At 40.9% G+C, this 59,766-nt stretch overlaps 3 protein-coding genes across 4 annotated transcripts; 1 reads left to right on the forward strand and 2 right to left on the reverse strand.

The window, feature by feature from the left end:
* Positions 1 to 2,278: 2,278 nt before the first annotated feature.
* slc2a3b (solute carrier family 2 member 3b) lies at positions 2,279 to 14,543 on the reverse strand. Its single transcript, XM_059338726.1, has 11 exons — positions 14,424 to 14,543; positions 13,699 to 13,856; positions 9,755 to 9,859; positions 9,140 to 9,300; positions 7,963 to 8,203; positions 6,987 to 7,149; positions 6,567 to 6,754; positions 5,484 to 5,588; positions 5,289 to 5,390; positions 4,985 to 5,188; positions 2,279 to 4,902 (listed from the first exon to the last, which is right to left on the reverse strand). The coding sequence occupies exons 2-11, from the start codon at positions 13,720 to 13,722 to the stop codon at positions 4,660 to 4,662; spliced, it is 1,536 nt and encodes a 511-aa protein (XP_059194709.1). The 5' UTR covers positions 13,723 to 13,856; positions 14,424 to 14,543; the 3' UTR covers positions 2,279 to 4,659.
* A 14,606-nt stretch (positions 14,544 to 29,149) lies between these two features.
* LOC131975908 (cytochrome c oxidase subunit 6B1) lies at positions 29,150 to 31,491 on the reverse strand. 2 transcript variants are annotated; one of them, XM_059338728.1, is made up of 4 exons: positions 31,393 to 31,491; positions 30,746 to 30,881; positions 29,796 to 29,896; positions 29,150 to 29,424 (listed from the first exon to the last, which is right to left on the reverse strand). In XM_059338728.1, exons 2-4 carry the CDS (start codon positions 30,846 to 30,848, stop codon positions 29,371 to 29,373), a joined length of 258 nt encoding a protein of 85 aa, XP_059194711.1. In that variant the 5' UTR covers positions 30,849 to 30,881; positions 31,393 to 31,491; the 3' UTR covers positions 29,150 to 29,370. The 2 variants fall into 2 exon arrangements, with proteins under 2 accessions (XP_059194711.1, XP_059194710.1); XM_059338727.1 differs by lacking the exon at positions 31,393 to 31,491 and adding an exon at positions 31,234 to 31,382.
* Positions 31,492 to 33,612: 2,121 nt separating this feature from the next.
* rasip1 (Ras interacting protein 1) lies at positions 33,613 to 43,987 on the forward strand. The gene is made up of 16 exons (XM_059338725.1): positions 33,613 to 33,877; positions 34,585 to 34,706; positions 35,013 to 35,464; positions 35,640 to 35,900; positions 35,985 to 36,220; positions 36,305 to 36,469; positions 37,025 to 37,229; positions 37,312 to 37,610; positions 37,718 to 37,879; positions 39,941 to 39,981; positions 40,282 to 40,436; positions 40,587 to 40,699; positions 41,795 to 42,095; positions 42,587 to 42,750; positions 43,240 to 43,381; positions 43,473 to 43,987. The coding sequence occupies exons 2-16, from the start codon at positions 34,585 to 34,587 to the stop codon at positions 43,649 to 43,651; spliced, it is 2,997 nt and encodes a 998-aa protein (XP_059194708.1). The 5' UTR covers positions 33,613 to 33,877; the 3' UTR covers positions 43,652 to 43,987.
* The last annotated feature ends 15,779 nt before the right edge of the window (positions 43,988 to 59,766 follow it).

The following is a 59,766-nucleotide window of genomic DNA, read 5'->3' on the forward strand; positions in this document are numbered from 1 at the left end:
CAAGAGAGAGTGACAGAGGGAGGAGGTTGAAAAATTAATAAACAAGTTTGTCTCGTCTCTAAAACAACTGTCTAGACACGTCTAACGATGTCAGTTTTAGCTCTTCTCCAAACGTCTCTCACAGATTTCAGCAAGGCCGCCTGGCAGACTGTGTCTCAAACTGTGGCATCCCTCACATGTCTGGACACTGTGCTAACTTGCATTTTTCAAGCTGTGGCATGTGAGAGTGCCCAATTTCTTTTCCCTTTTTTTTCTTGATCCCTCTCAGTTCTACCTTTTATGGAAAATGAATATAATTTAGACACATTTTTGGATGCTCTCCATCCTCTCTCTTCCTCACACCCCCCCTCTTCTCCCCCTTTCCTCTCAGACACACTCCTCGCCTCACAGGATTGCTCATCCAGACAGTATCTAGACACGCACTTAAACACACACACATGCAAACACACAGAGCTAAACACCCCTCCGGCTCATGCACGCCACTCTCTGGTCAGACCGCAGTACTGCAGCTTGTTGATGGGCTTTCATGCCCCAGTTCACTGCATTGAGAAAGACTTCAGTAGACTCTTGCAGGGAGATGTTGCCTATTGGCTTGACACAGTTAGATGGCCCCATTCCCAGCCAGCCGGGGGCCCTTAACCCAAGGCTCTTTGCTCCAAGAGGTAAAATGAAGAGGGAAATGGATCACAGTCCTCCAGTCATTAAATCGGAGAATTAAAACTTCTTAATCCATTTTCAGTTTGTTCAGTTTTGTTACGAACCCTGTGCCAGTTCAAATAAAAAGTCTGTTATTAGGTATGTTTTTCAGAGCTGAAACGATTAGTTGATTAATAAGTTAATCGTTAAAGGCATACTATGTCTCAAATTAATGTACAACGTAATGAATTAATTGTCACTTACAATTTATAAACACAACATTAAAACTTTGCCCATCCTCCTCGGCTCAACGTCGGACGTTTTGGAACGAAGAAAAGAAAAAAAATACGGGCAGAGGGCAGGTCTCTGCAGATACAGACAGCGCCACACACTTCTAGTGGGTCATTAGTGATGAATAAGAGGGATTATTTTTCTATGAGCTTTACATTGCTTATATAAAAACCCTGCACAGCATACCTTTTACTTTTTAACATACATTTTGGAAGGAAAAGTGGCCAAAAATCTGTGGTCTCAGCTTCTCAGATGCAACTATTCGTATTTAAGGCCTGTTCTTCTGTTACAGTAAACCGAATATCTTTGGGTTTGTGACTGTTGGTTTGACGAAACAAAAGATTTTAAGAGGTCACCATGTGCTCTGGCACCAGCAGCTCTACAGCTCGCTCTGCCGGTTGGACGGTCAGTCGGTTCACAAAAATGTCCCCACCCTTTAGCGGCCACAGCTTTAGCCTTAAGAGGCTGACATTTTGCATGTAGGTCAAGTGCATGTGAGGTTGCATGATTTAATGCATGCAATTCACACTTTTGATATTTGCTGACAGTCATTCATTGACCCAATCCGCTTGTAAATCATAGAAATAAAACGTTTCTTTAAACTCTGCAACTTACCTGAGTGTCAGACTTTTAAAACCCCACTGTGAACCAAATGAATCAACGTTTATTTAAGGAAAATAATTGGTTAATGAAGTGATGATGAAAATAATAGTTGCAGGCCCAATCTTTTTCACTCTCCTTCCTAAACAAACAAAATAAAAAACAATACACTTGGGATCTGACTTCCCTACAACTACACTCATAAAACTACTGCAAAGCCCTGTAATTTTAGTAGAATGTTTTCTTTAGAGCAGCAAGTACATTTTCAGGGGAATTCCTCTTTGAGGTAAATAATCTCTTGCGTCTCTACATGTGTTCTGGTTTGGCTTTTGAAGCTGTGTGACCCAAGAGGAAAACTGACCTCATAACTCCTCCTCACGCACGCACTCCTTAAAACGTCATCACAACCATGAATAAATCTTTTTAAACCCAGCTATTAAGCAGTAGCAGCAGCCACAGAGAGAAACTGAAGTCTGGTTTTCAACTCATGGCTTTATTTCAGTGTTTCAGGTGGTTGCTCTTAGCTCTACAGTGTGTAACTGCACAGCTGACTGAGGTTTTTTCGTGGTGCAGAAAAGGAAATGGAGTTGCCACAGTGCAGTGGGTACCAGACGAAATGCTTTACAAAGCTATTACACTTTGTCTTTAGCACAGAGACTGCAATTACATAAAACATTCATTGCTTTGACTTGTAGCATTACAGACGGAAAAAAGCAGGCTGTTTATGCTTATATTCAAATCGCACATTCCCTTAAAAGATGGACAACTTTATTTCCTTTTTAGTCTCTCAAAGCAAGCGGCACTCATTATTACAATAGGAGAACAAAGGACATTATAATAGAAAAACAGTAAAGGTCAACTCTTATGTGACTCTCATACACATGCAACCACACTCACTTTTCACTTCAGTTTACTGTTACCAACATAGTGAAATTCACCAAAGCAAGAGTGCAAGAGAAATCAGTGGATGTAACAGATGAAACAAGATTATGAGACAAATAACCAAACGCCATTCACATCCTAACACATACAGTATATTTACATGTAACGGAGCAACAAGCAGTATAAACAATCATAGAAAGTAGTCCGACTGCAAAAGTGCAAATGAGAAATGCAGCTAAGCTCATTGAAAAGTGCTTCCTTATGAGTGTGTGCGCACATCTAAGGAGAAGATGCAACTGTACAAACATTGACACACTGAAACATTTATAAGCATGTAACCTGTGCTCTAACAGTTGATCATGATGCAGTAAATGGAGATTCTACAATATATACATGTGATTTCAGACAATTAGAAATAAAAACAAATAATAAGACATTTTTTGTGCGTTAACCACTGAAATAAATACATTTCATTTAGTGTTTTTACTCAATAGCACTATCCCACATGGGTAATACAGAATATTGTTTTAACGTGATAAATGTGTTATTTTATTATCAGAATGTGTATGAATACATCGTTCACACGACTGTTTACCAAGTGCTTTTGATGTGATGTAACACTATTTTAGGGGTTGTAAGATATTTTTATTTCATGGCTTATGAGGCAGAAGTTGCTGCTATGATGTTAAAAGCTTCAAGTGCAGTGATGATACATTTATTTTCTATGCAATGACAGGAGGAGTATAACACAAGTAGCCACCTGAGGTTTTTTTAATCCAACTGCAGTAATGCAAACTGTAAACGACTGTAAACGACTGTACTACTGGTTGAAATAAAATCATAGAAGAGGTTAAGTTGTGTTTTTAAAATCAGAAAGCCTAAAAAGGGACTTTTTTAAGGCCTGGCAGTGCTAAACTACACCTCATTTTTATACAAACGATATTTGATGCAGACAGTACTCATTTACAGAACTGTCCTATTTTTTGTCAGCAGACTTCAAACAAACACAAATATCTTTCTCTCAGGGGACATTGTGCTGCAGGATAAATAAAAAAGCTTAAACATATTTATTTTAAGTCTATAGTCAGTGCTGTTTTTGCACATGAAGGGGAAAGGGACTGCTGTGTAGCACCTCTATGTTTATTCTGTCTATTTAAGACAACATGGCTCCTTTCCCCTGGCAGCAAGGCACATCAGGCAGGCAGACAGGACAGCAAGTCCAGCAAGTCTTTTTTTTTTTTTTCTGGGTCAAACTCCATGCTCCAAAACCGGCTTTTCAAGCTTGACCTCAATACATAACCCCCCACCAAACCACCAAATCCTACAACCTTTTAACACTGGGGGTAGCTGAAGACCTAGGATTTAACACTGAACATATGTTGATCCTCTTATATGGCAGTATGCGTGGAGCTGGCAGTGGGAATGTCAACAAATATTAAGTACTGGTAATTCAGTTAAGTTCGGACCCTGTTTAAAGCAGGATTACATGGAATTCTGTCAATTATTTTAGCATGCGTGACTGGACTTTTTTTTTTTTTAAAAGCACCCAGCTGCTCTTTCGTCATTCATGTGTTATGAAATATAACTCCTTGCAATATCTGTTGCCACATATCCAATGCATGGTACGGCTCAACTTGACTTGACTCTCTACTACTTTTCTCCAATGTGTTTCCCACTGCGGATATGCCACCTCAATGTAGGTGGGATCGTTAGCTGACCTTTGTGACATCATGAAACAGCCTGTGACATCATCTTCAATGCAACACCTGCTGTATCCTTTCATCAGCAACTAAACAGTGGAATGTCTGCACTTGTGTACGGTGTAGTGTACAACTTAGTTTTGAGGGCTGCCAGTTTTTAATATCTGGGGTGACTGAAAAACAAATTGTGGTTGCTGTTGTTGTTGTGCGATTGATTGTGTAGAGAAGCCATCCCTCAACAGACGAGGAGACCTATGTATCCAAATCTAGAATGCTGTTTTACCCGTGGCCTCAGATGACTCCAATGGCTGATTATAACAGTCAGGAGCAAGAACGAACAAGTATACGAACGTATAGCATCGGCTCGCTCAAAACCTGAACTGAGTAGTATCAACAAAGGTACCAGGTATTATTCACAACCTTTCCTAATAAAAAAAAAAGAGGCAACTCGAGTTGAGTAGAGCCGTGGCGTACCATGCAGTGGAAATGCAGCATATGTTTTTAAAACCTGTGATCTGTGTTGTTGTGCCCTAAATTTTCCTTCTTCTCTCTAAGGAAGATCCACCATGGGAACTTTGTCTGTGGGGGACGTGGGGACAGGTTCTTTGCTCTCTGTCAGCCCGGCCACCACCGCCTCAGACACCGGAGAAGGTTTCCCTGCGCTGGCAGCGAATCCCTGAGCGATGTCGTCAAAGGTCCGACCTCTGGTCTCAGGCACTCGCAGGAAGGTGAAGATGAAGAAGAAGATGAGGAAGACCATGAAGATAATGAAGACGTAAGGACCACAAAGTTCCTGAGAGAAGAAGAGAGATATGATTGTAACTACATGACAAAAGTCAAACTGAAGAGGTTACTGAAGAAAATGTTGTCCATACCTCCAGTTTAGGGAAGCCCAGGCCCACCAGGAAGTTGGCGGTCCAGTTGGAGAAACCAGAGACGGCCATGGCGGCAGGTCGCGGCCCCTGGGAGAAGAGCTCAGCCACAATGAACCAGGGAATGGGACCTGGACCCATCTCAAAACTGGCAACAAAGCCAAACACAGCCACGATGGCAAGGTAGCTCAGAGAATCGTTGGTCTTCTGCTCAGAGAGGGAAAAACAAAGACAATGAGGACAACATGTACTTTTTTTTATTTTTGTAACTTCACAGGACAAGAGGAATCATGCAAACATCACTCACCACCAAAGACAGAGAGATGGTCATAATGAGGGCAAAGATGGCCATTCCAGCCAATCCAATCAGATGCAACGTCCTTCGTCCAGCCCGTTCAACCAGGAAGAGCTGGAATCAAGGCAAGAAAAATACTGATTAATACTCCAGTTAATGTAAAGCATACTTTATATTGAGACGCTTTAGGTGCATTCAGACACTTACAGAGACAACAGTAAACACAGTGTTGACAACTCCAGCTCCTATGGTGGCGTAGATTGGTTGAGTCACACCAGCTGTTTCAAATATGCCTGTAGAGTAGTAAAACACCTAAAAGGGAGAGGCAAAGACAAAAGAGTTACTACTGAAGTTAACTATTTAGTGAATACAATTCATTATGTTACTTGATTTTTTGGCCACTGGGGCCAGGGTTTTCTGCTTTAAACACAACACTGACATATTAGCATTTTGGAATTTATTTAAGAGTTTAACACAACTGATCTGATTTTCATGAAACTTAGTGGGAGGGTGTAGCATGGACCAATGAAGAACCCATTTAATTTTGGTGCAAATTTGAATGAAAGGGTTGAAACACAAATCTTTTTTCAGTTTCATTAATATGTGAAATACGACATTTGTGCTGCATTTATGTGGTGTCACAATGATTTTCTGTTGTTTGGTGCTGTGTAGGTGGTGTACAGTGTTGTTGTTTTTTTAGTTGTTTTTTTTTAGTTACAGTTAAAAATAAGCTGTTGGAAAAGATTTGTCTTTGTTTTGAGAACTATGAAAGCAAAACAGTGAGCTTAAAGACCCTGAAACACTCTGTAGAGTTGAAGGGAACTGCAGAGTTGGGTTATAATAACCAACTGGTTATTGATCCATGATCCATTTTTTAAGTAACATAAAAATATTAAGTGCAGTGAGCTGCTATTAGCTGCTGTGCTGGTGAGTGTTAATATATCTGTTAGAGCTCTATTGACGTTGAGGTCTTAAGCCTCAGGCTGCTTCAGCTTTACTGTGATTGTCAGGTCAGACGAGAGAACGCTAACACGTTTAGTCAGCCTGGTGAAATGACCTTATTAACATCAAATACGCCTGTGTTTGTCTCTTTCTATTGACACTCGGTGGCTTTAATTATTCCACTCAATCTAACATTGCCTGGAGCGAAAAAGCATCTCTTGTCATGTGTTCATCAGGCACATCAATATAATTTCAGTGAATGCTCCTTTGAAGATTCCTGTATGAAATGACACTTGATAATCATATCTCTAACACTGTGCTGCATTATAGGATATGGTGTTCACTCACAGCGTTGATACCAGACAGCTGCTGAGAGAGCTGGAGGACTATAGCGATGATGATTGGTTGACGGTAATTGCGGGAGCGGAAGAGTTCAGGGATGGTCACTTTCTTCTCCATGGCCATCTTCATCGCTTCTTCCTTCATCTCCTGAAGATCATCGCTCACATCCTCAGAGCCGCGCAGACGCACCAGCGCTACAGAGAGAAGAAGAGATGGATGTATTAAGAGGAAGTAAGTACATTTTTTTGTGCAAATATGATATAAAGAAAGACTGGAATGGTCTTGGAACATCATGTGGTAAAATTTTCATAAATCACAGGGCCACGCTTCAATCCACAGAGCATAAAAAATTCAAAAGTAATTCTAAATTCTGTCTCATTAAAACCTGATGTTGCCGTCTTGTTGGCAGAGTGTCTCAAAACTGACCTTTTCTTGCCTCTTCCTCCTGGTTTAGCACAATAAGCAGGTAGCGGGGGCTTTCAGGACAGAAGATCAGCATGATGCTCTGCATTATGGCGGGCAGGACGGTCAGAGCCAGCAGCAGAGGCCACAGAGCGTCTGAACCAAGCAGGAACTCCAGACCGAAGATCTAAAAAAAAAAAACAGATAACAGGAGATGATGCACCTATAACGACTCATGTGAGGTGAGTTTGAGCTTCATCACACCAGAATGAGCCACTTCTCCAGGAAAATTATTTTTCTTAATAGCATCTGAGGCTGTTCCCAGTTTCCTCAAATACAACCCATTGATTGGTCATTGAAACATTTAGAGATGGGAGAGATTTAAGTATTGTGAGATTTGAAAAATTAGACTGAAAGAATACAATATGTTTAACTTTGTATTAAAAAGCTGGTTTTCATCTCTTCCCTAGTTTATTGGTTAAAAGTATTTGTACAAAAGAAATTATGATATTTCTTCCCTCGTCAAAATTTCACTCAGTGGGATGTCCAAACTTTTAGTGGTTAAAAAACGTTTAAATTTCAGAAGTTGGAAGCATGAAATGTCTGTTTTAGTCAAATTCTTCATATGTTTTCTGTACAAATCTGTAAAAAAATTTAGTGAAATAAAAAGTAAGTGCTGAGATGTGGTGGAGTAGAAGTAGAGAGTTGCATTAAAAGACTCAAGTAGAGTACAAGTACCTCCAAATTGCACTTGAGTAAGTGTACTTAGTATCTTTCCAACTCTGCCTGTATGTTACTTGACTGATCAATGGACTTTATATTAGAAAACTGCCTCATTGTGTTTACTGTAATGAAGGTAGCGTGTCCAATGCTTTGCAACACTTTTATTTGGATGGATATGAAGTTTTTCAAGCAAAGCTTATACATTTCGGCCACATTGTTTTGCAGAAATCCACAGCTCTTGCACAACACAACACCAATAACATAATCACCATCGTACCTGTGCCACCAGGATGCCAATAACGACGCCCAGCTGGTGCAGCGTGCCGAAGGCTCCTCGGACAGCAGTGGGAGAGATCTCGCCCACGTACATGGGTGTCAGTCCCGTGCACAGACCGCAGAACACTCCGATGACGAACCGGCCGATAATCACCATCTCAAAAGATTGACTCACACCCGATAGTCCCATCAGACCCCCACCGATTAGAGCCAGGATGTTATTGAACAGCATGGACTTACGCCTGGTGAAGAGAAACAAGGAAGGAAGAAAGACATGGTTAGTAAATGTTACAGGGAAAAAATCAACTATATAAGGTTGCACAAGGAAGTGAGGACTGCAAATAAATATTGATAATATGTCTACCACAATCTCCCAGACTATAAGGTCACATCCTCATATATCTTGTTTTGCCTGTCCACCAGTCCAAAACCAAGAGTAAGTAAGAACAGTGGTGAACGTTGAACTTTGAGAGGCTTAAACTAACAAATGTTTGCCCTTTTTGCTTGATAAATGACTAAAATGATTAATCTATTTTCAAAGTTGCCAGATAATTTACTGCCAATTGACTAGTGGAGGGAAATTATTATTGCTTTTTGCTATTCGTCACATTCTGTAAAGGTGTACTAATATTCCTAAAAAATGACCTGGTTGATTGATTGTCATTTCACATTAGCATTTTAGCATTTACATTAACAGCATTTCCCAATCCTCTCATGGAGGACAAATTGTCCTGCATGTTTTTTGACCTCTCCATGCTCCAACACAGCTGACTTGATCATTTGAATCAGCTGGGAGAGATCTAAAACATGCAGAACAAGTGGTGCTCCAAAAGAGGTTTGGGAAAGACTGGAGCGATTAGTCAATCAACAGAAAGATCATTTCCAACTATTTTGATAATTGATGAATCTCGTACAAAAGTGGCAGAGAAGGCTGTTTTCAGGCTCTCAACTCTAAAGATTTCCTTCTTTGCTCTGTTTTATATTATATTAATGGTTTAGACTGACAAAACAAGACATTTGCCCGAGACTTTGAGAAACCTGAATGACATTTTAAAGACCAAACGAATAATCAAGAAAAATATAATCAGCAGATTAATTGATAATGAAAATAATAGCAAGTTGCAGCCCCTTCTTAGATTCATTTTCTGCACCACAATGTTAATTCCTGATTTTCTCACCTGCCAAATTTGTTGACCATGGCTCCGACAGAGAACGACCCGATCATGCCTCCCACGCTGAAGATGGCCACAGCGAAGCTCCACACCATGGTGTTGGCTCCGGGGCTGAAGGGTTCCCCGTACCGCTCCTCCGACACATTCTGGAAGAACCTGCGCAGTTTCTGTGAAACCACACAAAAGAGGGGCGGCAAAGTTAGACGTGGCTGCTTACAAGTAAGTGTTTGTGGTTTAGGATCAAACCAATTCATTTGACAGACGTGACAGAGCTTGTGCTCAACTGTGAGTTTTTGACACATCCACATGGGGGCAGTATCGCTTATAGCTTGCCACTTGGCAATGCTGTGGTCACAAATGAGGCCTGACATGTCATGTCAAGCCTCCTTGCAAAATCAGAGATACAGGACAAGATAACAGCATAAAATTCTTTTAAAATGACAATTAATCATTTGAGTTATTGCAATATTCACATGAGAAGATGTGGTTTCGCATCTATTATTAATCCCACTCTGTTAATGGTTGTCCCCCTGTCGTCATAAAACATTAAAAACACTAAACGTCCATTACAAGAAGTCATCCAGCAAACACACACATTCAGAAACACACACACACACACACCTGCTCTGGGGCATTGATGACCCCGGTGTTGTAGCCAAACTGAAGCGAGCCGATGACCGCTGTTGAAACGCAGTAGAGAAGATATAAGGTCACCCTCTTCTTCGGCTGTTGAGAGAGAAAAAAACATGAGAAATATAAATGTTTTTTTAAAATGAGTGGATGGACTTCACATACAATTACCTCCTCAGTTTGTGTGGTGGACATGGCCTGTTCCCAGCTCTACAAAGCTCTTGTTGTTTATAGTGACACTGGTAACACACGCACAATGAGCCTTTCTGCATCTGCTCTCCCTCAGTTTTTTTCTGCACTAACAACTCCAGCACTGCTGTGAAACAGAGGTGTTACAACACTGCACAGGCTTCATGATTTGCAGTTTTGAGGTATTTCTCAGCTAAGTAGCTAAAGACACCATGAGAGAATAAGACTGAATCCTATTGTGTTGTTCTCCTGCTGGTTTCGGAATTAAAGTGGATTTAGCTCATAATAACAAGCTAATACACCTGACAGTAATCCCTAACATAGCAGGGCATGCTGGGAGCGACATTTACTATATGTAAAAGTGTCCAACAGAGCAAGCAGAAATGAGTAATTGGTTTAAATTAAGTTTTGGTTCTAAGTCTACTATGTGCAAGCGTAGTTTCACTTTGATTCATTGTATCACTTCTACATTTACTGTAAAACACAGTCTTTCTGAGAACCTGTGCAAAGGTTATTATATGCATCCAAAGTCTAACGGTCTAAACAGGCTCATTAATGAAAGGAAATCCATTTTAATCAACCAGTTTTTTCAAAATCCGCCCCTGTTTCAACACTGACTCGACTATGCAACATCAGAGAAACATTCATGATGCAAGTTAATACGTTGTTTTCCACAATTTGTAATCGTACTCGAGTTAAAAAAAAACAGACACAAAGACAAGCACAATGAGCTTTGTCCCAATGTTTTTCTGTACATGATAGCACTATCTGGGCGGATACATAAAAAATTCCTCTAACGTCATGAAGCAGAATGTTCATTAGTAACAAAACTGAACTCAAAGGGCCGTTCAAAGAGTCTCCCTCTCCTAAAAACAATCTGTCTGTTCTTTCACCTAATCAGCCAACTCCTCTTTCTGCTTTACTGAGATCCAACAAAGAACTTAAGGTGCCTTATTGATAACAAACAAAATGTGCTTTAAGTACATTATATTTGTGGATGCTCCCTTTAGGTACCTATTAAAGTTATGGCCACACATGTCTGAATGAAACAACACACAAGAGGAAGTGATAAAATACTTGAGAATTTCACCATAGAAAGATGATAATCAGTTCTAATCAAGCTACAGTGTATTTATTTGGAACATCATGGCCTTGTCTCAAAATAAAACAAGCTGCACACACTGATGGTACAGTTATGTGAGCTGTATGTGACGGACAGAGAGTATCTTAACAAGCCTGACACACAGGAAGTGCTGCACACACGACAACGTGATAGGGAGGTGGAATAAAAACTGGTTAAAAAAAGTTTGTGTGGAGTGTAGCGAATTTGATGAGTAAAAGCTTCATGTGGGGGTGTGGTTGTGTGTGTACATATACGTGTGGGCTTGTGGCATAAACACACCAGTTGCATCTGCAGAGACATGTTGGTGTTGGGTAAGAGTCAGACAATATTATTGCATTGTTAAGCCTTGTGCTATAGCTATGGCTCTAATTAGGGAGTGGCCGACTGAGTGAGGATAACATAAGGATATATGTTATAAATCTGATGCAACTGACTCAGAGGTTGTATCAGTGGGGTGTGAGACATTGTGGTTGCACAAAAATGTCTTCATTCTCGTGCATTTGTGTGGTTCACACTTACAAGCAGCCAAGCATATAATGTCGCTCAGTGTCTGCAGCGACATACTACAATATAGTGCTTTGTATTAGAACACATATTGGTTTAAATTTGAACATTCTTTATGACATTCTGCTAAAATAAAGGTATGATCAATATGTAGCCACAACAGAACACTAGTCCATACACTGACAACTCAAATTATCTAAAATGAGCTTAGAGTACTCAGAAAATACTGACATTTGAACATGCACAATTCATTGACAGTTGGGTCACTTTAAACCTCAGTTTTTACACTTTATTATCCTAATTAGGTGGCAATGTTTGCAACAACTTTCAAACCAGTGAAATCTGTAATCTTAATCAAAGTAGCAGTCTGTTTCATTTGGGTGTCTGCAATGGACTCATCTCTTCCAGAAGCTGCCACAAATTGACTTTTTATCTAATTTAAGCCACATTTTTATGTGACAGATTTAAGATATTGGTTCTTTTTAACTTCATGTTTTACTGGATGAAGGATTTGAGTGATCAGTCGTCTAGGTCTTAATCATCATCAATCAATCGTCATCAGAGAAACAAGCTGAGCAAATGTTGGCAGCAGCTGTCTGCTGAACAGCGTCAGAGAAACACAGTTTTTAGTGTGAAACTGCTTTATTCAGTGTTTCTACCAGTTTTAATTACTGGGTCCGTTTGAGGAGACCTCTGAGGATAATTTGGCTCCTTGTAAAAACCTCATAAACATTGAACACTGAAAGAATCCTAACAGAGGGGAGCTGACTGCAGGTGCCACAAGCTGCAGCTGGACCATAATAAAACAATATTTTGTCGTTGTTCTGATTGATAGACCCTATAGCGACAGAAAATTACATATTGTGCATTCAATGTGGTTATTTACTGCACTCTTTTTCTTCATTTTCCCTCGTATGTTAAATATATATATATCAATCATCAGTTCAAGCCACATGCAGTCAGTGTATTTCAACAGTTTGCCTCTGTCAGTGTAAGAAGAAAGAGTCTGTATTGACACACCTTTTCTTTGACACTCAGCTTCCACATTCATGTCATCTTGCAATCATCGTTTCAAAACCTCTCTCTTCAACCCATTTTACAACACTTTCTTTTCTTTTGAAGACCCTGAAATTGGCTTGATTTTCTTCTGTTATGTTTTTGATCATATTGTTTCGACCCTTTCTTGTATCTCTTTATCATAAATGTGACTTTTGCACCGTGCAATACATCCTAAAGAAAGAATATTGACTAAAGAAAGGCATATTTGATTGTGATCATTTTCTGCATACAAATTGCACAGGTCTTCCTAGAGTGCATGCTAGTATTCATTGTGGCTTGTTGGACTGTTACATCAACTCACACGGTTTGTAAATTCTTAAGTAACAGTCATGAAGATGAAGTAACTGCTTGTTTCAAAAGACAAACCACGTTGAAGGTTTGTAAAGACACATGATAGCAGGCAAATTTTCAGCCAGTGAAGATATTCTTTACATTGCAGAAGAGTTAATGCATTCAAATTCAAAGTTCACCATTTGCTTAATAACACTAACTCTCCTTTGCCGCATGTTATCACCAGAAGCACACATATTCCCCTTTCCTGTCTTTGTGCTGTTTTAAGCTGTCAATCTTTGCCTCCTTTTCCAGATCTCTCTTTTGTCATTTTACTATTCTGTTCACTAGTCCCACCTTGCCAGGGATCACACAAATAAAAGCAAGGAACTCAAACATATTCAAGTTCAAACTTGCCATCCCTTAGTCCCGTCTCACACTATTTCTCTCTTAGTCATCTCCTTCCTGAGTGCTCGACTCTCACCCCATCCCCTACTCTTGCCAGAGAGGAAAAATACAGGATTGCCAGCCTGTAACTCGTAAACACTACATTCTCATTCATTAGGATGTGTTGGCACAAATCAGGCTCAGAATAAAACAAACAATGGCAAAATGGCTGGCACTCTTCCTCAGGAACCAGTGGGAATTACGGCAGACAGCTTAAATGAATGTGTCTGAGAAGATTACAGTAATGAGCAGAAACTGTACAGTAGTTTGAGACATGCAGGTTTTGGAAGTTTGGATTAGCAGCAGCAACACTTTGCAGCAATAGAAAAAAAGTTATATTCACCTTTTCATCCTCCATCCGCTCCATCTTTGCTGCTTGATTGAAGATATAAAAAAGAGAACTCTGTGGACTTTTTAGATTGCAAACTGAAGCTTCTTAGACGGAGATGTCTCTTCTTGTTTGTGCACACACACCTCTGTGTAAACAGCCAGGAGAGAAACCTGAAAATAAGCAAACACAAGAGCAATGTGTCAATTAGACAAATAAAAAATACATGGTTAAAGAATCTGAGCAACTATCCCATGGCTCATACCAGTGAGGATCAGACCACAGAGCTGCTGGGCTCAGATAGAGTGGAGCACTTTGACTGCACTCAACTGAATTCAACAGGAGTCGGTGCCCAAAATGACAGTAAACCCCTCCCTCCGCTTCCGTATTCACCCTCCTCTTCTGCTCGCTCTAATCATGAAATCAAATGAGGGAAAAATTCTCTTCAAATTGAATTACTGTCGCTTTCCTTGTTTTTATCAATACGACGCGTATAACACCTTCTCAATGGGCTGCGCAGACTTTTATAACTCACAATGCGCAATGGAGCTGCAGGTGATGCTGTACTGATCAACTGGATTTTACTTTTCTTTTTTTAAGTTTGTTACAGGCAATAAACCATACATCTAATAATGTGAAAATATCAATACAGACGTTTACTTCAAATTAAAAATTGTTGACAATTGTTAAAACCCGCATAAATTAATCGGCAGGGTGATTAAAAATAAACATTTGTTTACCGTTATATGGGATTTATGCCAGCCTCTGTGTATCGAGAGAATCAGTCCTGTCCAGATGTGTTTGCTCAGACAGATGTTCAGCTCTCCCTCTTATCTGTGTCTTTTATAAGGTTGTACAACTTCCCCAACACGTTTCACGTGCATTTTTTTACTCTTTACGCACAGGGGGGAAGCTCCCTATGCGTAAAAAGCGCAACAAGAATTTCCCACCAAGCTGACTCACTTCACGTTTAACCGTTGTGTGTCGTAATGTCAGTGGGAGCGGCGCAGAAGCATTTCCGCTCAGCTGGAGAAGTGGGACGTGCTCGGGCGGGCGTACAGTACCGAGCAGAGATGGAGAACAAACGGTGCCGGTGAAAGGAGGCTCTGTGCTGCTGCTGGCCCGCCGGCTGCCCACCGGGGGCGCGAGAACAAAAGGCAATGTGCACGGAGTCCAGATACAAAGCCTGGTCATGCAGAAATCATGAGACCGGCTCAGTGGGTGGCAAACAAACGGGGTGCCCTGCTAATTCTTCATCAGCTATGTCTAAGCCTCACAGCCCACCTAAATCCCAGTCTGGAATTTGACAAGTTCTCCAGAAAAATACGAGTGAGCAGGGCCATTTTTAAATCCACTCGATGAGCAGGTTGGGTTTCTGTTTAATTGTATTTTAACATTTTGTATTGGATTTTAATTGGAGGTCTTTGACATGAGTATGATCTTAGATTATAGGAGGCAATTTGGCATTCCTGTTAAATGTTGATTTGATTAGCTTTTTCTGGTTTGGTAGATGTTTTCTCTAAACCAACAAGGTGTGACAGCATGTCAGGTTTCAGATCTCACATCTGTTATGGAATGCAAACATACAGTCTTGGTAAAAAAAAAAAAAAAAAAATTATATATATATATATAATATATAATAATTTCTTCAATTTGTTGTTCATTTTTTCTAATTCCTGGTACAACTAAAGGTACATTTGTTTGGACAAACAAAATGATAACAAAAATAGCTCACAAGAGTTTAATTTAAGAGCTGATATCGAGCCATTTCCATGGTTTTCTTGACAATGATTTTAGTTATTTTTTCCCATGACTGTAGAACAAAACAGCAGGTTAACAGCCAGCACAGATCTTTAGCAGTAAATACATTTATTATTTAAAAAGAAGCAGCGCACAACTCAAAAGGGCACCTCTTTTACACTGTATTTGGTTTATCTGGATGCAATAATTAATACAAATTAAAGCATAGATGGATGATTTACAAAGTATTTTGGCAGGTGCTTTTTTCTATTCTCATCTATGCTTGCTTTTTGTTCAAACCACAAAAAATAGCCTATTTTTATTTATGTTTCAACATAATTTTTATTTATGTTTCAACATATTTTTATTTATGTTTCAACCCCCCCCCCCCCCCACTCAGCCCAGGGGATTTATCACATGTCAAGAATACCAATCTATAGAAGTTGAATTTTCCACATTATATTCATTTAATTCAGCTGTCTGTACATTTTATTTCCCAATGTGAAGTTGTTGTTGTTTTAAGTAGTCAGTTGAAACTCATGTTCTAAAGCTGGACCAGGCTGAGGACGTGACCTCAGTTTCCTCAGTTGCAGCTTCAGCCCTGATCAGCATTATAAACCCTCTAAAATATGCTGGATTAATTATGGAGTAATTATGTGTTGGTCTTAACTGATCAAAATCAAAAAGTCCTCATTACCAGCTCATTTTCTATCAGTAGAGGTTACTCTAGTTTAACATTTAATCATGTATTTGATTATATAAACTGCAGCCTAGATAACAGTCCAGTCAGAGACATGTTGGACAGAAATACACTTACTCACTTCTGTGGAAAATGAGTGGAAACTCTATTTCTGGGATTGACATCAAATCTAAATACAGAACGATTATTCATTACTTATTAATGTGTCCAGTGTGACAGGGATATAATCCTACATCCAGGTGTCTTATACCTTGATTGTTTGCTCTTACTCTTCCTTTAAGTCGCTTTGGATAAAAGCGTCTGCTAAATGACTAAATGTAATGTAATGTAATGTGTCTCCTGTTTGAACTCTAACTCTAACTCTAAGGGTCTAACTATCTTTGTGGCTCATTGTGAAACTCAGGTTACAGTTTCATGATGAGAATTTAGACAATTCACTCATAAGTGCATAACAGGAAAAGAGCTGCAATGACGTAAACAGGAAAGAGTAAGCAAGCGTTACCAGGAGGATATCTGAGCTGCAGCACTAAACAAACCACAACAAGTGGTGAAGAAGATATCAGATCTTTAACTCAAGTAAAAGTAAACAACAACAAGTAAAAGTCCTCTATTATTTTCAAGTCAAAGTATCACAATATGCTCAAAGTTCTAAAATTAAAGAACAAGCAGAGTATCAGTATCATGTATGTTGAATTACACTATTTTATTATAGTTATTGATGCTTTAAAACATTCATCCTACCCACTCCGGTCCCAGCAGACCCCTGAGGTGTAATACTTTGTGTCAAATCTAACAGGTGCTTTATTCCACCATTCTAGTTTTTCATGACTCTGTCAATTCATTTGTTCCCAATGGCTTCATATCAGTATTTTCTAAAAAAATAATAATAATAAATAAAAATAATATTTTGGTAGTATGAGAGTTTAATTTAGTATTTCAGGTAGTCGAGGTGGAGCTAATTTCTTTCTAAAAAATATACTTCCAGCTGTCTGGCAATTCACCAAGGGTTGAAAAAGGTCTTCATGTATAGTAATAAATGGTAATATATTGTTGATTGTATTTTGTATCAATAATATTAATCTACAATAGCATTATGATTCCATAAAATATGATAAAACTTCATTGTCAGTTTACACTAAAATTTATTTTTCAGTTTTCAGTTTCTGTTAAATAAAGGTATTACATAAATGTGCAATATTTCCCTCTGAAAATCTAGTGGAGTAGAAGTATAAAGTGGCATAAAATGCAAATACTAAAGTAAAGTAAAATTCATTTGAAAGTATACTTATGTATAGTACCTAAGAAAAAACTTTCCACCACTAACCTTGACCCTGTGTATATATGGCCTTAAATATGACCTTATGTCATCATACATACAAGGCCTTCACAAAAAAGTTGAAATTGTGGCTTATCAACACCTACAGCTGCCAACACTAAAAGATAAGCCTGTTGTGTTGTTTTGATGTTATGATAAAATGTTATGTTGTGATGTTGTATGTGATGTTGTATTTTTTCTTAATCGTATCGTAAGTGTTTGGATGTATATTTTGTATATTGTACGTATTTTTTTATTTATTTATTGTTTGTTTTTTGTTTCGTAATTCTCAGCTTTTTTACATCATGGCCAGGGGACTACAGATGAAAATAAGCCTTCTGGCTAACTCTGGCTTTTTTAACCATGTATAATCATGTGTTTTATGAAATTGCACGGTCCCCTTTTAAATAAACTAAATAATAATAATAACAATAATAAAAAGTGGTTCCCAAATGGTGTGCTGCGGCACACCGGTGTGCCCTGAGACAAGTCCAGGCGTGCCATGACAACTATACACTATCAATGGCTCACAGCAGTATTATTAGCCAAAATGAGTGCCTGCTACTGGCAGCAGGAAATCATCATGTCCTTATACCTAAATGTTATAATTTCTATTTCAAACACGTGGTTAATGTTGTCAAGCGGTCGCAGGTTGTTTCGCTTTAGGTACAAAAAGAGTTAGATGGAGGTGCTGTGGCTTGGCTGATCGACATCACTTGCACCTGCTGAAACCAACAATAATGACCCGTATGAGCCTTTGGTCAAAATGACCCATCGCAGAGCATTCGAAAAAACCCAACATGTAGTTATATATAAACAAATGGTTTGCGGTGGTAAAAAAAGGCTACAGTTTCGATGAACTTGCCGATGAGGCTATAAAACCACTGATCTATAGGTTTCAATCAAAACATTTCCTAGTAAGGCTTTATAGAAGACAGTAAATAAATGCTGGAAGTGAAGTTACAGGGTCAACATGATTACTGGAAGTAGTAGTGAAAGAATACGAATACAGGTGTGCCTTGTGTTTTTGGCTTGCACTTTGGTGGGCCTTGGGCACAAAAACTTTGAAAAACAATGCTTTAGAAAACCTAAAAAACAGCCATACTTTTATGCCACTGAAATATTTTTCTTTAAGTTGCTACAATCAAATCAGCAATAACAGTTATACACATCACAGCTTTAACAGCAGCCTGTGTTCCTCTTTATGCAGAAAATGGATATTCATCGTTGTACTCTTTGGCAGGTAGATGGCTATTCTGTGCCTCAAGCAAAAAGCTTACATTTTTATCATTCAGCCTTACATTATGTTTCTTAGTATTGTATCTCATGAGGCCTGCCAGCAGACACAAGCCATTACTGGTGTGTGTTTGACTTGTCATTGAGTTGAAACAGCCTGAGTCCTGGGGCAAAAAGTGACCGGAAATCTGCTGTAACAGTGGATTTGCTTGAGAAATGTCAGGTTCTGTTTAATGTGAGGGTGTTTCCTTCCCTTTCTGTGTGCAATCATCTTCCTTGGAATCTCAATTATTTAATTCAGTTTTGAAATATACACCAAAATAAAAAGAGGAACTGATCAGGTTCGGTGCCCTCGTTGAGTTTTCGCAATAATACTCTCATTCTTCGGAAATACACCTCCCCGCCCCAGCATCGCATCTAGATCCTTGGACCCGTTTCCAAGGAAACCGATCCTGCAGCATCTCCTCTGGTGACCTGGCCTGAGTGAGCAAATCAAATTATAAGACATCTGCAAAGAGCAAATAAGGATAGACATGGAAACAGGTACAGAGAGAAAGAGAGAGAGAGGGAGAGAGAGAGAGAGAGAGAGGGAGAGAGAGAGAGAGGGAGAGAGAGAGAGAGAGAGAGGGAAGGAAGTGAAGAAAGTTAGATGCACTCACTTTGCTCACTTTGTCTCTCTTTTGTGCACACACACACACACACACACACACACACACAAAGCCCATCACAAACCACATCCTGTAGCCTGAGCTCAAAACGCCTGTGTGCCTCATGGACTCTTGCCAATAGTTTAATAAAATATAAAAATGTCTCCCTAAATGTACATTCAACATAAACAAAGACGGTTTGTTCCTTTGTTTTGCTTTTTGTGACCGTAGTAGTGCACCAGGTCAAAACATTTTTATTCTTTTTAGATGTTACATTAAAGAATAACTTTTCTATATTCATAACAAGATTACCTTTAACAATGTCTGAATAGAGGAGAACAAAAAGTGTGGACAACCCACGGTTTCCCCCCTAAAATGTTCTATTTGTTAGATTAGGACTCCTCTCCCCTCCCATAAATACTTCATGTTACATTATTATTTTCATCTGTCTTTATACTTCACATCTTTGGGACTGTATCTCTAAAACGTTGCATATTCTTGCTACACTTTATACTGCAATGAATGCATACCTTTGCACATTTCTGCATAAAACCACTTGTAAAAAACAGCGGAACTCTTCTTTTTTAATGTAAATGTACAGATTTTTTTATAGTTTTGTAAAAAATAATATTTTTGTTACAATTTTATTCTACATTTCTTTCTTTTTGCAGTTGTTTTATTGTTTTTATTTTATTGTTAATTTAATTTCCTCTTACTAAATTCCTTTAGTGAAAACTGGGCAGTTAAGGAAACCAAACTATAATTATTTATTAAGCTATTATTATTATTTTCAATTTTTTTACACTTCATTGAACCTATTAACAAAGTCATTAATACATCAAGCAAAAATATTCAAATGCAGTCAAGTCATGTTTAAAATATCTGCTACAGTGTCAGATGGAAACATTTTAAATGATGTTCCATGATTTTATTCAACATTTCCTTCACTCAGCGTGGAATTTAAGTAATTTGGTAAATGTGGGTTAATTTGTGGGATTAATCATTATAAACATGTATTCATAATGACAATCTGGTGGTTTAGGGCCAACAGAGGGCTGGAGTAATGTGACAACAGTTTACTGGAGGAGTTTCTTGTTCATATTTGGTGCAGCAGTGCCACCTTGTGTTTTAAGTTGGCATAATGTAAATCATGCTGACCCTGACCTGATATACTCCCAAGATAACATAAACACTTTTCTAACTTACATAGCTTTCTTTGCTTTTCATGCTGTTTCACTCACGTTATTTTAGTTTACCACCACAACTATGACAGTCTGTCAGCAACAAGTAAAGGCTGGAGGTAAATCTATCTGGTCTGACAAATCAATGCAGGAGAAGGGAAAACACCCTCTCAAACGTGTCAGGGCGTATTTTAAGCATAGCTGAGGTAAAAAGTTCCCAGTGGAGAATGTGCCGATGCTACTGTAACTCTAAGGGTCTACCTATCTTTGTGGTTCATTGTGAAACTCAGGTTACAGTTTCATGATGAGAATTTAGACAATTCACTCATAAGTGCATAACAGGAAAAGCAGTGGCGGTTCAAATTAGTTTTACTGTGGGGGCCAAGCAGGGGCCAGTGTTTAATCAGAGGGGCACATTAAAAACAGCAAAGATGATATTTAATCATTCAAAACCTTTATTTCAGCTTATTTAAAAAATATACTTTAAATATATTTGGAAAGATACAAATACATTGATTGAAAAAATTAGACTTACCAACAATAATAACTATTTTTTGTATGACATTTCTCATTTTTGTGCACAATTACTTTTTTTATTTTGCAAGTGCAGCACAGTGAGAATTATCTTTTTATATATACACATACTTTTTTTATATGCACAATTAAACTACTATACAATGTACACATTCTGGGTTCATTTTGTGTACAATGAGATATTGTTTGAACAAAAAATAGGTAAAAATTGTTCCGTCTCTCATCTTTATAAATTGATCATTTTATTATTAATTTGACACAGGGGCCACAGCAGGGGCCAAGGGCTTCTTCACAGGGGCAGTGGCCCCTGGAGGCCCCTGTGTAGAACCGCCACTGAGGAAAAGAGCTGCAATGACATAAACAGGAAAGAGTAAGCAATCGTTACCAGGAGCTTATCTGAGCTGCAGCACCAAACAAACCACAACCAGCGGTGAAGAAGATATCAGATCTTTAACTCAAGTAAAAGTAGAAATACCACAATGTCAAAACAGAGTAAACAACAACAAGTAAAAGTCCTCTATTATTTTCAAGTCAAAGTATCACAATATGTTCAAAGTTCTAAAGTAAAAGAACAAGCAGAGTATCAGTATCATGTATGTTGAATTACACTATTTTATTATAGTTATTGATGCTTTAAAACATTGATCCTACTGACTCAGGTCCCAGCAGACCCCTGAGGTGTAATACTTTGTGTCAAATCTAACAGGTGCTTTATTCCACCATTCTAGTTTTTCATGACTTTGTCAATTCATTTGTTCCCAATGACTTCATATCAGTATTTTCTAATATATATATATATATAATATATATATATATTGGTAGTATGAGAGTTTAATTTAGTATTTCTGGTAGTCGGGGTGGAGCTAATTTCTTTCTAAAAGATATACTTAGCTGTAGCTGTCTGTGGTCAAATGGTAATATATTGTTGATTGTATTTTGTATCAATAATATTAATCTACAATAGCATTATGATTCCATAAAATATGATAAAACTTCATTGTCAGTTTACACTGAAATTTATTTTTCAGTTTTCAGTTTCTGTTAAATAAAGGTATTACATAAATGTGCAATATTTCCCTCTGAAAATCTAGTGGAGTAGAAGTATAAAGTGGCATAAAATGCAAATACTAAAGTAAAGTACAATTCATTTGAAAGTATACTTATGTATAGTACCTAAGAAAAAACTTTCCACCACTAACCTTGACCCTGTGTATATATGGCCTTAAATATGACCTTATGTCATCATACATACAAGGCCTTCACAAAAAAGTTGAAATTGTGGCTTATCAACACCTACAGCTGCCAACACTAAAAGATAAGCCTGTTGTGTTGTTTTGATGTTATGATAAAATGTTATGTTGTGATGTTGTATGTGATGTTGTATTTTTTCTTAATCATATCGTAAGTGTTTGTATGTGTATTTTGTATATTGTACGTATTTTTTTATTTATTTTTTGTTTGTTTGTTTTTGTTTTTTGTTTGTTTGTTTTTTGTTTCGTAATTCTCATCTTTTTTACATCATGGCCAGGGGACTACAGATGAAAACTAGCCTTCTGGCTAACTCTGGCTTTTTTAACCATGTATAATCATGTGTTTTATGAAATTGCACTGTCCCCTTTTAAATAAACTAATAATAACTAGAAAATTTCCTCTGGGGAAATTTTGAAAGGGCCACGGGGGCTACTGCCGGTGTGTGTACACTATGATGAGACTCTTCAGAGATTTCAAACTATGCCCTTTAACCTCAAAATGTGTGTGTGTGTGTGTGTGTGTGTGTGTGTGTGTGTGTGTGTAGGTGTAAGTAAAATCACATAAAGTTACCTGTGTGTGCGTATGTGTGTGTATGAAGCATGTGTATGCATGTGTGAGGAGTGTGCGCACTTTAGTGCGTGTGTGTGTGTGTATCTGTAACTGTAATCACATCCAAGATCAAAGGCAATCAGATCAAAGCAATCAACAGAAATAACTGACACCTGTTGATGTTCCGAAAGAGTGACAGCAGCCAGAGGTGGACAGACTCGAATTTCTGGCCTCAAACAGAAAGCATTTTTGGCAAAACCATAATAAAACCAAAACCATAATACCTATCATTGATGTCTGAAACACAGGCAGCAGCACGTATCTCTGCATGTCTGGCCGATATCTCCCAGTGGATGTCCTCGCACCACCTCAAACTCAACCTGGGAAAGGCTGAGCTACTCTACCTCCCAGGGAAGGGCTCCCCCACCACTGACCTCCACATCACTGTCCAGAACACAGTGGTTGTCTCCACAGAAACCGCCAAGAACCTTGGCGTGACTCTTGACAACCAACTGTCCCTCTCCACAAACATCACCGCCACCACCAGATCTTGCAGATTCTTGCTGCATAACATCAGGAGAATCCGTCCGTTTCTCACTCAGAAGGCAGCTCAGGTCCTGGTCCAGGCACTGGTCATCTCACGCCTGGACTACTGCAACTTTTCACACACAACACCCCTCCTCCGCTCCCTCCACTGGCTACCAGTGGCTGCGCGGATACGCTTCAAGACTCTAGCTCTGGCGTACTCTGCTGCTAACGGTTCAGGTCCTACTTACATCCAGGACCTTGACAAACTCTACACCCCTGCCCATCCTCTCCGCTTTGCATCAGCCAAACAGCTGGCGACTCCCACCCTCCGTGGGTCAACTCGCCTCAAAACCTCCTCCAGACTTTTCTCTATCTTGGCTCCCAAATGGTGGAACAAGCTCCCCACCGACATCAGGACCTCAGACAGCCTGGACATCTTCCGCCGCAGGCTGAAGACCTATCTCTTCCAACAATACCTCAGTTAAGCCATGGTCACCTAACACATATATTTAAAAAAAAAAAATTGCTCTTCTTCTTCTTCTTTTCTATTCTTTTCTTCTTTAACATATAGCACTCCTGTAGTGATGACAGTTAGCTCTTAAAGTTATGTACTTACTTGATTCCTGTGGTCAATGTCTAGTACCTTCAGGTTGAATGCACTTATTGTAAGTCGCTTTGGACAAAAGCGTCTGCTAAATGACATGTAATGTAATGTAATGATCCGACTTCACTTTGAGCGTCCCGAGTTCTTCCTGAGCGTCTACATATGATTTTTTTTAAAGAAAAATTAAAAAATAGCTTTGTTAGAGCGATCTAAAACAACTGTTCCATCTTCCTTTTTTTCAAAATCTTCCTGTGTTTTTAATATGGGAGCCAAAGAGGCTGTTGGTGGTGTTGGTGGATCATCTTTGCGTCGTACGCCCAAACTATAACTCTGAGAGCTTTACCAGAGGATTGTGAGTGAGAAGTACGTTTCTATGTATAAATTATTTCTGTAGAGTGGAATTTGCGGCCTGGAGCGCAGTTTTCAAATTAATTTTTTGACAATTTTTTCTCTCCCTCTACACTCTGGCGATGACATCACACACTCTGACACGAACATTCCGTGCAATACACACCCATTATAATCTCAGAATTTCTACAAAAATGATCATGGTCATTGAACAGGGATTGGTAACAAACTATACGGCCTATCGAAACGTGGATTAATACACCGACACACAAGACTTGTGTCTACTGTTTAAAGTTTAAATGGAGTCTCTAGGTGAAATTATGCCGGAGATGCTGACGTTTAAAAATCTCCAATGATTGTTCTTTTTCGCCCATTTTTTGTCGGCCGTCCCATTCATTTCAATGCAAAATTTTGGGCAGTTTTTCGCGACTTACGTCGCGAAAAATTCATATTCTATAGAGAAAAGTAATAGCACACCGATCCCGATCAAACCTCACGTTTTGATATATAATTTGTCCTGCAACTCTTTAAGTTGTAGGACTAGTAGCGAGACGAAATTGCGTCCGGAAAAGGAAGAAGAAGAAATCCACAGTATAACAGTAGTGCTCGGTGCGATTGCCCCGAGGCCCTAATAATAATACTTTAAAACAGTGGTTCCCAAATGGTGTGCTGAGGTACATCGGTGTGCCCTGAGACAAGTCCATTCGTGCCATGACAACTATACACTATTAATGGCTCACAGCAGTATTGCCAAAATGAGTGTCTGCTACTGGCAGCAGGAAATCATCATGCCCTCATACCTAAATGTTATAATTTCTATTTCAAACACGTGGTTAATGTTGTCAAGTGGTCGCAGGTTGTTTTGCTTTAGGTACAAAAAGAATTAGATGGAGGTGCTGTGGCTTGGCTGATCGACATCACTTGCACCTGCTGAAACCAACAATAATGACCCGTATGAGCCTTTGGTCAAAATGACCCATCGCAGAGCATTCGATAAAACCCAACATGTAGTTATATATAAACATATGGTTTGCGGTGGTAAAAAAAAAAGGCTGCAGTTTTATTGAATTTAGGCTACAAAACCACTCATCTAGGTTTCAATCAAAACATTTCCTAGTAAGGCTTTATAGAAGACAGTAAATAAATGCTGGAAGTGAAGAAGTTACAGGGTCAACATGACTACTGGAAGTAGTAGTGAAAGAATATGAATACAGGTGTGCCTTGTGTTTTTGGCTTGCACTTTGGTGGGCCTTGGGCACAAAAAGTTTGAAAAACAATGCTTTAGAAAACCTAAAAACAGCCATACTCTTGTGAGTCCTGGGGCAAAAAGTGACCGGAAATCTGCTGTAACAGTGGATTTGCTTCAGAAACGTCAGGTTCTGTTTAATGTGAGGGTGTTTCCTTCCCTTTCTGTGTGCAATCATCTTCCTTGGAATCTCAATTATTAAATTCAGTTTTGAAATATACACCAAAATAAAAAGAGGAACAGATAGAGAAGCAGAGGGGTACGTGCAAATGTTCAGGTTCGGTGCCCTCGTTGAGTTTTCGCAATAATACTCTCATTCTTCGGAAATACACCTCCCCGCCCCAGCATCGCATCTAGATCCTTGGACCCGTTTCCAAGGAAACCGATCCTGCAGCATCTCCTCTGGTGACCTGGCCTGAGTGAGCAAATCAAATTATAAGACATCTGCAAAGAGCAAATAAGGATAGACATGGAAACAGGTACAGAGAGAAAGAGAGAGGGGGGGGGGGGGGGAGTGAAGAAAGTTAGATGCACTCACTTTGATTCTCTTTTGTGCACACACACACAAAGCCCATCACAAACCACATCCTGTAGCCTGAGCTCAAAACGCCTGTGTGCCTCATGGACTCTTGCCAATAGTTTAATAAAATATAAAAATGTCTCCCTAAATGTACATTCAACATAAACAAAGACGGTTTGTTCCTTTGTTTTGCTTTTTGTGACCGTAGTAGTGCACCAGGTCAAAACATTTTTATTCTTTTTAGATGTTACATTAAAGAATAACTTTTCTATATTCATAACAAGATTTGCTTTAACAATGTTTGAATAGAGTAGAACAAAAAGTGTGGACAACCCACGGTTTCCCCCCTAAAATGTTCTATTTGTTAGATTAGGACTCCTCTCCCCTCCCATAAATACTTCATGTTACATTATTATCTTCATCTGTCTTTATACTTCACATCTTTGGGACTGTATCTCTAAAACGTTGCATATTCTTGCTACACTTGATACTGCAATGAATGCATACCTTTTCACATTTCGGCATAAAACCACTTGTAAAAAACAGCGGAACTCTTCTTTTTCAATGTAAATGTACAGATTTTTTTTTACAGTTCTGTAAAAAAAAATATATTTTTTTGTTACAATTTTATTCTCTTGTTACATTTCTTTCTTTTTGCAGTTGTTTTATTGTTTTTTATTTTATTGTTAATTTAATTTCCTCTTACTAAATTCCTTTAGTGAAAACTGGGCAGTTAAGGAAACCAAACTATAATTATTTATTAAGCTATTATTATTATTTTCAATTTTTTTACACTTCATTGAACCTATTAACAAAGTCATTAATACATCAAGCAAAAATATTCAAATGCAGTCAAGTCATGTTTAAAATATCTGCTACAGTGTCAGATGGAAACATTTTAAATGATGTTCCATGATTTTATTCAACATTTCCTTCACTCAGCGTGGAATTTAAGTAAATTGGTAAGTGTGGGTTAATTTGTGGGATTAATCATTATAAACATGTATTCATAATGACAATCTGGTGGTTTAGGGCCAACAGAGGGCTGGAGTAATGTGACAACAGTTTACTGGAGGAGTTTCTTGTTCATATCTGGTGCAGCAGTGCCACCTTGTGTTTTAAGTTGGCATAATGTAAATCATGCTGACCCTGACCTGATATACTCCCAAGATAACATAAACACTTTTCTAATTTACATAGCTTTCTTTGCTTTTCATGCTGTTTCACTCACATGATTTGTTCTTATTTTAGTTTACCACCACAACTATGACAGTCTGTCAGCAACAAGTAAAGGCTGGAGGTAAATCTATCTGGTCTGACAAATCAATGCAGGAGAAGGGAAAACACCCTCTCAAACGTGTCAGGGCGTATTTTCAGCATAGCTGAGGTAAACAGTTTCCAGTTGAGAATGTGCCGATGTGATGATAAGTCAGTGTAAGAATACAGCTGCGCTCTAAAGACGGATGTGTCAATACTGTAACAGTAATCCAAAACTGTAGTTCAATAGAATTCATTAAATCAAGCCTCTGCTTGTTACAAAAAAACCCTTAAGGTTAAAGTCTCCAACTCCAACATGAAGTAAACAGTAAAATCCTGGTAAAGATAGATTAAGGGCATGAGTTAATGTTTATGGCTCTCATGTGAAGATAATAATACATATTTAGAGAGGAAATGTAACAGACAGATGTGTGCTTGACTGCCTCCTCCTTCATGAACTTGGATATAAATTTAAAATGACGGTACTGAATGATAAACTTAAATATCAATCTGTGTGCATGCTTTTTTGGTAATTCTACACTTTAATTGTTTTAAGAAGCCATTGATATCCTGTATATTTACAACCCCAATCCAAAAAAATATGTAAAATGTAAAAAATAAAATAAAATAAAAAACAAAGACAATATATTTAACCTCCGTAGGGGGTGTTTTGGTTTTTTAAACTGATGTTTCAGTTGTATTTTAGCCACATACTAAACAAGCACATCTACAGAAACAAGAAGATTTTACCTTTCAAATTAAGCAACATACATTTAGGCCTTACAGATTTTCTCTTATAAGCTTTGACTCAAAAAGTTTTAGGTTTAATCCAAACCCCTTGCCTATCCGTACAGGTGGGGTCAAACTGATACTTTTGTTTGGTAAATACATCTGAATTTGTTGGCCTTTAACAAAAAATACATTTAAAATATCATCCCAACTACTTTTTGTAGTCAGGGTTGTTTAATATAAAGGTGCTGTGTTGTTTTAAGGTCACATTTGTCTGTAAAACCTGTAGTTTTTTAGACCAATTATGGCAATAAAATCAGTGACTACTTCTGTTGCGGTCAAAGTGAGGTTAATTGTATGAACATCCTTACCTCTGATGAAATGCACCAACACTGTAGTTTCCACATTTGAATCATTTCAGTAAACCAGAACAAATTGGTGGGAGGGTGAAGCAATAACTTTATCGTCATCACAGTCATCAAACCTATTAATCCACTTCCTTTACTAATCATGTGCAGCACTGACTCATTAAATAAATCCAAATATAATCAGGTACTAATCCTCAAAGAATTAATCAGTTACTTCACATCAATAAGATTTATAATAACAATGTGCATGTAAGCTGTTTGTCCCCAGAGATACAGCTCTACTGCACCACAGTGTGGTAAAAACAGAGTATTACACCAAAACAAGCATCTGGTTTTCACACCACTGCCACCAGCTGGAAAACCTTTGTTATAGTTATGCTGAGTTTTCACAGTAGACAGACCTGAGGGGTGTTTCAGAGACTAAATAAACACTTCATCTCTGATGTAAATATAGTCTGGAATACTTTGATGATACTTTGAGGACAGAGCTGCAAAATCAAGACAGCTGAAGGCGATGTTGGATAATTCAGAGAGACTACAGGTCTCTGCAAGTTTTAACTGAAAATCTTAATAGCAATCATTAAATCTACTCCTGAACACGTACAGTTAATGACCAGGCTTGCTCTGTGAAATTGTCAAAATGTCAAAAGTATTAAAAACATACAATGAAGACCAATCTTGTAATTAAATCTGCACTGTGTTTATTGATCCAATAAGGCCAAAGAGTAGTCTACAATGGAGACGGTGAAAAACTAAGACCTTAACATGCAGGGTAAAAAGTTGTGCGTGTTTTTATTTTAATTTAATAACAGTAACATCAATGATGATGATGTGATAACTGGTTGAAAATGTCCTTAGGCACAATACAGAGGCAAAGGTGCAAAAGGCAGAATGTCCTGCAGTGGACTGTCCTGTTAAATGATGGCTGCTGGTTTCAGATCTTTCCTGGGAAACTTCCCTCCTCCATCTGATCGTCCCATTTGGAAACCTGTGGGAGATATTACAGAAAACATTACCCTATGTTACAGCAAACTAATGTTCAATTGTCAGCAGAACTGTGTCTTTATGTTTCATATCAATCACTACAAAGTGAGTGTCTTACTGCCTACACTATTTTAACAATTACACAACAAATCAAAAATAAATTAGCCATTGAGAAGCCAAACAAAGCACAAAACACAGAATATCAAGAAGGAGGAAAACAATGAATCTGTCTGTAAGTAAGATAGACTTGGCCTTCACTGGCAACATTAGTGTGTGCATGCAAACATCAGAAAGAAATGTCCTAATCAAACAATCCCTTCTAAGACACCTGAACATACGGAGGGTATTTTGAGAGCTGTACATCCTATAACTTACCCAGCTCATGGGACAGAGGCTCTTGTAAACCCTCTGGTACCAGTCACAGGGAGCTGTATCCTGGTCTCTGGCAGACAGGGCCTTGTTGCACCTGTGGAAGTCTGAAGCGAAACATAACAAAAAGGGTTCACAGTTACTTATCTGACAAAATGTTGAGACTGAAGGACAGTCTGCTCCAATGTTACCCAAAACAACCTGGCTTATTCTATTTTGTACCTTTGTGGCCACAGTATAAGAGATACCTTTCAGTTATGTAGGCTATTGCCTTTTGAGAAAGTGTTAGTTCAAAGGTCACACAATGTTATACAGAAACATTTGAAATATTGCTTATTTTTTACAGAAAAACTAGTTTACCAAGGTTTGCCAGTGGGGACAATGTTACTGTAGTCCATAGCAAAAGGATTTTGTCTGTCTTTGACGCTTGCACTAAGAAACATAACCTTATGGATTGGTTGTTGTTTTTCTCACTCAGTCTTAAGATTAAGCTTAGGAGCATTGGGCAGCACATTTCAGTGCGCGCCAGGCTATGAACAGAACCATGACTTCTGTGTACCATTGCACTCCTAACATTAATGTTATATGAAGGTCATATATTAATTTCACATGCATGATGACTGATTGGTTTACTACCATCTTATGGTGCACCGTGTAAATGTGATGGTTGTACCAACACAAAATGTTATATGTGTAAACAAAGACTTTAACTACAAGACCACAAACTTGACGATATATGCATGTGTTATTGCTGCACCTATTATTAACATTGAAATACTGTGTTTATTTGTGTGTAAGTGCTTTGATAAACATTTAATGCCGTTTGTAAAAACTATCATTGTAGATGTTGCAGGAGTATAATATGTAATGACAAGTTCTGTCATTTCTCAGTGCCCAAGGTGGTGTTTTTATGTTTTAAAGACGAGTAATCACAACACATTGATCCATGTCCTCACCCAGGTAGTTCTGGAAACAGTTGCGGGTCTGGTTTGTGTTGGGGAATCTGGCGTCAAAGGGAGCCGTCCTGTAGTTCTTGATCTTCTCAACAGTTTCAGCCATCTTTACAAGCTTCAATCTCGCGTCTAAATGTCACTGAAACAAAAAGGCACAGGGTGGATACACAGGCATGTGCAACAGCTTTTTAAAACACGTTAGATAAACAACACTATCACAGTGTAACCCCAGGACAATGCCAAACGTTAGCTGGCTAAGCTAAATATAGCATTGTGATCAAAGTTAAATTTAGGTCAGTTTTGTTTATGCTTTTATCGCTACTTAATGCACATTCTATAATACCCAAGGGTAGCTATCTTAACTTTGATAAGAGTATACTAAAAACAAATACTGACACGGCCACATAGCTTTAAACACAAGTTAGCATAGTCTGCATAGCTCAACTAAGTGTAGTCTGTTAGCTAATGCTAACTGTCAGCTCGTTACGAACCCTATTTATTTATCTGGATCTTGTTAGCTAACACGTTGGAGAACGCCTGGTTCTATCAAGAGTTTGTGTATGTCAAAACATCAGAAAGCACGAGAAATATAAAGGTAAACTTTGAAAAAAAAGCAGTCAAAGTTTCGGAGTTAGCTGACCACAACTCACCTTGGGACGTTTCTTGATGTGTCCTCGTAGCGCTCCGGAAACATGACGTCAACGCGCAGAGCACGCTGGGATATCAGCTGGTGGGAATGCCAGGCCAAACCGAACACTGAACTCAACTTCAGTTTATCAGTTTTATCGATTTTATTGAGCTATAAGGAGCATGATAATTATCACTTGTCTGTGTTATTGTAGAGGAATAAGTTCAGCTCACAAATTTAATGCAACAGAAATACAATAGAGTCGGAAAAAATTATTTTATTTTTGCTTTATTGACAGTTTTCACCTCAGCAGTTGGATGGATGACACACATTTTAGTCACTTCTAACTTTAATTCTCCATGTTCAATATTGCAATATTATTTCTTATGTGCAATTATTTTTGTTATTACTAATGTATTTGTGTTATTCATATTTTTTATTCACTTATCATATTGTGGTATTCTTAATTTTCCTTATTTTATTGTACTTTGGAATAACCTGGTACAAGATTTCGTCTGGGATTAATCAAGTTCTGGCTTATCTTATCTAAACTTAAAGGTTTACCTTACCTACTTTACCTAGAAAAAATCTGTGGACTGAGGGTTTGAGAGTCCTCCCTTCGTATCCCTATGTTAAAAAAAATAAATAAACACAGGCCGACAAAAAAAGCCCTCTTTGATGCTTAAAGGGCACATTTGCCCACAGCTGAAATGCCCTCTTGGATGCCATATGGTAGATAAAACATGATAAACTAGGGTTAAACATAAATGGATAAAACCGCATGCAGCTGGAGCCCGTTTAATTTTGTTCACCTCTGCCCCTCGGACAGCCTGAGTCCACCATTGACTCGAAAAAATATACTTTTAGTATCAAAAAAGCTTGTAGGCCTGAAAATAAATGTAGTACTAAATTTAAGTTTAATACGATTTCCTTCTTTCCACAGAGGACTGCTGTTGTGGTCAGTTTGAATTAGTGTTGCTTAGTATCAAAATATGCAGAGAAACATTTCAAACCAACACAATCCCTTTATTCGTCTGTAATCGTTTCCACACTCAGCACTCATTTTTGGCCAAATATGGTTGGATACACTGATTCCGTTTGCCATGACAAACAAAGGCCTTATTTTAAAGTAGCCGAGATAAAACAACATACTTTTTAATCTTTCGGTCTTTTGTCTTGGGTATTTCAAATCAAAATATATAAAGTCCTAAAGAAGTCACATTATTGTTAAAGTGTAAAGTGATGGATCAAAGCAGGTCTTTTTCCTTATTTTCTGACGTGGCGCCGAAAGTAATCAGATTCTTGAAGGGAGTCCCATCAGACCACAAGAAAACACATCTTTTATGATGTAACCAGTGGGACTCTAATGTTTCCAGCAACCTATTAATTTTAAATTCTTTTGATCTGTTTTTTTTTTTGGCAACATCACCCACAGCAGGCCTATAACCCGTACTGTCCACATGTTGGATTAGCAAGGCCAATTACAGTTACACATAATTCATTGTATCAATTGGATGCCGACTGATGATAAAATCTGGCTAATGTTTCAGCTACTGTGCATGTTGTCCACATTTACATTGAAGTCATCTGTTCTCTTCACCCTCAGTGACACTTTAAAACAGTGGAGGAGCCTTTGAAATGGTTCAAGGGTACAGGCGATGTATTCAGTCTGGAAATGCAGACTTTGGAGGAACTATATCCCGGCACTGGGACACAGTGGCAGTCTCCTTTCTCTTTCCATCACCATCTTCCTGTCGAAGAAAAGGTCAAAGATCACAGGTGTTTCTGTTGCTGCCTCAAGCTTCCTGTCTCGCTGCATGTGTTTCCTTCATCCTCTTTCCAGCAAAACTTCAAACTGGGCTCTGTTTTCTGCATTTTAATATCCTAATATTTATCACAATACAGCATCAGATATTAATGGCCAAATTCTTGAGACCCTATTTGATGTAAATTAATTTTTATCAGGATGAAATCATGACACCACATTTCTGTTTAATCCAGAAAGACCAAAAGACAGACATCTAGATCACTTTGTTGTGTATAATACAGTATATATTATTCCCAAGAAGGTCTCAAAAGCTCATACGTGTGTGTAAATTCCACCTTCTCCCGCTCTCTACCAATCTCTCCCTCTCTCTCTCACTCAGTCAGGATATAGGTGTTGTCCATTGCAAAGGAAGGAAATTCTGTCACTTAGAACAATGGGCCTGTTTCTCTATCTATAGACCCAGAGAGGCTGAGAGCCAGAGGGAGAGAGGGAGCAGATCTCGTCCAGTTAGAGAGTAAAAACACAAGAAAAAAGGTATTTTAGTTTATTAAGCTAATGGATATCGAGAGTTAGAGATGTGTATGTAGGTGTGTGACAGGTTTGGGCCTTTTGAAAATGGAATTTCGTTGCGGGGAAAAGGAAACATGCAAGGTTATTAGATTACTTTGAGCTGCGTATTTGAATTTGGGTGGCAAAGAATCATCGTAACGCACTACAGAAGGATCAGAAGTAACTGTGGGTAAGTGCATTTAAAGTACAATCTTTAAAAGCATTTGTGTTCCTGTTTTGTGTTGTTTTGATCTAATCGTTTTCAAAATACTCCACCACAACATCTCGGACAAGTTGCTCATTAGAAAATCTTTTTTTTGTCCAGCAGATTGTAGGTGTGGAGACACATATCAAGATAGGACAAAGTGTCTTATTATTTATAATTATTACTACAGTTATAAAGGTGATCGTTTTCCACAGGATTATTATTATTTTGTTTAGGCCTCCAAATTCCTGTCTGGTCCTTAAGTTTGATGGTAATTTACCTCGAAGTAACACTGAGAATAGAGCAGGCGGTGACCTTTGGAGCGGGTTTTTCCCTGTCAGAGCGACAGCTGGACCTGAGTCCTACAAAAGATGCTTCCTGTTAGAGAATGGGAAACTCCTGCTAGGATTTTCAGGGGCTGATTGGGGTGTTTTGGGTTAATTTCCTCCTGTTTGCTTTCACCATGTTGACAACCTGCTGTCGGTATCCTGTTGATATTTTTTGATGGTGACATCATGCTATTGTTATATTGTTTCAATCCTGAGATTGCTCACACATTCCTCACTGCAGTGTGGAGGTAGATTAAGCAGATTAGAGGGAACTTGACATTTACAGAATCTTGATTTACGACAGAAGTAAAAATGCAAGATTTGTTCCTAAAATCTGCATGTCTTTATCTCTCCTTCTGTCAGATGGAGGGGTCTGGCAGTCCTCGCGTCAGAAAGCTCCATTTCCCAGTGGGTCTGTGGATCAACTCGCCCAGGAAACACTTTGCCAAACTAGGAGGTCGCTGGCCCAGCGCTATCTCTGTCAAGTCAGTCTGGAGTTCTCCTAAAGTCACTTTCTTATCTCCTGCTTTGCTTCTATGTCACGTCTTTGTTCTCAGGCTATGAGACTCATTCATGACAGTTATTGTTTAGTTATTATTCAGTGCCAGTTTACATTTTGATGTCATCTTATCTCACTTCTACTGTCATTCGTATCCTTTCGACCGTTCCCTGTCTTATTTTAGTCCTTGTTGTTTGTCCGTGTTTTGTCAGTCATAATTCACAGCTGACTGGTCCCTTCCTTTCTCCTTCCTCTCTCCTCCATCTGTCTTCCCCTCCTCTGTTGTTCCCAGGTCCACCACCAGTTCTGACGCAGCCTCCCTCCACGAGGCCCCCTCGGCTCCTTCCTCTTCCCTTTCTAACTCCACCCCCTCGCTGGCTTCCCCTACCCCATCCCCGTCCCCTTCCCCGGCCTTCCTCAGGCCGCGGCCTGCTGGGACCCAGTCCCGCACAAAGCGCCTGTCTCATCTCTTCCTGCGAGGGCGCTCTAACAGCGACCGGGACCGGGCGGTGGGGGAGAGGGAGAGGGAGGTTTGGGCTCATTCAGCCACCCCCTCCTCCCACCACTACTTGCCCCCTGCCTCTTCCTCTGCCCCGGGCCTGATCAAAATCTATGGGGATGCCCTCTCCAGTGGGGCTAACTATCGCTCCCTGCTGGCCAACATTCACTCTACAGCCAGACAGCTCATCGCCCAGGTCATCACCCGGTACACAGAGAGGGAGAGGGAGGAGACAGATGACGCAGGTACAAGAGAGGGAAATTTTCTCTCATTTTGGACCTCTGCTGCGACCCATTACTGGGAATTGTTTGCTCAAATATGTTTAACCAATTGGGAATGACTTAATATAAACATAAACAGCGGTGTTATGGAAAAATAATTAACCCCCCTCTCCTCCGCCCTTCCTCCATTACCTTCTAGTTCTCCAGAAATACAGCCCAGAGGACTTCCTGTTGTGTGATGTCATTGGAAAGCCCATCCAGCAGCCAGATGGAGCTATCAAATGGGAGACAGAGTGCCGGAGAAGCGTTGCCCCATGGGAATGTCCCTTGTTGTTAGTGGACATGTGGCGGCCTAAGGAAGGGTTTGAGAGGCGCTTTGAAATCCAAAGAAAGGACGACTATGAGAGAGAAGAGAGGGAGAGGGAGAAGGAGCGAGAGAGGGAGGGAGAGAACAATCAAGGTATGTTTAATACTTGACAGGCACGTGTTGTAATTCACGACAAGGGGTCAGACTGACCAATCCTCTTGGTTGTCTGGGCAACAGGTGTCCGCTGGCGGAGGAGCAGGATGTCATCAGGCGGCGGACCAGAAGAGAGCGAGCGTGGTCACCGTGCAAGGAATTCAGAGCTCAGGAGGAGCATCAGTGACATGAATTTGAGTCTGCGACGTCGCCAGGGCAATCACGTCAGCAACGACCCACGTGGCAGCCGGCCCAACAACATTGCAGGAGTGCAGGACAGGAAGAACATTGTGAGCATGATCAACCCACCGCAGGGAGAGGTAAAGAAGATGACGTGATGAGAGAGAATTAACGGTGCATTCAGGGTTCTAACATCATGTCCTAACCTGCTTTTGTTTTTTCAGATTAGAGCTTCGAAAGCTGAAGCAAAAGTTGGATGGACAAACCAGCCGGCGGAGGACGAGAAGGATTACTCCAGCTGCGACCTGGAAGTGATGTCACAAAGTCTGATCCTTCCACCCACGGACCGGCCCTACTTCCTGTTGCTGCAGGGTTACGATCAGAGCAAGGCGAGACACGCTGACAGATGATATCACACACACAAACAACACCCACACACACGTACACTATGTAAACACAGACACAAACACACATGGACATTTATGTGGTGAACTCTAGAGCAAGGTGCATACAACACTGATGTGCACATGTGCAAACTAACAGGCAGTTTTATAGAGGATTTGTGCAGATGTACACGCGTGCACACACCCTGTGCATGACATCATACCTGCATGTCTGTAATCGCCACATACCATCAGGGTTTCCATCTCTCTACAAGCCTCTCCCATTCAGCATCCTGCACAAAACACCCTCAGAGCAACACAATGCCTCAACAATTTATCCAACGAAAGAATAAAACCCCTCTATGTACATCACTTCATCTCGCACAATGACCTCACACAGGTCTCCATTGTAGCAAACTGTGACACACTTCATACCTTATCAACCGCCTTCAGTTCAACTTAACATCCCTGAGATGGAAGATTGATATAAAACCGTAGCACTTTAAAGATAACAGACCTCCCTGACTTTCTTCTGCTCTCCCTCTTGTGTGTTTTGTTTAGGATTTTGTTTTGTACATCATGGCGGGACATACACATGTGTTTGGAAGAAAGCCCACAGTGAGGGAGAGAGAGAAGGACAGAGTGAGTGAGAGGAAGGGGAAAAGGCCTCTGAAGGTAGACACGTTCCTCTCGGCCCCTGACCTCTTGGCCAGACACTTACTGGTCAGGAGAGACTCAGCTGTTCCCGAGACGTCAAACAGACAAGGTACTAACACAGTTACTAACTGTCATACTTACATCCATAGTACACCTGCTGTCTACCTAAATCGAATTTTATTTCATTGTAGCACTGATGCGGCCCTTCAGAGGAGGCGCAGTCACACACAACGGGGTGGCTCTTTACAGGGAGACAGTCCTAAAGCCAGGGGATGTGATTGGTTTGGGGAACCACTTCCTTTTCTTGTACCGTGACCCTCGTGTGACTCCAGCTCCACCGCTGGCATTGACCCTGCCGTGGCAGGCCGATGCCTCCACCACCTGCTGCCCCTCAGGGTTGGTGGACCGACAGGAAGCTCTGAGGCAGTACCTGGGTTCTACGGAGGCACTTCTGAAGTTTCATCCCCGGCACACAGATGCTCTGTTACAGGTGAGACAGGAAGACAAAGACTTCCTTACCAACTAATCATTTATCTGGTATCATAGAGAAATCAGCCCAATGACAAATGTTGTGTTTATCCCTCTCTTTTCTCTTAGGAGATAATCTCCAAAAATTCCTCCCCAGACTCTGGGGGCGGGCCTTTAGCTCCAGCTTATCTCCTGTCAATCATGATAGATCATGCCTCCAAACACCTGGACCCTGCTCTCACACCACAAATATTACTCAAGTCAGCCAATCTCATTAAAGAAATTGTCTGGGTAAGTAAAACACTACAACAACACAACCACAACAACCGTGGACGTTTGTGACATGTTATTTCCTGTCTGTGATAATAATGATAATAATAATAATCTTTGTTTATACAACACTTTTCAAAACAAAGTTGTAAATTGTTGAAATTGTTTACTTAAGGAAAAAAAGAATTCAGTGCGGCAATGAGATAAAGCAGACAATCACAGCAATACTAATTAAATAAGTAATGTTAAAAAACAATACAGAGCAATCACATTAAAATAGATAAGACATGTAGGAAATAAAATGATACGCTTGCATTACAAACCTGCTATAAAAAATATCTTGAGAAGTGATTCAAGTCTCTTTCGTCATGCCCATTCACCTCCTTGCTGTTAGCGCTGTAATAAAGACATAAAAATGTTTAATAAATATAGGATAAACAAGAAAAAGTGGCAAGAAAAACTGCAGTTCCTTGAATGGCCACTTGAAACTGGCTCCAAAAGCGACTCAATCCCCATAGACCCCCAATGTTAAAATACCCAACTTTACAGGAGTAAACATCTTTAAAGCCTGGTACAAAAAAACATTTTTGGTCTTTATAGCTAATTTACCCATTCATGACAACTATGAGGGAGGTCAATTTTAATATAATTTACCCATTTACATTTACATTTAGTCATTTAGCAGAAGCTTTTATCCAAAGCGACTTCCAGGAAGAGTAAAAGCAAACAATCAAGGTATAGTGCAATAAGAGCTATTAGTGCATCAATAAGCGCTAGTGACAATTCTTTGAGGAGTAGAATTATCGTGTGGTGCTAGGACAGAAGATGCTCTCTGAAGGTCTTCAGGAGGTTTTTAAAGGTAGAGAGGGACGCCCCTGCTCTGGTAGGAACTGGTAGTGTGTTTAACCAGCGGGGAACAAGAAATGCAAAGAGTCTGGATTGCCTTGGACCAACGGGGGGCCGAGCCAGGCGCCATTCACTGGAAGAGCGCAAGGGTCGTGAGGTAGCATATGTCTGAATCAGGGCGTTCAGGTAGGAGCAGTACCAGAGACAACTTTGTAGGCCAGCATTAGAGATTTGAATTTGATGCGGGCTGCAACAGGTAGCCAGTGGAGCTCAATGAGCAGCGGAGTGACATGTGACCTTTTTGGCTGGTTGTAGTAACCTACATTTACATTATATTAAGGTTTCATATTATTCATAAATAAAGACACGGTCCATATAAATGACAGACGGGTGCCGTCACAGGTGGCGTGTTTCAGCAACCAGGCTTCATTGAGCCTCCCTCAGCTCACACACACTCCTCCTGTTTGCCGCTGAAGCCACCACACTGAGCTTCTTCAACAGAAAAGTACAGCTGAGGCTGATGGGAATGTCGTTAGTTTTACAGGTATTTGCTCATAAACCAAAGTACCTAGCATATAATTTTGACATGATGGTGCCAGGTTAAAGGTCAGGCTCATCAAGGTTATAACAACTCAACCTCAGGGGGATATAAATGTCTGAACCAGATTTTATGGCAATCCATCCACCAGTTGTTGACACATTTCACTAAAGCCAAAAATATCAACCTGCTGGTGGTGCTAGAGTCAGTAGGATTCATCCTCTGGGAACAATGACTGTCACTCCATTTATTAGTTTTGATATTTCATTCTGAACAAAAGTATTTCCATCCATAGAAACATATTTCTCAACATATAAATGAACAACAGCTCAACATAATATTAGAGAGGGTTAGTGGTGGTTCATTTATAGGAGAAAATAACTGAACTATAAACCTTTTTTGGGACAATATGACCACGTTGTTGTTACCATGTTGGCAGAAAAACATCAGGTAGGCAGATTGACATTGCCACTTTCAGTCAGACAGAGAAACCAGCAGACAGACATGTGCCCTTCATTGTGGCCTGCTGCGTTGTGGACAGGAGCGAGGATGAGCTGATGTCACTGCCCTCCTGCTGGAAAATGTGCTGTAATTGTCCTGGCTGCAGGGCGAGACTGCGCTCCCCCTCCTCCTGCTCCACCACCCCCACACTAACCCGAGATGTCTCTCCTCTCTTCTGTCTCCAACTCTCTTTGCAGGATAACATTAAGGAATTCGGGGATAAGCATCCCACGCAAAAGTAAGAACATTTTTGTTCTACGTCATGTTTCCTCTGTTTAGAGATCTCCTGCTGAGTGATTCATGATACATTTGTGCTTGTGCTGTTATGTCTTTGGTAAATTTTTGTGGTATGAAGAAAGCATTGTAACAGGGTGATGTTGAGAAATGGCTCAAAAATAGTCTGGTATTATTAACTCAGTCTATTTTTACTCACAGTATGGTGTGTTTCTCTTTTAAAGCATAAACAAAACACTGACAGGAGAATGTTCACAAATGTTTCACAGCTAACATAACTGTGGCGTTACATAAATGTGTCCAGTTCCACAGAGCAGGAAGGTGAGATAAGCACGCCGAATGTCCAGAAACTGTCGTCTGACCTTCGACCCCTGATGTTCTGGATGTCAAATGCCACAGAGCTCCTGAACTTCTTCCAGGTCAAAGTTGAAACCATGGAGAAAGAGTGGGAGTTTGAAGGTGAGAGTGATTTGAAAGCAATGGAAATGACTGATTTAGATTAAAAAAATAACCTTACAGTGTAAGTGCATCTGAGCCCCACTCCGTCTTCTTCTGTAAAATGGGCGGACACCAAATCTTAAATTCATCTGACTGATCTTGTCTTTAAAGCTCCGGGGGATCCAGTTTTGACGGCCGACATGGACACCTGCTCAGAAGCTCTGGCGCAGCTGGATGATGTCATTATGCACACCTTCCAACAGTGTGTGTATCACCTCACCAAGGTACATTATAAAAACATAACACATGTCCAAAATACATACTAATTCTACTAGCATTTAGCAGTTCGTCTACAAGCAAATCAAAATGCTTTATTGTTTTATATGTGCAACTGCAGGAATACTTTGGAATACCGCTGCCAATTAAACTTTACAAAGAGACAGCAAAATGTCTTTCTGAAGACTTAATACATATTTTGTTTTCCAAGATGTTTCTGAAGCTGTATCACCACCACCCACAATTTATTTTAATATCTTCCAGCTGTGTGCAGTCCCTCAATTCCCTTTGTGCTTTGCAATCTGGGAGAATAATGTGCATCAGCAGCACACTTAAAAATTGACTGTGTTTAGTAAACGATGAAAATCTATCCAACAGCATTTGAGACATTTTAATCTCAACCACAAATATGAATCTCATGGTGGAGCCGGGGGAGAAGTCAGAGGATCTCTAACGTCAGCGGGATTCACCCTTTGAGGAATATAAATGTCTGTACAACATGTGATGGCAATCCATTCAATTATTGTTGAAATATTCAATTTAGACGGAAATGAAGGACTGACTGACTGGCACCTTGTGTAAGTTTACTGAAGTCGTAATCTATGGTGTCTTCAAAGCCACAAAACTGCATTGACAAAAACAGTAATTTGGTCTTGGAGAACATGGGAGTTCCTTGTCTATCTCTGCCTCACCTGTTTTATTGTGTGACTTTGGTGAATCTAAACTTACCATTACAAAACACCAAAGTCATACAATAACACAAACTAACAGATAAAAGCAGCGGTAGACAAGAAACTCCTGTTTTCTGTGAGGTAAAATTACTGTTTTTGGCTTCAGTTCTCCGTCGGACAGGGCTGTCTGATGTAAAGCAGTGAAAATGTTTTAAATAGACTTAAACTTAAACTGATAATGATTTCTTAAGCCGGCTTAAATATATTTAGCTGCAGGCCCCATCCATAGCAGTACATTTCTTAGTTTCTGTGCCATTACTCCTGCCTGGGGGCATGCTGACTGCCATCTACTATCAGACTATGGATGAGTGCCTCAAACAAAACCTTTTTTTGATAAGAGACCTGAAGTTTCTCTCCTTTCTGTCCACAAAGACCCTGTACTCACTCCTTCCGGCTCTCCTGGACACCAACCCATTCTCCATCGAGGAGCAGGAGAAGGAGAAGCTGAGGGATGGAGCTCAGGGTGCAGAGGGAGAAGAGAAAGGAAGCGAGGAAGGAGAGGTGGATGATGTGTCCACCTTACCGCCCAGAGTTGCCGGGCTGGTGGAAGTGTATCGCTGTTCCCTGATGCTTTCGCGGGAGGCGTGTCTGTCCCCGCCCCTCACCTCCCAAACCTTTGGCTACCTCTTCTTCTTCACCAACACCTCTCTGCTCAATACATTACTGGAGAGAGGTGAGATTGAGTGAATGTAACCTTCACTGAACACCAGTTCCTGTGACCTGAAGTGATAGTTAGGAGATAATCTTAAACAGTAAAGTGAGTCACAGTAATGCCAGTTATACAGCAATAATAGTTTCAAACAAAATAAATAACTGGTCATACTACACCAATGCAGTGCTGTAGCAGAAAAAAGCCTTAGTGTATTGAATTGAGCAATTATATTTTATTGTATATAAAATATCTTGTCTTTCAAACATTAGACAGTCCCTTTAAAGGTCAGAGCTCCTCCTTAAAGGATCAGTGTGAACAGTCTGAAGGATTAAGGGGGATCTGCACTGTAGTTCTCCTGCATGCTTCGAAAGGGAGAAGTGAGGGAAGGTGTCAGTTGGTTGCAATCTCCAACCTGACCACTAGATGTCACTAAATCTGACACACTCTCCTTTAAGTGCTTCTTTTGATAACAGATTTTTTTCTTTCTTTTCTCTATCTCTCTCTCTCTCTAGATGGACTGTTTTCATGGTCCAGAGCAGTCCAGATCCGTACAAACTTGGACCTAGTCTTGGACTGGCTACAGGGGGCGGGATTAGGAGACATAGCCTCTGAGTTCATGAAGAAACTGTCAATCACAGTCAACTTCCTTTGTATTCCCAAGACTCGACTTATCCAGGTAACACAGCCACGTGTGCGGTCTTTTTAGATGCAGCTCAAGATTATTAAAGCTAGAGTATGAGACATAAAATATAAATGACGCTGCATTCAAACCCTAACAAGTTGACAGGATGCTGATTAGTAGTGGTGTCTGTTGCAACTTGTTACAGCTTATTTGTGCTCAGAGCAAGTACTTTATTAACTCCACAACAACTTTGTTAGATTAGCAGCACACAGAGTACCAACCCTGCTCACTCATCTACATCGTAGCTGCATTTTGGTGCTTTCTGATAGGGTACACGGTATACCAGTCTACCTGTATTACACAATACCTTCACCGGCAGTAAGGACAGAGTTATTAGTGACTGAGCAGCAGCTAGGAGTACAGAAGCTATGACGTTGACTATGACTATGACGTATGTGTTTGTATGGTCCCATAGTGAGACAACAGTCCCAAACTCCAGCTTTAACTGGGAAACCAACTGACTATTAACCTCTCTTCTTCCAGTCATCCTGGCCCAGTCTACAGGAGGACCATATCTTGTTAAGCCCTTCCCAGTTGCACCACCTGCTCACCCATTACAAGCTGGGTCCAACCAGAGCCCCACCAGCATCCTGGGCCCCTCCGCCAGGCACAGAGCTGAGTGGAGGTAATACATACTTAATAAAATCGGCAACTAACAAAACAATCAGTCAAACTATCTGTTACGTCTTTCTTTTTATTTGTTTCTGATCTTTTAGACATCTTTGAGAGCTTCCTGGACCATCCTCCTCTAATCCTGCCGAATGAGACTCCACGTCTTGACCTCTCCCAGCCAATCCCGAGCCCCGAGCTGCAAAAGGAAGTGACACGTCTCCGCACGTTCTTGTGGGGTCTCGACCAGGATGAGCTCCCCGCCAACCAGAGGACTCGGCTTTGAGGAAGCACATATTTGTTTCTCTATGGATGTCTCAGAAGTGAAAAAGCATTCACCAGAAACAGGGAAAAAAGCAAAGTGGACATGTTTTCAACATTTTGTTGTCTGGTTGTTGTTTTTTTCATGACTTTTCCATATCAGTTCATTTATCCATTTAGATATTTTCAAGTAAAATAAATGTATTGGCTTTGGTATGTCTTTATAGAATTTATTTTAAAGCAGGGAGTTAAACCCCATGTCTGTTGGGCTGTGCAGTGTTATGCTTTACGTGACTGTTTCACTTGGCTTCCATGTATGTTTTTAAACTACTTGTTTTTAATAAAACTCTGAATTCTAGTCTTAAAGACTTACAGTTTCCGTGTGATCTTTGACAAGCTTGTTTCCCACAGCAGGGCCCCTTGGGCTTGGCACTCGCCTCAACTTAAACACACCAGAGGATTAATCCACAAGGTGGCGATGCAGGACTCAGTCCCCCTTTGACGTGAAATGATGAGTCTGCAGGTACAATTGCTTGACTAAGGAGGCGATCACACAACTGCATTATCGTCTGCTCCAAGAGGCACACTCTCATTTCCTGTAATCATGGTAGCATTTTACGAAGGGGTCATGACTCAAGCAAGTAAATGAGACTGTGACGACCACACACAAAGGTTACCTTTACCAAGGTGAGCTGTCGTAAAGGTCAGAGCTGGTGAGTTAAGAGCAGGGGGATTTTCATTTCCCTTTGTTGGTGTGACACACACAAGTGGTCTGATTGGAAGGGTTTCCCTTTTCATTAATGTGGTACAATCCCTTGGCCCTATAAAAACACTTCACCTCATTAAGCATAAGTTAGAAAGTGGCTGTCATGAGCAGACAGACAGACAGACAGGTGATATCATCCACAGGAGTGACTAACAGCTTGAATTGAGCTGTCACAAATTGGTAATATCCAGTCAATTTCACCGTCTAGCCAGCCAGACTTCTTTAGAAAACAGTTCACCACTTTCTTTGTTTTGAGAGAGCTGTCTGACGTCTCCACAAACTTATCATGCTCCTCCTTTTGGCGCCAGTCCAAATGGTTTCCTTTCTTCCGGTCAGCCTCTCAGATGAATTCCTTTACGGTAAAAAGCTCAAAAAAACATCAGTCCCGTGAGAGACCCCCTCTGCTTACATCATCATTGTTGCCTCCGGTTCTGTCTCCCCAATTCCTTACTGTACTGACATCAAAAACATGCCACTGAGAAAGACTGGTTATAGATTATGAATCATGAGAAGAGGCTCCCTGTGGTCACATTTATCAATTAAGTGATTGTAATCACTCTCATTTGAAATTCAATGTGGTGTATGAGTGAGAGTGAGACTGTGTTTGTGTGCTAATTTCAACTTTCCAGTAATGTCAAACAGATGTAGCCTGTAGCTTTATAATTAACCACAGATGGGGTTCAGACTGGTATAGGTCCCTACTGATTGTATGATATTACAGTAGTCTGAGATACAATACGGTGACCAATGTCTGAGTGCTATTAAGTAACATGTAAGGTTTAGTAAGCATGTGACACACACACGGTTTTCTATGATCTCAATCACTGACAGACAAAATGTCATACACACTTTCACCCAGAATTGCGTAGTCATCTACACACACAACCCTCTTTCTCTGTCTCTCTCTCACCACACACACACACACACACACACACACACAAACACACACACGCTAAGTAGACCTCTTTACCCAGGTGCAAGGTCCCACACCTGTTGTAGCAGCTCTCTGTAATTAGCCCAACACAATTATCATTGGTGGATGGAAGGGAGGGGAGGGTGAAGACAATGGGGCAGTTATTCTCTCCCTATCATCTCCTTCTCTCTCCCTGCTGTCGAGTAATGAAAGATTCTTCCCTTCTTCAAAGAGACGGAGTTTCCTACAAAACAGCTGAGTCAGAGGAGAAAAGAGAGGAGGATGAAAAGAAAAGGAGAACAGTAGGGAGGCGAGCGCGGTAATGCAATGCTGCTGCTGTGAGGCCCAGTGGACCACAGTGATTGCGCTCATTGTTGTTACACACAGGAGTCATTTTCAGGAAGCAGAAAGGGCCCATGGCTCCCACACTTAACACTAACAGCTACAACCTGGAAAGGCCTCAGTATCTATCTATTTGGGATCTGGGAACACTTTACCTGAGCCCTGCGTCATCCTAAAGCTCGAAGTATAACAAGGTTTTTTCAAGTCGTACGTCAGGGGAAAGAAAAGAATACAATGACTGTAGGGCCGCCGGTGGAGGCTGTGAGACATGTTTTATCGGGAAATTGGAAAGGGAAAGTGTGAGGGTAAAGGGACGGTTTGGATTTTTGAGGTGGGGTTGTATGAGGTACTTGTCCTTAGTCAGTGTATTACCGACAGTAGATGGCGGTCGGCACGCCCCCAGTGTGGAGAAGCAGGCACGAAGCTAACCCATGAACTACTGTGGATGAAAATCAATATCATTTTAAGTGTAGGGTATGTTTAGAATATTTTTGCAGCTTTACCCTGCCGTCAGTTAAAGTTTAAGGAACTGAAGTCATCACCAGACTTCATTGACAAAACCAGTCATTTTACCCCGCAGAACACGGGAGTAGCTGATCTATCGCTGCCTCGATTGGTTTGTTTGTTTGGGTTATTCTGTGACTTTGGTGACTCCAAACTAACAGTTTAAAACACAGTTACACATCAACAGAAACAAACAAACAGATTGATACAGCATCAAACCAGCAAGTCCTATGAGCAAGTCCCGTGCTCTGCAAGGTAAAATTACTAGTTTTGTCAATGGAGTCTGGTGGCTTGGAGAGAATAGATAAGTCAAAGTTTATTCATAAAGCACATTTAAAAACAACCTCAGTTGACCAAAATGCTGTACAGTTATTACAATACAATAAAAATCATACACAAATATAGTCATAAATAAAAATAATGGAAACAATAAAATCATCAAAACAATAAAACAATGAAATAGAAATAAAAACAAAAATGCAATCTAAAAACAGAGTTAGAGTTAAATAGGAAATAAAAGTTAATACAGTTAAGTTTAGTTAAGAAAATAAAAAGGTTTTTTTTTAAAAGCCAAGGATTCTTGCCTAGCTGGGACTGAACTGAAAATAAAGAGGTTTTTAATGATGTTTTTTTTTGTTTTTTGTTTTTTTCAAATAGGCTGTGAATCCGCAAGGTAAAGCAGTGAAATCATACACTTAAACTGATATTAATGATTTTAGGTTGGCCTTTTTCAGGTAGTTAAATGTAAGATAAGTACTATCCCTTTAAGTCTAAAGGAGTCATCATGACCAAATGTTGTGAAATCTGGTTTCTTCTACTAGTGGTTTTCTACTAGTAGTGTGGAATAGCGGGGGCCAATATTACTTTAATGAGTCTGGCTCCTGTTCTGACCCAAATTTGTCATTTTGGGTCAGATTGAAAATATGTAAGGAGCACAGTCACAGCAGAGTCAGCTTGAGTCTGAAACACATTGTGGAACATTGTGCATGGCCCCGGGCTAAGTCCTCTGTTAAAGCCAGGAAGGAAACACGGGAGCAGGGGAATCTCTGTTAGGTCACAGACAGACAAAAAGACAGACTGGGGGTGTAGGAATCTGCAAGAGGTTTTTAGACGAGTGGTGAGAAGGTCAGAGGTGCCGGGGGGGAAATCAGTCAGATACAGACAGAAGGCAGACTGTGGCTGAGGTCGGAGATGAGGAGACTCGTGGATGAAATGGACAGCGGGGCCTCAGTGAGATGACTAAAAGGCCGAGAGAAAAGCCTCGGTATTTCTCAAGGGATGGATCTGTTTTACTGGTTACGTCACCCGAACGTGAAATGCACACATAAACACACAAACTTTTTTTTTTGGTGCGCACATGCATGCCCCTACACACAAATGCACACAGGCACACGCGGGGATATAAAAGAACCCCTGTGAGGTCAGATCCACCGGGCTGAGGCTGTCCACTGTTAGTAGGACTAGCCAGCTAAGCCTCACAGCCTCACTGGCAGCTACAACCACCACCACCAACCGCTGGACCCTGCCTTGCCCTGCCCTGCCCTGCCCCGGCCTTCTCTCCACTGGCGGCTGTCTGTCCCGGCCTGCTGCTGCTGGTTCTCCGGGGCAGCAGAGCAGAGCGTTTATGTGTGTGCTTTGCAATTTGGGACACGGCCACTGCCACCAATTTGGAACTGGTGGTCTTTTCCTCTTTTCCAAAATGCCCTCATCTACCTTTTCCCTCCTTTCCGCTTCTTTCCTCCCGTTTTCCTGCCTCTCTCTCTCTCTCTTTCTCTCGTTCTCGCTCAGTATGTTTCTCTCGGGCCGGGGGGCCTGTGGGCCTGTGGGTAGGGGCCTTATTCCATCAGCCTGGGGCTTCTGTCAGAGGCTTGTTCCATTTTGCGTCATGGTGTTGACTGAGCGGACCCCACACTTAACTCCCATAGAGCTATGGGGTTGGGCGGCAGGGCAGCCGGAGCGGGCTAACGCGGCCCCGTGTTCAGCGTGGTAATCTGATGGCCATGTTTATTTTATGCTGCTCTCCTTTGATGGAGCAGAAAAAGTCTTTGGGCTTTTTGTTTCAGCACTTTCACTGCCAGGTCAGAGGTGCTCGCCGTGGTTACGCTCAGGAAGAATAATATTTGCCCTTATATTCGCTCCAAACAGGCTTTTTTCCATATTAGTGTCAGGGATACTCTCTGGGTTTCTGCCTTCCACTGATTCGGCACATTGAGGTGAAGGGTGGTGGGGGACCGCACCTCAAAAGGATCGCTCCCTGGAGGATAACGGGGGTGTTCCACAGGTCGTCCCCGAGGCCTGTTCCTATACCCCTGAGTGAACCCCCGTCACACTCAGCTGGGGACCTGAGAGACGGCCCTGCAGCCATATATATAAGTCCCAGTAGTGAAGGAAAACACACACATAAACACATGAAAACACTCTCCCTCCTGCTTGGCTGCACCGGGCTCCACCTCAGCTGTCAGTCGTCCAATTCTCCCAGGGGTTCTTTTTAATGGAGTTACCAAAAAAACAGAGTTACCTCTGCCTTTGACTGCCTCACCTCAAAACTCACACACCCACCTATCCGCCTTGTGTCAGCTGTTTCAGATGGGTCGAAAAGCCAGGGAACCGCACAAAGCCATTATTCGAGGGTTTGACCTAAACTGAGGCAGAACTGTTCACTGGATCAAATTCTGACCCCAATTTGTTCTGTACAACCGCACCATAAAGTACAAATAAAGTCTCATGCACTTACTGTATCTCTATTGAGCTTTACAATGTTGATCTGACCTGGGAAAGTTTTCCCGCAGAGGCGACTTACAGGACTTGCTTTGTCACGCAACAATGCTTTTCACTTTGAAGATTAATCAGTATGTAGCTTTTTGAGAGAAGAAGCCCAGACTGTGGCCGGAATTTTATTTATCTATCCCAATTTTTGTTATTGTAATTGGCCAAGGTCTATGCTGTGATCATGATATTACAGGGATGAATCACTGTCACACAAGATAAGACACCCTGGGGAGTTTTATATGGATAATGTTTAATTTCCTTCTGGGTTTTTCATTATTTACGATGTGAATACAGAAAAGATAGGTTTAGGCCAGATAGGAACAATAAGCACACACACACACACACACACACACACACACACACACACACACACACACACACACAGGCATGCATAAACAGAAACTAGATCACCATCAACCATCCTCCACATGTATTATCTTTTCATTGGAGATGAATAAAAAACGTGTTCAGGAAGGACTGTTTACACTTCCTGCCCTCCTCCATATATCCTATTATCCACCTTTCTGTGGTAACACATTGGACATGTTTTTGGCCTCCCCTGTGACTGTGAGGTATGTGCTTACTCACAGATGAAGGAGCCTTAACTCTGATGTAATCCAGGGGAAACAGGGAAACGAGAAGGTGGGGGGACTACCCTGGTAGTAGGTAATCCAATACCTCCTGGTGCAATTTAGCAGCTCAAAACAATTACCGACTGGCTGCCTCCATATCAGCGCCAGCAGAAAGACAAAAGCGACGTAGTCTTTGCTTGTTAGCAGACGCTGATGTGAAGTCAGATTTAGTAGGCCACTAGGGAGAGAAAGCTAATCTGGATCAGCATTTGGCAATGTTGCGTTTCAAACTGAGCTTGAAAGCCTCTGCAGATGGTACAGTGTGGGAGACGGTAGAAAAGCCGGGTCAGTGAGTCACAAAGAGTTGCTGTCTGTCAAACCCAAAGATTCACCAGCCAGAAATCTGACTGCGAGGCGTGTGTGTGTCCTTCTCTTCCCACTCGCTGTCACCCAATCAGGGGCGGATTAAAGGGGTTCGCCTTTCCTGTGACATGGCTCTATCTTTATCCCTCTTCCTGTTCCACAGCTGTTAATTGTTGTTGCCCAACGCGGATTTGGATAGGAAGGATTCTTCTTGTGTAAAATTCCCACAAGAGATAGGCCTGAGGTGTGAGATTGGTTAGGGTTAGGGTGAGAATATCAGGGTGGGCCAATCAGAGGTAGAGGGGGCGGGACTTGCCCTGAGTCACTCCGATTACCACGATAATGTGACATCGTATTTACACAAGACGGATTCTTCCTAGCATTAACCGTCCAACACCCTTGAGATTGGTAATGGTCTGTTTTAAAGGAATACTTCACCTTTATAATGACCAAGAAAACATGTTTACTAGTGTAAACTTGTTTACTAGTGTAAACTTGTGTACTAGTGTAAACTTGTTTAGTATAATTTTTTCTGAAAACTTTTGCAGCACAATTGATAAGATATCCTAAAAAACGTGACCCGTGGCCATTACAGTTTCAACCCTTTTTAAACACTTAGTCAAGGTTAGTTATCACAACCACTTGGTTAGGGTTAGGTAAAAATGAAATGGACATCCTGTTCTCCAGTCAAAAACGTCAATATAGGTTGTGCACTGAAAAAAGAAAATAGTTGAACCAACTTAATTGAATTGTTTCATTTGGTAACACCTAAATGAATTAAGTTCTTTCAAATTAATTTAAAATCAATTGTGTTAATCTAACTTATTAAATTAATTTGAAAGAACTTAATTCATTTAGGTGTTACCAAATGAAACAATTCAATTAAGTTGGTTCTTTTTTCAGTGTGTCCAGGCAGCAAGGGTGGTGGATGGGTCGAACAAATGGCAGACTTTCACGGGGTTCGACCCTGTGTGAAAACAAAAATAAATGATTTTTACCTGAATCCCGTTTTTGAATGTAACTTCCGTTTTTTTACACAACTTGCGGTAGTTATGTCACCCTTGTAATGTTTAAACTGTCTTTACTAACGCCTTACCAGGAAGTGTTTTGCCCTGAACTAAGGTCCACAGAAACTGCAGCCTTTTTTACAACCTTGAAAGTAAATGTGTGCTACTTTTAGGACGCAGATGTACCTATGTGTCTTACTAACACACAACCTTTCCTTTCATTAAGGTTGGAGAACTTGTTGGAAATGGAAAGGCTTAAAAACCAAAAACGCACGACGAGGGGACATTAACACAGTTTTTGGTAGAAAGTCCTGGCTCGTTGTTCGTCAACTGACAAAACATTTTGGGGGTTTAGCTACGAATTCCAGTGCAATACTTTTTTCCGAAATAACCAGTCATGAGAACAGCATACCACAGTGAGCAAAAAATCTGAAAATGCTTTAAAATCCTTTAATGGATTTTAGTAAATCAACGTCAGTTAAACAACAGCGTTTACAATCTCTTTTAGTATAATCCAAGTCTAGTGTATCCATGCTCAGCACTTCACAAACGTGTGTATTTGGCAAAATCAAAACACTTCTGCCACTGCTGTCTCAGGATTGCGCAAGTTTTGGCAAAAGATTTTGGCAAAAACACACATTTTGGTGAGCATAGGGCTGGATAAATGAGACTTGGGTTATACTGAACAAGTTGTGTGAGAGTTTTTTAACCTTTTTTATTATATTGTTTTACTGTTGTTAAACCTAACCTTCATTTACTTCAATCCATTCAGGATTTAATACATTTTCAGCCACTTTTGGATTCTTCATTCACCATGGAGATATGCAAGAAAAACAGAAGCGGTTTTCTCACGAATGTAAGGGAACATGCTGTGAATAATTGATACAAATGGTAGTTTTAGGGGCGAAGTATTCCTGTAAGTCTCACTATCTATAACTATATTTGTTCAGTCATTATCTTCCACAGAATCACTTTGTTTTCTCTCAGGCCATTGGCTCTTTTCTCACCTATCTCTTTTCAATCATCCCATCCCATTCCTTTTGTCTTCATGTGTCACCATCCTATCCTCGTCATCACTCTCGGCTTTTGAGGATAGCCTCTGTCACTGTGTTTATTGTCTTAGTGTCAAACCTAGACCTATGTCTGTCCAGGCATCCTGTCCCATCCCCTCCCGTCCCACTCTTTGTCGTCATCCTTTTCATTTCTCCCCAGTGATTGTCCGTGCTCCTGTTGTTTCTGGGCTTTTAGTCCAGTCTGCTGCGGGGAATTTCCTCCTTATCATTCACTGGGCCATTCCTTGCATTCCTGGCATGCTTCCTGGCACTGCCGGGGGTCCTGCCAGATGCGAGGGCGTCTGTAATGCAAGGCAGACACTGAGGCCAACTGACACCATTCATACATCCAGCGGTGACCTTCTGATGAGAATGGACAGTGTGATTGATGAACCTAAAGAAGATGAGGAGCCAGGGAGAACGTGGAGGAGGGAGGCATAAAAAGACAGTGGCGGCGGGGGCGTAATGGCAATGTGTGTGAACTCCGTGCCAAAAATAGAATATTCTGGATAGCTTTCATTTCTAAGTCCTTGACTCAGAGACTGTTATTGATAAAAGAAGACATGTAAGGCATTTAAACGTCTCCCGACAGAGTACTTTGTGGCTAATGGGGAACAGCAGGGGGTCAAAGTACACATAAACATTGGGAACAAGAATAGAGAGATTTGAATAACTTTCATGTCATTCCTCTTAGTCACAGCCCTCTGAGGATAAAGGTGGTTCTCTAACTGCACGCTGAACAAAGCTTTTGTGAGTTCCCACAATGAACAAAGGTCAAGAAAATAAAACTGGAGCGACGTCGGGGTTGTGACAGGTCGTGCAGATGTAAGTAAAAGATGGCCGTCAGACTTGTCAGCTGCAGATAATGATAATGGTGGTTACAAAGAATGCACGCAAACACATTACTTCCATATCTCGCTCTCACTATTCCTGAGATAAGATGTCCAAGAAGGATGAGGGATAGATAGTCCCGGTTTATATAAACATTTACAGTAAATGCTTTCTTTCCATGACAGAATGCAAAAAACGAAACTGGAGAACGACAACAACTGCAGAAACTTCGATCTAAAAAGGGAAGACAGTGTATCTTCTGTGCCGTGTTTGCACCGCTTTAAGTCAAAGTCACTTCAAACCAAAGTTGACATTTCAGTGAACTTGAGGTCCGCCTCCCCTCCCTGTGCGGTCAAAGCACAGCCTACTGAATGTGGAGAGAAGGCTTCTTGATTTCCAAACATTTTCAAATGCACTCTGCCTCCAAACTGTTGCACTCGGCTGCCTGATCCTGATGTCCATACGCTGTTTCAAAACATAAACAGTGACAACATGCGGATATGAAATTTCCTTTCCTGTGTTTGCTCTTAGTTATGATGAAATTTACACACTCTGCATGGCTGACGCACAGGAAGTGTTCAGCGGAACGGCGTTAGAATCAATACAGCTGCCAATGTGCGCTCTTATAAGTTGTGTTATCTGCTATCATTGTTGTAGGAGGTTGATTTACGATTGTCAGCGTGTAATGAGCGTTAATTTAATGAATGGCCAGTGATGAAGGGCCCTGATGTGCGTCAGCATTCACAGAAACAGCCCTGCCCTGTCAGGTTAGAGGGGGGTAGTGGTTATAAATTGTTTTTAATGCAGGAGTGAACTGTCTAACAGACGTAAGCATATGTGTGTATCTCCAAGTTTGTTTGTGTGTCCATCTGTCTGCAAAAGGGCATCTTCCCACCCCCCATGTGACTGAGGTCACGTCACGTTGACAAAGTCAGTCAGCAGGGCAAACTGCGACGTCACACCAGTGCTCTTCCTTTTGTCTTCCCGCTCCCCTCGTCTTTCCCTTTCGTCTCTCCAGGCCCCGCTGCCCCCTTACACACACACACACACATACACACCCCTCCCCTTTTCCCCTGCGTTTGTCAGCAGCTCCCAGCTTCCGTAGAATAACATGACAACAGGCTCAGTGTGTGGCTGACGCAGACGCACGGCGCGCCGGCAAGTAGTGGTCAGCTCTGATACAGTATACATCACTCACACACACACGCAAACACACACGTAGTAATTCACCACAGAAACGGTGTACAGCTGACAAAGAGACAGGGAATGCACAAGTAGTGTCTCCTGGATAACTATCCTGCAGGCTGAGGAATGCACCAGAAATAGGACCTTCACTTTCCCTCTTCTTTCTTTTACTTTTTTTCCCTGTATGGGGTCACTGGTGCAGAGATGTTGCAGCCAGGTGATAAAAATATTTCACTGCTTGATTTCTTTGATTGTTTAAAGCTTGTTCTGTTTATGTTCCATTGATCCTCCTGTGCACCAGACTGCACCAGAGAAAACAAGAGAGGGATGTGAAGTGGAAGCAAGTGAGTGTCTGAAAGAGAAAGTAAGAGGGGAAGCACTTTGAAAGGAGGAAGAGATGGAGAGAGAGAGAGAGGGATGCAGACAGGACGCGCAATGACAGGGGAGGAAAGAATGTTTAGGGCGACTGAGAATGGCGGCGAGAGGAGCGGGAGCTCTGAGACAGGCCTGGGCTCTCCAGTGTATTAACACCAGTCTGAGATGGAGGGAGCAAGCAGGGTAGATGGAAAGAGTGTTTGCACAGTAAAAAGTTCCTTTTGCGTGGGTTGCCTGCTTCCCGCTGTACCCCGTCACCCCCCTCTCTCTCCTTCCTCTTCTCCTTCTCACACTCTGTCTGTGACCTATTGCTTCAACTCGTTCATTCAGAGATTTCCTCACTGGCAGACGCAAAAGTGCTTGGACGCAGTGAGAGTGAGAGGGAAACGTGAGCAAAGTGAGCAACACAGAGTCAGAGAGGGAAAAGGTTTCGGCTGACTCTCACTGTTACACATGCATGCACACACACACACACACACGCATGCACACACGTACACTGTGTTTTGTCATATACCATAGAGTTTGGTTAAGCCTCGTAAATGTGTGTTTAATAGAGAGCTGATTTAAACATTTTGCTCCCCCAGGTTTCTGCCAGGAGAGACGTTCGCCTCATGCTCTTCCTTTCATCCCTGCATCCTGCCCTTTGCTCAGCTCAGTGAGCTGAGCCAGTGGAGGAAACCTGCAATAATGATGCTGGTTAATGTCCCTCTTTAATGGTCTAATAAAAAGGCAAAGCAACAGATGCACAACAGCCATATCTGCCCCCAGTGGGCCGCTCACATGGAAAAGGAAGAGAGCAATTGACATGCATAATTTGTAAATCACGTCCACAGGGAGTTTTTTCAACTAAAGACTCGCCAGAGGAGGGGGGGCTGGAGAGGAGGGTCTCTTGTCGTATATCCATTTGAAAGAGGACGACGGCACTTTAATGCTCATCGCTGACAGTGAGAAAGACAGAGTCAGAGACGTCACTTTATTGCCCAATGATTGCAGCCCCCTCCTGTGTGTCACTATTTCTCCCACCCCCCCTGAACTAATAACACACTCACTTGCTCTCTGACGTAGGTTAAAGTAAAGGGGGCCAAGGAGGGGAGAGGGGGGGATGGGGTGGATGATGGTGGTGGGTAGCGAGTTAGGGGTAAGGTTACCATGACAGATAGGATACCCAGCCGGAGTCACGCACTTGGCAGCGAATTGGAGAGAATGAATGGGGGACAGAATGACGGAGTAGAGAGGAAGAAGAGGAGGAGGTGGAGGAGGTCATGGGGAAACTTGAAAGTGTCCTGTTATAGGAGAGTAAATATTAACAGTAAAAGGTCGGACCTTTGGTTTTCCCTTTGAACGTAATCTTCGCGTTTGTTTACTCAGGCCCTGCTGGAATTCCCTGGAGGAAATGAGGGCGCAACATAAAAATGATGAATTTATTAGTACTCCTTCTCCCATAATCCCTTTTACCATCGGAGCAGCGTTGCGTCACGGCCGACATATTCAATGTTTACTTGACACTCTGAGGTAAGCAGAACATGAGAGTTAACTCTTAAATCCACAAAGCCATTTTATCATCCACCTGGACGTGGAAATTAACCCACAGCAACAAACATTTATGGGAAAGCCCAACTTATCACAACGAGCTGATTTGGTGTTTGTTCTCATCATCAGACTATGACCATAATCGCAGCAAAGTACACAGGGAAGAAAAAACCCCAACATAAAAAAAATCAATTTGTGCTCGAAAGCTTCCTTGTCAGGTAAATAAACTATGAAGGATATCACACAAACACTGACACTGAATAACTCGTTTAAATAACTAACACTTTTTAAAGGGACAGTTCACCCCAAAATTAAAACACAAAATACATCAACTAAAAACTCAAAAGCAATGTCTCTCTCCAGAACTAGTCAGTCAAGGTAATCAAACAGACCTTGACATTGGGTTTCATGTAGGAACTACTTTCTTTCTTCCAAACTACACCTGCCAACCGTATCACCACACAGAAAGAAGCATGCATCTTCTCAGCCTGGCCTCAAAAAAATACTCATGCACCTAAACTGTGAATTAAGTTTTGAGTGGAAAGTTACATTTGTTCTTGATGTATCAGAAAGTTTCTCAAGAAATGTCAAGGGACGTGGCTCAGAGGGCTCAGGGACTCAAATGCACAACAAAGGTCAAGTTCCAATAATCAAAAGTCTTTTATTCCAGAAGGTCAGTACACAGGCAGGCAATCACACAGGCAAAGGTATCCAAAAACAAGAGGCAAAAAGGCAAAATCACAAGGCAATCAGCAAGGTTTCAAACATGTCAAGACTGTGACTATGAAAATGCTGGAACGTGAGCTATGAAGAACAACAAACTGGCAACGAGACAAGACACAACGGGGGGTTATATACGTATAGACAGGGCTACTGGGGAGTGATGAGACACAGGTGTGGGAGACACAATCAGGGATCAAGACTGTCCCAATGCCCAGAATCCTCCGGAGGACAGAGTCCTTCTTTTGCCCAAATTCGAAGGATGCTTGTGTGTATCCTCCGTGTGCCCCACAAACCCATAAAGCCTTGCGCACACCGGTCTACCAGGAGACTTAAAAGTGGCGAGCGAAGAGATGGCAAGCGAAGAGATGCCGACGCCAGCGGCGCAATATGAATTTAAATATATTATAAGTATATAAGTATTTTCAGTTTACACTGAATATTTGTTATCACATAACTTACAAAACTTGTGTTCAAAGTCAAGCAAAACATAACAAATGCCAGTACAAATGCAAACAAATGCCAGTATATTTAGCTAAAAGATAATAAACATCATCTTGATAAATTAAGTTAATTGATGCCGTCTTAGTCGGCTAAAGTTATTACTTATTAATTCATATTTATGTCGTCAGTCTGATGATGTACGATGTGTAAAGTAAACGTAGCTATACCATTTGGAAAGTTATACATTTGTTTATTGTCTTAACAGGGACCGACAGTCCGCTGTTATCCAATATTGTTATTAATAAATAACTGCTATTGTACTGTACATTTAAAAAAAGAGAAAGAGAACACATCTCCATGGTGAGTTATGCATTGCTGCTTTTTATGAAACTGAGTAGCAGTCAAATTCAGCCAGGATCAGTAAAATATTCAGGCTTAATCCACTTTGTGGCTTTTACTTGCTAAATGGTGGAGATTTAGCAGGACTGTACAATTACGTTAAAGACCAATGACGCACACCTGCACACTCGGAAAGCTGTTCCATTTGTGCGTTATTACAGTGAAAGGAAGGACTCTGGCCTCGTCTCTGGAGGACTCGAAGGAAGGATCCTCTGCTTTGGGATACAGCCAGAGACAGGGGTGAGTGATCAAAATAAAACAGGAAACACAAGACATGGAACATGAAGGTTAAAATAAAATACTTAACTGACAGTGGAATCATGACAGGAAACTCTGTGGAGTTCCATGCATGGAGGAGTTCGGGGTACATAGATGGCTCAAACGGATGCAGGACTTTCATCCAGGAGGGCACTGTTCATGCCTCATATTAAAGCAGATATCAATGTTAAGTTATTATTAAAAAAATACTAATTTTAGCCTGAAACATGATCTTTTCCTTAACCTAACCAAGTCATTTTAGTGCCTAAACCTAACCAAACTGTGATTGCTTTACAACACTAACCATTAACATGAGCATATTTAAAATTATAAAAGGACTAAACCAATTTATAATAAAGTACTGAAAATCATTTTCTCATTAAGACCTGGATACTCCAAAAGCATCAAATTTAAAAATGCATCAAGTCTCTCTCAGATGATCTCAGATACCTCTGACAGACTGCTCAACAAACTCACTGCTCTCCAATTTCAAAATGTGGTCATTGATGTTATGACAATAAAGAAAATGGTGGATTGGGTAATTTACCACATTGGTTTATACGGCACCTTTGTGATCTGCCGCTCTATTTTTCAAACACCTCTTAGTGTGCCCAGTGTAGACACATTCCAACACGTTTTCATCCCAACTTGTCAGATACCAACAATTGCGATCACTGCCCACTTGGACGTGTCACGGCAAGGAGGCCTTGGCTGCCGTGTCAGTTTATGCTCGTTACATTTATTGTGGCTTGTAATTATGACACACATGGGTTTACACTGGTGCTAATTGAATGTCTTGTGCATCTTATACAGACGCTAAACGCAGAGGGCCACAACAAAGCATAGATATCTGAAGTTTGGAGTGAGACTGGGCAGAATATTTCCTGAGTCATAGTGTTTCTTTTATGCATGTATCTTCCTTGTATTGAGATCTACAAGTTTCTTCTGTTGTATAAAGTTGTTGCAGCGATTACAAGTGGATTGCATCGTTTGAAAGCCCCGATAGGTCTCCTGAGCCAGTGGCCTCCCCTTCAAACTGTATTGTTTTTGGCGCTTCAAGCAACACAAGTCATGTAGCTCCATTATGTTCAAGACAAGGCAGACATCTCCACAGCCAATATCACACTCAACACTCTGCAACTTGCACCAAAACAGTCTAAAATGATAAATAACACTACAGGTAAGAGAAGAAATATATATTTTAGATTTTGGGGTGAACTGTTTCTTTAACGCGACTCTGTGAAACCAATGAATCGAGCAACTGTGTGGCTTAACAGCCCAGCAAAAGGTGAGCAGAGAGTGTGAGGCATTCAAATGATTTGAAGCCTGCGTAATAATGTGTGAATACATGCCGTGGCGCACAGGAAACCTAGTGTAAAGCATGACCGAATTGAGTGAAGCTTGTGTGAGTAAAGTTTGTCTGGCAGCGAGGCCTGGCAGGCCCTGTCACAGGTTCCCCTTCCTCTCTGATGTCTTTGAGGTCGTAGTCTGAGTGTCTCACTCTGTTTCTCCTCCTATGGTGGTTTACACAGATTGGTGATGTAATGGGTAGCATATGAAGGCCACACACAAACACACAGACGCACACACAAACACTGATGCTCATGCACGTTATACAGACACCGCACTTATACCACCACATACCCATAATTACACATATATACTGTACGCACACCCATTCACACAAACCCTGGATTCCCCCTTTTCCAACAGGCATGCACCAGTGTGCGCTCGCTCTCTCACACACAAAAACAAAAGTCCAAACAAAGATGTACAACCCTTTTTATTCCGCACACTGACATCTATGCACGTGCACACACACTCCCACAGACACACACACTTAAAGGGCACCCAACCGGTGTCATAGTGTGTGAGTGATCAGCGCTGGCGGATGGCCTAACAGAAGACTGTGTGCTTCAGAACCACCCAGGAGACCCCCATCATGAGAGGCAGCCCAGAGAGGCAATGAGGGAGAGTGACTAACTTCACTTTTTCTTTTCTTCTCTCCCCAGCTGTGTCTTCAAACGGCCCTTTGATGTGGGAAATTAAAAAGAGCGAGTGTGTCAATATCTCCCTACGTCCAACCTCACTCATCTATTTCCTCTCCTCC

This window comes from Centropristis striata, chromosome 8 (assembly GCF_030273125.1).
Source record: "Centropristis striata isolate RG_2023a ecotype Rhode Island chromosome 8, C.striata_1.0, whole genome shotgun sequence".
In the NCBI taxonomy this organism is placed as follows: Eukaryota; Metazoa; Chordata; class Actinopteri; order Perciformes; family Serranidae; genus Centropristis; species Centropristis striata.

What these genes read in the sequence shown, in the direction of transcription:
- slc2a3b (XM_059338726.1), bottom strand. Translation starts at nt 13,722, where the DNA reads ATGGAGCGGATGGAGGATGAAAAG. An exon ending in AGCGGATGGAGGATGAAAAG is followed by an intron (nt 9,860 to 13,698) that starts GTGAATATAACT and finishes CTCTCTCAACAG; the next exon opens with CCGAAGAAGAGGGTGACCTT. An exon ending in GGAGGAAGAGGCAAGAAAAG is followed by an intron (nt 6,755 to 6,986) that starts GTCAGTTTTGAG and finishes TTCTCTCTGTAG; the next exon opens with CGCTGGTGCGTCTGCGCGGC.
- LOC131975908 (XM_059338728.1), bottom strand. Translation starts at nt 30,848, where the DNA reads ATGGCTGAAACTGTTGAGAAGATCAAGAACTACAGGACGGCTCCCTTT. An exon ending in CTGTTTCCAGAACTACCTGG is followed by an intron (nt 29,897 to 30,745) that starts GTGAGGACATGG and finishes GTTTCGCTTCAG; the next exon opens with ACTTCCACAGGTGCAACAAG. An exon ending in GCCTCTGTCCCATGAGCTGG is followed by an intron (nt 29,425 to 29,795) that starts GTAAGTTATAGG and finishes TATCTCCCACAG; the next exon opens with GTTTCCAAATGGGACGATCA.
- rasip1 (XM_059338725.1), top strand. Translation starts at nt 34,585, where the DNA reads ATGGAGGGGTCTGGCAGTCCTCGCGTCAGAAAGCTCCATTTCCCAGTG. An exon ending in GGAGGGAGAGAACAATCAAG is followed by an intron (nt 35,901 to 35,984) that starts GTATGTTTAATA and finishes TCTGGGCAACAG; the next exon opens with GTGTCCGCTGGCGGAGGAGC. An exon ending in AGGGTTACGATCAGAGCAAG is followed by an intron (nt 36,470 to 37,024) that starts GCGAGACACGCT and finishes TGTTTTGTTTAG; the next exon opens with GATTTTGTTTTGTACATCAT.